At 37.4% G+C, this 72,089-nt stretch overlaps 4 protein-coding genes and 1 pseudogene across 6 annotated transcripts; 1 reads left to right on the top strand and 4 right to left on the bottom strand.

Annotated features, from left to right (window-relative positions):
• Positions 1-4,613: 4,613 nt before the first annotated feature.
• LOC120357696 lies at positions 4,614-7,077 on the bottom strand. The gene has a single exon (XM_039448912.1). It carries the CDS (start codon positions 6,936-6,938, stop codon positions 4,950-4,952), a length of 1,989 nt encoding a protein of 662 aa, XP_039304846.1. The 5' UTR covers positions 6,939-7,077; the 3' UTR covers positions 4,614-4,949.
• Positions 7,078-33,881: 26,804 nt separating this feature from the next.
• LOC105200470 (retinol dehydrogenase 12) lies at positions 33,882-37,056 on the top strand. Its single transcript, XM_026131275.2, has 4 exons — positions 33,882-34,243; positions 34,903-35,031; positions 35,929-36,145; positions 36,808-37,056. Exons 1-4 carry the CDS (start codon positions 34,186-34,188, stop codon positions 36,953-36,955), a joined length of 552 nt encoding a protein of 183 aa, XP_025987060.2. The 5' UTR covers positions 33,882-34,185; the 3' UTR covers positions 36,956-37,056.
• A 1,766-nt stretch (positions 37,057-38,822) lies between these two features.
• LOC113005549 lies at positions 38,823-40,895 on the bottom strand. Its single transcript, XM_039449789.1, has 6 exons — positions 40,660-40,895; positions 40,225-40,408; positions 40,053-40,141; positions 39,522-39,745; positions 39,110-39,451; positions 38,823-38,984 (listed from the first exon to the last, which is right to left on the bottom strand). Exons 1-4 carry the CDS (start codon positions 40,774-40,776, stop codon positions 39,539-39,541), a joined length of 597 nt encoding a protein of 198 aa, XP_039305723.1. The 5' UTR covers positions 40,777-40,895; the 3' UTR covers positions 38,823-38,984; positions 39,110-39,451; positions 39,522-39,538.
• Positions 40,896-41,854: 959 nt separating this feature from the next.
• LOC105207039 lies at positions 41,855-45,427 on the bottom strand. Of its 3 annotated transcripts, XR_005574905.1 has the most exons (6): positions 44,938-45,426; positions 42,954-43,124; positions 42,833-42,877; positions 42,532-42,755; positions 42,131-42,286; positions 41,855-42,052 (listed from the first exon to the last, which is right to left on the bottom strand). XR_005574905.1 is itself a non-coding variant. In XM_039449786.1 (5 exons), the coding sequence occupies exons 2-5, from the start codon at positions 43,006-43,008 to the stop codon at positions 42,044-42,046; spliced, it is 333 nt and encodes a 110-aa protein (XP_039305720.1). In that variant the 5' UTR covers positions 43,009-43,124; positions 44,938-45,426; the 3' UTR covers positions 41,855-42,043. The 3 variants fall into 3 exon arrangements, 1 of the variants encoding a protein (XP_039305720.1); XR_005574906.1 differs by lacking the exon at positions 42,833-42,877 and having other exon boundaries at positions 44,938-45,427; XM_039449786.1 differs by lacking the exon at positions 42,131-42,286.
• A 9,444-nt stretch (positions 45,428-54,871) lies between these two features.
• Positions 54,872-64,320, bottom strand: LOC105202494 (annotated as a pseudogene).
• Between the last annotated feature and the right edge of the window lie 7,769 nt (positions 64,321-72,089).

Raw genomic sequence — 72,089 nt, 5'->3', positions numbered from 1 at the left:
GTTATCGCGATCGCGCGAGTCGTATGTATTTGGAAACGTATCGCGTTGCCTTCCGGGGTAACTGCGGTCGCGTGAGTCGTATGACTGAGGTTGCAGCTCCCTTTGTTGGTTTAAACGCGAGCTATCGGATTGACGATAAGTGCTGGGACGTGTTTCGCGTTGCTGGCCCGGGTGTATGGGTGCTCGCGCGTAACGTTGGCGGTCCAGTTCCTGTCGCCTGGCTATAGCTTTGGCGGCGGCGAACATGTCCGTGTGTTTGTGCTCGGTCTCGATCTTTATCTGCAAGCGATATTCCAATGGTAGACCTTCGTAAAACGACCGCCCAGTCAGGTCGTCTATCTCAGCGATAAACCGGGGGTCTAATTTCTTTCTTTCTCTGCGCTCGGCGTCCAAAATAGCGGTCCGAATGTCCTTCACGCGACTGATGTAATCGAGCACGTGTTCGTTAGGGCGGAGGTAGACGGTGCTCAGTTCGCCCCTGTATTGGTCCAAAGTTTTGATGGACCCGAATGCGCCGGTTAATAAATCTATCAATTCAGTGACTGTGTCACAAGGTTCATCCTCGACGGCGTAGTAGGCTCTTCGGCCGAGTTTGTTTACCAAAAGCTTAGTCAAGTGGCGTTCAGCCGAAGGGGGAATTATCTCGCTGGCGCGACGACACGCGCGTGTGAATTGAGCGAGCGAAATGTTGTAACCGTCAAAATACGGAACGTGATCGGTGGCTTCTCGGAATGAAACTTTAGGTGCGGGAGGTTCGCTGCCTCCGCCTCCGCCGCCGCCACCGGTGGGCGGTAGACGTGATGGTGAGCGCGCATAATCGTGGCTGCCTCGAGGGGTGCAGGGATTCTCCATCTGCTGTACGTGAACGGATGTGTTAAATGGCGTAGGTTCAGAATCTAATTTCCGTTCCAGTTCGCGCTCTCTTGCTAGCATCTCGTTTTCTCGCGCTGCCATGATACGATTGAATTTTTCGCGCTCGCGTTCTAACTGGGAGCGTGCGGTTTCGATGTGATCGAGCTCTTGGCGGAGGGAGTTTTCCTGGGCGTTTAATCTTTTCTCTTTCTCGTTGACTGCCTTTTCGATTATTCCTAGCTCATATTGTCTGGTGGCTAGCTCCTGGGTAAGATTTTCATGGGAGCTCGCATCCTCGATCTGCGAGGGGTTTTTGTTTTTACCCCGGGTTTCCATGGTCCCTTCGGATTTTGCGAGAGAGGGAGAGAGAGAGATCTAAATTGCTTATGTGGTGGGTTTTTCTACCCTAACCGCCTACTGCGTGGTTGCGCGTCTGGGTAATACCAATAATTGTAGCTTCGTTGCTATCGTAAGGTCTGTCGTTTGAATCGCGTAGATACTGTAGGAAATCGCGCAGCACGACGCTACAAATATTATAATTTACAATAATACCTATGTCATTATCCTTATTTTCAAGTTTGGTTAGGTCAGTTTTTAAATGTTGTTCAAGTTTTTTTTTTATCACCTAGAATTTACCATGTTTATTGTACATGTGTGAATTCTTAAACAATATGTAAAAAATTTAAACATTAATATGTTTTAAATCTATATTAATATGTTTTAAATATAAAATGTTTTAAATCTGTTCTTTCTCATCCGCAAATTCATGTACTATTTTAAGTGTTGATTTATAGTGTCTTCCTGCAGGCGTTAAATAATACAGTTAATTCAAAGCCACGGTTGAAACATTCGAGTCATTGTTAATTAGACTATTCTAAAAGTATCAAAATATGATTGGCATTTTATTGAGGTGGAAGCAAAATTTAACACAAGTACGTCGTTCTTGAAGAATATCATCATAGCGGAAAAAAAAGTGAACTATTCCGATAGATGCGTAGTGGGTTAGAGGTAGTGAGGATCTCGTTAGTCATTCAAATTTTGCGATTATTTCCAAAATTAAATATTGTTACGTCCGGCCTTAGAAATAAGATTCTTATCTTACGATAAGCCGGATTTGGGGAAAGGTCGTCGGAGGACGTAACACTGAGCTCGTGCACGCTTATTCTGGGGCGTGACACGAAAGGAACACGCAGACGTTCAGGTCATGGTTGAGGAGAATCCAATGACACATGTCCAACCCGTCGTTCGTGCTCCTCGGTCCTGTTTCGAGGCAACGTATTTAAATGCTCTCTCCAGGATCGGACCACGTGCTGAAATCTATTAAAAGCTAGGAGTAGTTGTTATAAGCCGATTCCGGACTACTATGTGTTAGTGTATACGTGTGTGTGTGTGTGCGTGTGCGTGTGCGTGTGCGTGTGTGTGTGTGTGCGCGTGTGCGCGCGCGTGTGTGTGTGTGTGTGTGTGTGTGTGTGTGTGTGAGGGACGTTACAAGGGTGAGGTATATTTGCTGTCTTTCTCCTTCTCTCTTTCCCTCTCTTTCCAATAACGGTTTTTCCCGAATCATTGTTATATGCTAAACTAATTTTTAATAAAATTGATATGAATTTTTATTATGTTTATATTAGGTTGATATTAACCTAATATAAACTTAATATAAATTTTATATCAATTTTATTAAAAAGTAGTTTAGTAAATAACAATTATTTGGGAATAAAACGTATCCCTTTTTCTCTCCCTCTCTCTTTCCCTCTCTCTCTCTCTCCCATAGCGTTTTTTCTCGAATAATTGATAAACTAATTTTAATAAATTGATATAAATTTTTATTATGTTTATATTAGGTTAATATTAACCTAGTATCAATTTAATATAAATTTTATATCAATTTATTAAAATTAGTTTAACAATTATTTGGGAATAAAACGTATCCCTCTCCTTCTCCCTCTCATTCTTTCCCATATAGTTTAGGTTTTTCTCGTATTAAAATATTTATTTAACAAATATTTAGAAAAACGTATTGCTCTCTCTTTATTGTCGATCTCTCTTTTACATATTGTTTAAATTTTTGTATTAAAAATTTGTTTCAGCCTTTTAGGAAGAAGAAACGTTTTTTTCCTCTTCCATTGTCAAAAAATATTTTATGACCCATCATTTAAAACCCGTACACTTGTCGTCGACGTTGTAGACGATGTTATGTCGCGGGGCCTCTTTCAATCAAATAAGGAGAGAAAAGGTCGCGATAAGAGGTTTTTTATAATAATTGATCAGGATAATTACTCTTCGCGCGGTCCGGGGCACGTCACTAACTCGGATATCGCGATAATATAGGCGTCTCCGTCGAGGTGAGGGTCCTCACCCGTCGTGCATAGACGGCGCACGAATTGAACTAGAGCTCCGCGGCAAGTTAAACACCGTGTCGCGGGACGGGAGCGGGGAATAATGGTATTGCAATTAGTACACTGCTCAATCGCAGCGTCGCCGATTCTAGAGTAATGATTCCCGACGAGATCGTATAACCGCGCGCGTGGGGGTACTCCCAAAAAACATTCGCCGCAGAGTATGTGGTGATTAAATATGTGGCGGAAATATTCAGACGAGCGACACAAGACGGTGTCGAGCCACGGAAAATAATCTGATTCAAATAAGAGGGAGTGATAGTACGAATCCTCGGACGCAGAGCTCATGCCAATTTGTTTTATTATGAGCACTGGGTTGATATTATATTCATGCACGCTGAAAAATATCTCGGATGGGATAATAGGAAGTTTCGGTTTGAACAGGCTAAGAAAGCGAGGGTCACTCAAGTGTTTGCCTGACCCTCCAGAGGAGTCGGGTTACGAAGACACTTGTGCTCGAAGTGAGCCCAACGGTCGGTCTTGGCGCCGGACTGTCGCGCGTGGGCTGGAATAATTGTAACCGACGCGGTTGCTATGCGAAGTTTTCGTTACAGGAGATTTAACAATTATTATTTATTTAAACGTTACTTACCTTCCTGCTGGCTGGGAAGCACGAGACGAGTAATGAATTAGTGTGACTGCTGTTCTGCTACCTGTCTGCGGCGTTCGGGACAGGTATAACGGCGTTGATCTCTCAGTTAGTCAGCCAATTGTTTAAACAATTTAGTCTATGATGTGTCGAGGTGTTACTCAGCAGTTCTGCTCGGCTCAGGCGGTCAGTGCAGTGGATTTATGGAGACGACGTCGACGATGATTTTGTAGCAGACGTTTTATTATTTAATAATGTTTAAGCAATTGTTTTATTTAGTCGCACGGAACGATGAATCAATTTAGCCTTCGTAATTTATATTAGAGTTAGTAATGAATACTATAAGACACTGTTTTATATAAAAATGAACAATATTTATTACTAATAATCAATACAAAACCTTAGTTTAATTAACACTCGGTTATTATACTTCTAGCGACAGAGGATTACTTAACTTAGACTCCTTGTGCGAGTCGAGATTGATCTTTGAATATGGAATCGTTAACAAAGGAATTGGAATTGAAACAAGATATAGTGAGTTCGCGGAGCGACTCCTAAGAGTCGACCGATCGCGGTGACGCAAGAGCTAGAACTCTCTCACTCAACTGAACTGCTTCGCCTCGCAACGGCGGAGTGACGCTTGGCTTGATATTGCGCGGGTGGGGGTACCCCACCATGTCGCCCAACAGTGACGCAACTCCCGCTCGAAGTGTGGGAGTGGTAACGGTAATTAATATCATCGATGGTAATATCTTAGATGGTAACTTATAATGGTAACGTCTTAGATGGTAACTTATGATGGTAACGTCTTAGATGGTAACTTATGATGGTAACGTCTTAGATGGTAACTTATGATAACTGCTTAAGTGGTAATGGTAACGATGGGTTTTACCTTTAATGGTAACTTATGGTAGTAGTACCTTTTAGTGGTTACAATGATAGAGTTATTGGTTAATACTTATGAGACTAATAAATGTTAGTTACAATGCTTATGAGGCTAGTCGAAAATAAATGTTGGGAGTGAAACACGTTGGGGATATAACAGAAACACGTTGGGGATATAACACCCCCCCCCTTATAATAAAATGTTGGCGTATGCTAACATTTTTGAACTCTTAAACTATTTCCACTTCACGTTGACTGTCTTTCACGTATCTGCGGAGTTCGGAATAAGTGTATGTAGGATTGGTGTTGGTTTCACTTCTCACTCTTTCGCATGTTGTCACGGGTTTAGGGGGGCGGTCTTCTGTCGACGAAGGGGTTTGGGGCGGGGCATCTTCGGGTGCTGATGGTCCATCCTTTGGTTCTCGTCCGATATGTATCAGCAGTTGGGTCACCGAGCTCCACACTGCACCCAGCAGGTGCATGCTCCAGCCGTATATGGAATGTAATGCATAGCCATGGATCAGGGTATCAATCACAAGTTTTACCACCCGTATGATGATAAAAATAGCGAGCACTCCAGCGCTCGCCGATCCGAATGTTACAAAGCCTTTCCAGGCCTTTGCTCCAGCGGACTCGGCTATCTTGTTGAGCGAGTCCTCGTCCAGAAGGTTGAGCATCGAGATGCTGCCTGATGGAATGGTTTCGCCCAGTGCTCCTCGGGCGATTGTGTTTAACATCGACGGTTTCTCTACCGGAAACATTATATGGGAGCGGAGTCGCTCCAGGTCGTCATTGTTATAAATGCCGCTCGTTGCTAGTGACGCAGGACTGCTATAGTGCCACTTGGGGTGTGTTAGCGGCTGGATGATTGGCGGTGCTAAAACCTCGATTGGCTTAGGCGTAAGCCGGAACCAGCTTCCGTGGATTTTGTACATTGCTGGTAGTAGATCGCTGCAATCTTTTATAGTTCCGGTCTTGGCAAGTATTCTCGAACGTGGAAGTAGAAAAAGCGAGGCGTTACGGTGTGAGACGGGTAGTTCGTTATAACAATGGTCAGTCTGACGAATCTTGCATTCCACAGGGACGCATCTCACTATATGTATAACTTCACCGTTGGTCACTGCGGTGTATCCGGGCTCTCTCATTATCCGGAATGCCATTTCATCTGGTGCTACACTAGCCAGAGTTAGTGCATTTTGCAGTATTTGTCTTTCCAGTGCGCACTTTTGTTCCATAATGTCCCTGTATAGCTGAGTGAGTTGTGTCTTGATATGTTTTTCTACGTAGACAAACTTCGAGTTCACGTAGAGGAAAATATCCAGATTGTCAACGGCAATTTTTCCTCTTGTCCGAAAGGTCCGTCCTTTTGTGGTTTCTAGAATACATAGCTTTGGATGTTCCGTTTGCGTAAGTTTATATCCACAAACGTCGAATTCTGATGTTTTGGTAAGTGCGAATGTGGTCTCCTGAGTCGTTACGGTATATATAGTTGGTGTAGATTGGTTGACTTTTGGTTTTAGCTTCGTGGCAAGGCCCTCGTATATTATGTCATACTGGTCGAAGTGACAATGGTCAACTGGTAGTGGTGACCAGTACGTTTCTGCACCTTCGACGTCTATGCAATAGCCATGTGATAGTTTACATTCTGCCCCTGATGGCATTATAGCTTGCCCGGTGGACCTTTTAACTTGCACCTCAAAAGTTTTTAGAGTAATTCTTAATAGAGCTTGGACCACTACATTTTTCCAGGTTCCGTATCCATCTGTGTATTGGGCGCCTTCACATGACGCTTCCGTAGTAGCCGATCCGGCTAGAGTTACGGTTCTCAGATTGGTTGCGTTTTTTATTATTCCGTCAACCATGGCATCGCCCATACGGAATGAGCCGGACTCATGAAGTCTTTTGCATGCGTGTTCTCCGATCTCTTGTAGGTATTCCCGCCTACCGTTGTGGACTATCGAGGCATGCGAGTGCATACCGCAATAAGTAATTGTTCTGTCCACTTCCACTCTGCATTGTATGGCTGGAGTTCGGTCGAAATCCGATAATTGCATCAGCTGGATATAGGTTTCCTCCTTCTCTGGTTCAATGTCGTTGGTGTCACATGCTCCCACGTCGAGGAGCGATATCGTGGTTACGTTGAATCCTTCCCCTCCACAGTCATAACCAACGAGGCACGAAGCGAGGGGTAATGTTACTAGTGTTAGGAGGAAGAACATGTTTATTCACTGTCGTCTGACGTGGAACTGCCAGCTGCGTTGTCCAGCGATTGTGTGCGTGGCTCTTCATGAGGTTGGAGGGGAGTGGGGGCTTTCTTTAGCTTATCTGCATGCACCGTTTTGGTTATCCTATCACTTAACTTTATCTTAATATTATGGTTACCTAATATTTCGGTTATTCTATAGGGGCCAGTATATTGGTCCCCCAGCTTGTGTGTCGGTTCTTTTAGGAGATATGCTTTATCGCCGACCTTAAAGTTACATGGATTCGCTTTCTTATCGTAGTAGCGCTTGGCTCTAATTTTTGCCCGCTCAAGATTTCCGCGCGCTGTTTCCTGGGCATTTCTAATCTTATTATACAGGGCGGTAAGGTAGTCGGCATAACTCTCGTTCGATATGTCCTCTGGCAATACTTCACATGTCGGTGTCCGCGCAATTTTACCGAAGACGAGTTCATGGGGAGTATATAGCGTCCCCTCGTGTACGCTTGTGTTGTATGAGAAGCATGCCAACTTAAGGTGGCTGCTCCAATCCGTTTTGTTTGATATGACTTGTTTCAGATATTCCCAAAGGACATGGTGGGAGCGTTCGATAGAACCGTTTGCCTGTGGTCTGTACGCTGTCGTGTTATATCTAGAGATTTTAAATCGTTTAGCGATTGCCTTCATCAAACTGTTTAAAAAGTGTGACCCCTGGTCGGTCAAGAGTGCCTTAGGGGCGCCGTAGATGCTTATGAACTCGTTGACAAAGGCATCCGCTACATCTATCGCACCAGCGTTTTTCAACGGGATTGCCAGCGAGTATTTAGTTAGAAGATCTTGTATTGTTAAGATATAAGACTTATTGTCATGCGACATGGGGAGAGGCCCCATGATGTCCATTGAAATCTTATCGAAGGCAGCGTCCGGTGTATCTGTCAACACCATCGGCTGCTTTGTTTTCCTCCGAACTAGTTTTTTGAGCTGGCAATTCCGGCAATGCTGAATATATGTCTGAATATCAGCCTTCATTTTGGGCCAATAATATCTTTCGCGTATTCTACGGTATGTTTTCGCTATGCCTTTGTGGCCTCCGATGGCCGACGCGTGATTCTCGTGCAATATTATTTCTCTTGTTTCCCGAGAGGGTATTGTTACTTCGTTGTGGCAGATTGTTATGGTAACGCCAGTATTTTCTAACGTATTGTTAATGTATCTATGTACGCTTTCCCATGGTATGCTACCGACGTCTCCGTTACAAAGGGATAAAGTTTGAAGGTCGAGTTCCCTGACTACGTCTAAAAGTGAGTAGATAGCTTCACGAAGTATCTCTCTCTCTGTTATACTCGATACATGGTCTTTTACTGTTAGGGTGATTATGTTCTTTCCTTTGTAAGGGGTCGGTCGGGCGCGGGCTAAGGTACCGTCTTTTATTCGCGGTAATATTCCAGCTTCGGCTAGAGCCTGTGCCCCTTTGTCGCAGGGTTCGCCTGTTTTCGTTATGAACACGACCAAATTATCTCTACGCATTGATAAGTTGTCGCGTGTGGCGTTAAATTTAATTCGGTTCTCGGGGTTAAATATGTACGGTTCGTTCGGTGTATCGAAGATGGTGTCGTCTTCGTTGCTACTTTCGCTATCGCTTTCGGATACGCTATCACTCGTGGAGGAGTCGGAGTCGGTGGGAATCGGGTGTATGGATGGTTCGTCCCGGTTATCTGGATTTGGGGTGTCGGGTGCAATCTCTGCGACTTCCTGGCGCTCTGGCGGGTCGCTTAGTGCGCGTTTGAATTTGACACGTTTGTTTGGATTAACTGTATTAGGTGTGGTTTCGTGGCTTTCGTCGTCGTTATCTGAGTCGTTGAGATGTTTGTTCGAGGCGAGTCTGGTATCGTCAAGTGTTTTACTAGGGATTGGTCTCGTGGGATTGTTGGTGTCTAAAGTTACATCCGGCGTATTTAGGCTCGTACTTGGGTACGGCGGGGCGGGATCGAACAAAGCTTCGTCGCTTGACTCGCGGAGTTCCAATGGTAGCACGTGTGTCGTTTCGTGTGACGTCGTTATCGGAGGTCCTATCGGATTTCGTGATAGGGCGTCAGCGTTGCAGTTCATTTTTCCTGCTTTGTATAGGATCTTATAGTCGTATTCGGCGAGTTTAAGTCGCCAGCGAATAAGACGCGATGTCGGATCTTTGACAGAGTGCAACCACTCCAGCGGTTTATGATCCGTGAGGATCGTGAATTTATTACCGTAGAGATAGGGTCTGAAGTGGTTGACGCAATAGACTATAGCTAGAGATTCCTTTTCTATTGTCGAATAATTTAATTCTGCCTGGTTTAGGAGTCTTAACGCGTAAGCGATCGGTTTATCTTTACCGATTTCGCCTTGACTTAAAATGCCCCCTATCGCGTAACCTGAGGCGTCGGTCGTGAGAAGAAATTGTCGCGTGAAATCAGGGTGTTGTAAAAGAGGTTCGTTACATAATTGGTCTCTAAGGGTGATAAATGCCCGTTCCTGGGGATCCTGCCATGAGAAAGGTTCGTCCTTTTTCAATAGAGTAGTGAGGGGTTTGGCGGTTCCCGAAAAATTATTTAGGAACCGGCGATAGTATCCCGCCAGTCCTAAGAACTGCTTGACGTTTTTAGCGTTTCGTGGACGAGGAAATGCTTTCACGGCTTCGACTTTCTTGGGATCGGGTTTGACCCCTGTTTCGCCTGTCACGTGGCCCAGATACGTGACTTCCTTTCGTAAGAACTCACATTTATCGGGCTGGAGCCTGAGGTTTGCGGCGCGCAGTCTTTCAGCTAATTTGTTGAACTTCCTGGCGTGCTCGAGCAGGCTGCTCGAGTATATGACTATATCGTCTAGATAGACGAATAGTTCGGTTCCCTGCAGACCGCTCAGGACTTCATTCATTAACCGTTGGAAAGTGGCAGGGGCGTTTTTGAGTCCGAACGGCATGCGTTTGAACTCAAAATGCCCGAAGGGAGTGGAGAAAGCGGTTTTCGGGGCATCACTGGGAGCCATAGGAATTTGGTGGAAGCCGGACGCCAGGTCGAAGATGCTGAAGTATTTTGCACTGCCCAATTGATCGAGGATGTCTATTATATTGGGCAGCGGGTAAGCATCCCCCAGCGTTTTTTCGTTTAGCGCGCGAAAGTCGATGACCAGCCGCCAACGTTTATTCCCCTTTGAATCGGCCTTTTTAGGGACGACCCAAAGAGGTGAATTGTATGGAGAAGTTGATTTCTTTATGATATCTTTATCTAACATTTCGCCCACTTGTCGGTCTATCTCGTGCTTATGGGCAGGCGGAAAGCGATACTGCTTAACGTTCACGGGTCGGTCATCGGTGGTTATTATTTTATGTTCCAGAGTGGCAGTGAAGTTGAGTTTTTCGTTTGGGAGTTGGAAGAGGTCGGCGTGTTTATTTATTAAATCAGTCACATGTCTGAGTTCGTCGTCATTTAAGTGTTCTAATCTCAAGAGCTGGCGGACTTCGTCTGGTCGCCGGGTTTTATCTTGGTGTTGAATGATATTGACAGCGGCCCCTTGTTCCTTGCTCTCGGGGCAGCTATCGGATATGTGATCTAGTGCTTGTAACTCGATGCTGGGGACGATAAGTTCCCTATCTACTTCGCTCGTATTTATGACGCGTATATATGCCTTACCATTTCTATTTGTGACAACAGCGTTTCCTAAGTAAACGCCGTCGCACACGTGGAGTCTCGGGACGTACCCGACTTGGACATGAGGATTTGTTACCCTAAGGTAAAATGTTGCCTGTGATCGCGCGGGGATCACCACAGTCTCGCGAGACGCGAAAGGTATTCGGTTACCGTGCCAATCTAAATGGCGCTCCGATAGATTGATAGTGGATGCATCGCGCAAGAAGTCGGCTCCTAAGATGCCCTCTTGTGCGATGGGGAAATTATTGGGTACCATATAAAAAGTGATTGGGTGACCCATGATTGTTAATTCGATGGACCCGAGTGTTTCGACACGTCCGCTCGTTATACCGCTAAGGAGGAGTGGATCGTCGTGTTTTATTTCCACGTCGGGATGTACGCTGCGTTTCTTTATTACGTTGGGCGCTGCCCCGGTGTCTACCATGAAGTTGGTTTCCTGGAGGAGGCCATTTGCAGTGAGGGTTACAGTTGGCGCGTGCGAGAATTCCGTGGGGTTTAGTACTGCGATTCGGGATCGCTCTCGTTGTGGTTCGTTTCGTCGTGGTTCAACTCCTCTGTCGCGATCGGATTTAATGGACGTGTTCGTCTCTGATCGTCCGCCGGGATCGTGCCTCGTTGTCCCGACGGACCGGGCGCGTTTCCCGATTCTTCGCGACGCGAGTTGTTATACATTCTCCTGCGACACTCCTCGATTTCGTGGCCGGGTTTCTTGCAATACCGGCAAAATTTATCGCTTGGGTATGTTTGGCGTTGGTCACCGTAACCGTTTTGATTACGCGAGTCGTATTCTCGATACGACGGTTCCCTCGGGGTTTCGGGTTGTTGATAATAAGAGTTCGGGCGCGCGTTAGGTTGCCTTCCGGAGTCATAGCGGCCGCGTGGGTCGTAGGTCCTTTGGAACGTATCATGTTGCCTTCCAGCGTTATCGCGATCGCGCGAGTCGTATGTGTTTGGAAACGTATCGCGTTGTTTTCCAGCGTTATCGCGATCGCGCGAGTCGTATGTATTTGGAAACGTATCGCGTTGCCTTCCGGGGTAACTGCGGTCGCGTGAGTCGTATGACTGAGGTTGCAGCTCCCTTTGTTGGTTTAAACGCGAGCTATCGGATTGACGATAAGTGCTGGGACGTGTTTCGCGTTGCTGGCCCGGGTGTATGGGTGCTCGCGCGTAACGTTGGCGGTCCAGTTCCTGTCGCCTGGCTATAGCTTTGGCGGCGGCGAACATGTCCGTGTGTTTGTGCTCGGTCTCGATCTTTATCTGCAAGCGATATTCCAATGGTAGACCTTCGTAAAACGACCGCCCAGTCAGGTCGTCTATCTCAGCGATAAACCGGGGGTCTAATTTCTTTCTTTCTCTGCGCTCGGCGTCCAAAATAGCGGTCCGAATGTCCTTCACGCGACTGATGTAATCGAGCACGTGTTCGTTAGGGCGGAGGTAGACGGTGCTCAGTTCGCCCCTGTATTGGTCCAAAGTTTTGATGGACCCGAATGCGCCGGTTAATAAATCTATCAATTCAGTGACTGTGTCACAAGGTTCATCCTCGACGGCGTAGTAGGCTCTTCGGCCGAGTTTGTTTACCAAAAGCTTAGTCAAGTGGCGTTCAGCCGAAGGGGGAATTATCTCGCTGGCGCGACGACACGCGCGTGTGAATTGAGCGAGCGAAATGTTGTAACCGTCAAAATACGGAACGTGATCGGTGGCTTCTCGGAATGAAACTTTAGGTGCGGGAGGTTCGCTGCCTCCGCCTCCGCCGCCGCCACCGGTGGGCGGTAGACGTGATGGTGAGCGCGCATAATCGTGGCTGCCTCGAGGGGTGCAGGGATTCTCCATCTGCTGTACGTGAACGGATGTGTTAAATGGCGTAGGTTCAGAATCTAATTTCCGTTCCAGTTCGCGCTCTCTTGCTAGCATCTCGTTTTCTCGCGCTGCCATGATACGATTGAATTTTTCGCGCTCGCGTTCTAACTGGGAGCGTGCGGTTTCGATGTGATCGAGCTCTTGGCGGAGGGAGTTTTCCTGGGCGTTTAATCTTTTCTCTTTCTCGTTGACTGCCTTTTCGATTATTCCTAGCTCATATTGTCTGGTGGCTAGCTCCTGGGTAAGATTTTCATGGGAGCTCGCATCCTCGATCTGCGAGGGGTTTTTGTTTTTACCCCGGGTTTCCATGGTCCCTTCGGATTTTGCGAGAGAGGGAGAGAGAGAGATCTAAATTGCTTATGTGGTGGGTTTTTCTACCCTAACCGCCTACTGCGTGGTTGCGCGTCTGGGTAATACCAATAATTGTAGCTTCGTTGCTATCGTAAGGTCTGTCGTTTGAATCGCGTAGATACTGTAGGAAATCGCGCAGCACGACGCTACAAATATTATAATTTACAATAATACCTATGTCATTATCCTTATTTTCAAGTTTGGTTAGGTCAGTTTTTAAATGTTGTTCAAGTTTTTTTTTTATCACCTAGAATTTACCATGTTTATTGTACATGTGTGAATTCTTAAACAATATGTAAAAAATTTAAACATTAATATGTTTTAAATCTATATTAATATGTTTTAAATATAAAATGTTTTAAATCTGTTCTTTCTCATCCGCAAATTCATGTACTATTTTAAGTGTTGATTTATAGTGTCTTCCTGCAGGCGTTAAATAATACAGTTAATTCAAAGCCACGGTTGAAACATTCGAGTCATTGTTAATTAGACTATTCTAAAAGTATCAAAATATGATTGGCATTTTATTGAGGTGGAAGCAAAATTTAACACAAGTACGTCGTTCTTGAAGAATATCATCATAGCGGAAAAAAAAGTGAACTATTCCGATAGATGCGTAGTGGGTTAGAGGTAGTGAGGATCTCGTTAGTCATTCAAATTTTGCGATTATTTCCAAAATTAAATATTGTTACGTCCGGCCTTAGAAATAAGATTCTTATCTTACGATAAGCCGGATTTGGGGAAAGGTCGTCGGAGGACGTAACACTGAGCTCGTGCACGCTTATTCTGGGGCGTGACACGAAAGGAACACGCAGACGTTCAGGTCATGGTTGAGGAGAATCCAATGACACATGTCCAACCCGTCGTTCGTGCTCCTCGGTCCTGTTTCGAGGCAACGTATTTAAATGCTCTCTCCAGGATCGGACCACGTGCTGAAATCTATTAAAAGCTAGGAGTAGTTGTTATAAGCCGATTCCGGACTACTATGTGTTAGTGTATACGTGTGTGTGTGTGTGCGTGTGCGTGTGCGTGTGCGTGTGTGTGTGTGTGCGCGTGTGCGCGCGCGTGTGTGTGTGTGTGTGTGTGTGTGTGTGTGTGTGTGAGGGACGTTACAAGGGTGAGGTATATTTGCTGTCTTTCTCCTTCTCTCTTTCCCTCTCTTTCCAATAACGGTTTTTCCCGAATCATTGTTATATGCTAAACTAATTTTTAATAAAATTGATATGAATTTTTATTATGTTTATATTAGGTTGATATTAACCTAATATAAACTTAATATAAATTTTATATCAATTTTATTAAAAAGTAGTTTAGTAAATAACAATTATTTGGGAATAAAACGTATCCCTTTTTCTCTCCCTCTCTCTTTCCCTCTCTCTCTCTCTCCCATAGCGTTTTTTCTCGAATAATTGATAAACTAATTTTAATAAATTGATATAAATTTTTATTATGTTTATATTAGGTTAATATTAACCTAGTATCAATTTAATATAAATTTTATATCAATTTATTAAAATTAGTTTAACAATTATTTGGGAATAAAACGTATCCCTCTCCTTCTCCCTCTCATTCTTTCCCATATAGTTTAGGTTTTTCTCGTATTAAAATATTTATTTAACAAATATTTAGAAAAACGTATTGCTCTCTCTTTATTGTCGATCTCTCTTTTACATATTGTTTAAATTTTTGTATTAAAAATTTGTTTCAGCCTTTTAGGAAGAAGAAACGTTTTTTTCCTCTTCCATTGTCAAAAAATATTTTATGACCCATCATTTAAAACCCGTACACTTGTCGTCGACGTTGTAGACGATGTTATGTCGCGGGGCCTCTTTCAATCAAATAAGGAGAGAAAAGGTCGCGATAAGAGGTTTTTTATAATAATTGATCAGGATAATTACTCTTCGCGCGGTCCGGGGCACGTCACTAACTCGGATATCGCGATAATATAGGCTTCTCCGTCGAGGTGAGGGTCCTCACCCGTCGTGCATAGACGGCGCACGAATTGAACTAGAGCTCCGCGGCAAGTTAAACACCGTGTCGCGGGACGGGAGCGGGGAATAATGGTATTGCAATTAGTACACTGCTCAATCGCAGCGTCGCCGATTCTAGAGTAATGATTCCCGACGAGATCGTATAACCGCGCGCGTGGGGGTACTCCCAAAAAACATTCGCCGCAGAGTATGTGGTGATTAAATATGTGGCGGAAATATTCAGACGAGCGACACAAGACGGTGTCGAGCCACGGAAAATAATCTGATTCAAATAAGAGGGAGTGATAGTACGAATCCTCGGACGCAGAGCTCATGCCAATTTGTTTTATTATGAGCACTGGGTTGATATTATATTCATGCACGCTGAAAAATATCTCGGATGGGATAATAGGAAGTTTCGGTTTGAACAGGCTAAGAAAGCGAGGGTCACTCAAGTGTTTGCCTGACCCTCCAGAGGAGTCGGGTTACGAAGACACTTGTGCTCGAAGTGAGCCCAACGGTCGGTCTTGGCGCCGGACTGTCGCGCGTGGGCTGGAATAATTGTAACCGACGCGGTTGCTATGCGAAGTTTTCGTTACAGGAGATTTAACAATTATTATTTATTTAAACGTTACTTACCTTCCTGCTGGCTGGGAAGCACGAGACGAGTAATGAATTAGTGTGACTGCTGTTCTGCTACCTGTCTGCGGCGTTCGGGACAGGTATAACGGCGTTGATCTCTCAGTTAGTCAGCCAATTGTTTAAACAATTTAGTCTATGATGTGTCGAGGTGTTACTCAGCAGTTCTGCTCGGCTCAGGCGGTCAGTGCAGTGGATTTATGGAGACGACGTCGACGATGATTTTGTGGCAGACGTTTTATTATTTAATAATGTTTAAGCAATTGTTTTATTTAGTCGCACGGAACGATGAATCAATTTAGCCTTCGTAATTTATATTAGAGTTAGTAATGAATACTATAAGACACTGTTTTATATAAAAATGAACAATATTTATTACTAATAATCAATACAAAACCTTAGTTTAATTAACACTCGGTTATTATACTTCTAGCGACAGAGGATTACTTAACTTAGACTCCTTGTGCGAGTCGAGATTGATCTTTGAATATGGAATCGTTAACAAAGGAATTGGAATTGAAACAAGATATAGTGAGTTCGCGGAGCGACTCCTAAGAGTCGACCGATCGCGGTGACGCAAGAGCTAGAACTCTCTCACTCAACTGAACTGCTTCGCCTCGCAACGGCGGAGTGACGCTTGGCTTGATATTGCGCGGGTGGGGGTACCCCACCATGTCGCCCAACAGTGACGCAACTCCCGCTCGAAGTGTGGGAGTGGTAACGGTAATTAATATCATCGATGGTAATATCTTAGATGGTAACTTATGATGGTAACGTCTTAGATGGTAACTTATGATGGTAACGTCTTAGATGGTAACTTATGATGGTAACGTCTTAGATGGTAACTTATGATAACTGCTTAAGTGGTAATGGTAACGATGGGTTTTACCTTTAATGGTAACTTATGGTAGTAGTACCTTTTAGTGGTTACAATGATAGAGTTATTGGTTAATACTTATGAGACTAATAAATGTTAGTTACAATGCTTATGAGGCTAGTCGAAAATAAATGTTGGGAGTGAAACACGTTGGGGATATAACAGAAACACGTTGGGGATATAACAACGACGAATCTTTACCTGGGGTAATGTTTTCGCACACCCCGTTACGGCACGCTATTGCGTCAGTCGCATGTTTTTGGCCGCACGCGTTACGGCTATTGTTTGCTCGCTCGCATTTTTTTTTTTTTTTTATATTAAAGAGGAAAAGTGGACAGTGCAAATAATTTTTAAATTTAATATATGTTTCAATTAATGGCACCCACGTTGCAGACAAATCTTTACGGGTCCGTACGGGATAATGTTTTTTCGCTCGTACCTCCCGCTGCGGGCAGTTTACTACGAATACTATCAATAGTACAATTTTTATTACGAATAGTACTATTTCCATACGCTATGCATGCATATTCGCTCGCGTATTATAACACTAAAAAGGATTTTGACACGAAAACGGAATTTTATGGCAAGGCAAATAATCGGGTATTCATCTCCGAAAGAGATGAGACCCTTGACCGCTGCTTATGGATAGAACGTGTCACAAAAAAAGGGTCAAAAATATTTGATACATGCTTAGTATGGGAAGGTGAATAATAGAAATAATATTAGACATTATTTTAAAAAAAACTTTTTATTTTTGCATTTATTAAGGTATCGTATACAATATTCATTTATTTGATTTCAAAAATTTTTTATTTATTTTTATTAAATTTCATGAATAATTTTATAAGGCACAAGTTTCCTTGGGTTATCCCCACCACTCTTCCTCTTCATATGGCTTCTCTCCAAAGAGAATCCGGAGATCCCACTCGTTCTCCACGCAGTCTCTCTCCTATATGTACGAATTGTAATCGCGATCTATCGATCGCAAATAATGCACATCTTTCTTTTTTTTAACATTTATGTGTCCTCGTACGGACACGTCTACTGGCCAAATATTCTAAAAAGTTAAAAAGTTGGTAAGATTAATAATGCATTTGTGTAATATATTAAACTAATAAATTAATAATAACAAAAATAATTTACCTGGGGGCCAATCACGCGTAGATTTAAAATGTGCCGAATTGGCACAATCAGCTCCCCTTCGTTATGCACCATAAGTTGCTGAAAATTTTAAATGAAATTTTTTAAATGTACACTTATTACGTTGACTGCCACATCATTCGTATTTGAGTGACAGCAAAAGTTTTCATCGGGCTGCATTTTCTCCTATTCAGGTGACGCTTATTTGATTATTTACAACAAATCTTTGAAAATATTTGGACAGATATTTCACAGAATGTAATGATAAAACTATTAATTTATAAATGGTTTATTCGTTTCGTACAGCAACGCGTGTGATTTAACGAGGATTTCATTATAAACCCGCGTGGCAGTCAACGTGTTAAATATATTTTAAACAATTACTTATACTTAAATACTTAGAGCATTTGCAGGATATGTCACCCGCAATAATGGGTATAGTCTCTCCATGTATTACTCCATGTTACACTACTTTTTTAAAAAACTTGGCGATTTCAGTTGGAGAGATGTTCTTGCTGCTGAGTTTCTCGCTGCCGATCTGTTTTAAAACTGATCGAAAGGTGTGCTCGAGCTCGAAAATGTAAAAGAATAACTGTACTTGACTTTCTCCCACAAAAATATAGAATTTTCACGACTGGACAAAAAATTCACCTTCGGAGACCTCTTGCTGCAAAGGGTTATGCGTGAAAAATGTAAATGAAAAAGCAGAGACTCTAGCGTTTTTTGTCGTTGCCCAACAGACGAAACGTAACTTAAATACACGTCTATTTTCTTAAACTTTTCTTAAACTCAAGAAATATTTTATGACCCATCATATAAAACCCGTACACTTGTCGTCGACGTTGTAGACGACGAATCTTTACCTGGGGTAATGTTTTCGCACCCCCCGTTGCGGCACGCTATTGCGTCAGTCGCATGTTTTTGGCCGCACGCGTTGCGGCTATTGTTTGCTCGCTCGCATTTTTTTTTTTTTTTTATATTAAAGAGGAAAAGTGGACAGTGCAAATAATTTTTAAATTTAATATATGTTTCAATTAATGGCACCCACGTTGCAGACAAATCTTTACGGGTCCGTACGGGATAATGTTTTTTCGCTCGTACCCCCCGCTGCGGGCAGTTTACTACGAATACTACCAGTAGTACAATTTTACTACGAATAATACTATTTCCATACGCTATGCATGCATATTCTCTCGCTCGCTTTTGGCCGAATGCGATGCGGCTATTGTTTGCTTGCTCGCATTTTTCTATATATATATTAAACAGAAAAGGCGGACAAGGGAAATCATTTTTAGATTTAAAGTACGTATTAAAATTTATTTTTTAAATTACAAATTCTACAAAATGTATTTAATTTTTTTATTTTGTAAAATAATCCCCTGAGTTAGCTCCATCATTCCTAGTCGTTTTTCAAGGATTTAGGAAGAGTTCCCTTGTCTCCATCGTTTTTCTACTTATAGTTTTATTCTGTAACATAAAAATAGGAAAAAATTTAATATCAGAACGTGATATACATATAAAAATTGCAATTGAAAAATAATATTACTTACTGGCGATGTTACTCTTCCACCTCGAGTTCGGGAACATTCCTCTCGCCTCTCTCGCGCTGCCGAAGAATCCCCATCGCAAGTCGAACAATCTGCATTATTGTCTCTCTATTGAGGAGAGGGAGGATATCTTCCAGAATATTAATTATGGAAGATCTAAGCACATTTTGCCTAATTGCTCTCAGTTCATCTTCACCTAGGTCAGAATCACTTCCCTCATCACGCACTTCAGGTTCGCTTTTCACGTCAGGAATTGCATGCCCACTCATTTTTTCGATTGTTGGCTTTTATGTTTGTAAACTCGAACTGCTTCGAGAGCTTGAATAAGACTAACTGGCGACAGAACGGCTGTGTCCAAGCTCGAAAATATAGTGAAAAAATTGTGGGAGATTTTGACATGAAAACGGAAATTTATGGCAAGACAAATAATCGGGTATTCATCTCCGAAAGAGATGAGATCCTTGACCGCTGCTAATGGGTAGAACGTGTAAAAAAAAATGGGATAAAAAAAATTTGATACCTGCGTACGCTTTTGCTTCTGCCTCTTTAACGTTTGTACTTTATTTATTATGGGAAGGTGGATAATGGAAATAATATTAGACATTATTTTAAAAACTTTTTGCATTTATTAAACGTGTTAGGCAAAGACCGTGACGAGTACATTGCTGCAAGTTTCGATAATGAATTACATATCTCTTTTTATCATATAGTGTCGCGAGAAGCTTGTCTTGTCGCTTGCCGGGTGGTTTATCGCGTGTAGGGCAGAACGGTAAATCGGCGTGCGCATCGTGGAGATTTTGTGGATATTCCTAGTCGACCTCTAGAATATAACCCGTGGGCGAATCTGGTGAGATCGCGTTCACGTCAAAATTCTCAACGTCTTCAACCCATTGAAATTCGCCGTAAGGGAGCGGTTGGCACATCGCGAAGCCGTACAAATTGTTTACATCAAAGTACATTAAATATGACGATGATTTCAATGGATCGTACGACTGCATGTACTTATTATTGGTATGCGCGTATCTGCCAGAACATTGGCTAAGACCGCCACGTATTCCACGTTCGATAAACATTACCATATCAATGTCGGTGAGCAATTAAAATTTGATACGCGTATATTTTAACATTGCATTCCACGTGTAACCGGGCAATGCGTAATAATGCGCTGGATCGAGTCCGTAACTAGTAATGCAACTATCGCGAAAGTTCTTGAAAATATCTGCCAATAACAAGACATCAGTCTTCAAATATAAATCACTATATTCGCTCAGGGTTTCGATAGAGAATCGCTGCCACACGTTAACGGCGTGAGCATAGTCTTTCTCAGACACGTCGGTTAAAGAACTAAAAAATAAATCGCGCAGTGGCAAACGTGGCTCATCCAATTTTTTAAAACTGTCAATGTATTCGTACGGGAAGGCACTTTTACGCGTTAGTAAATCAAAATTTTCGGTAGATAAATTACAATATTCGCGTTGCGTTATACGTAGTTTATCCTTGCTGAGAAACGATGCCAATTTATCGAGACCAGTACTTAGAAATTTAAAAGAATCAATAAATCTTAATTTTATGCATGTCTGTGTTTTTTTATCTTGGGTGCTTTTAACATGTTTAGTAAATAAAATATATTTTTCTTTCGGTATAGGCAACAAATTGATATTACCTTCTGTTACGTCCAGAATTCTCGAAATAAGTCTCTCGGGTCGGTTGGCAGGTAGAGACTTAGGGAAATAATTCGAGCGAGGTAGGAAGGACGGAACAGGCCTAATCTCTCGCACACATGTCTCCGGGCGAGTGCGACGAGTCGAATGCGTCAGGTGAGTCAGAATGTAGGTCAGGTCTCGAGAATGACGACCTATGACTCTCATTCAGACTCTTGCATTCGTGTAGTCCTTATTTTGCGTAAACGAATTGAATCGCTTTTACGCGGGATCGGACTAAGTGCAATTTTATCGGAGCGGGAATTAGAGGTGATTGAAATAAAGAAAAATGACTGAAATTAAGAATTACAATTTATTTTAACATAATAAAAGAAATAACCAATTACAATGATAGGTGATGACTAAAATAATAATTATTAATTTACAAATAACATTTTTGTTAGTAGAAAACATGTATAATAAAAAGAAGAAAAATCTTATGATCTTAATAAAAAATGTAATTATAACTTAAATTTTAATTGGTTACATTTGTGCTTAACGAGATATAAATGTGCATGTGTGGGTGTACATTGTGATCAGGTGATTCTTAGCTATACAGGTAGGTTTTGAAGCGAGTCGAAGATTTCTTCCAATTCATTGACTACGCTTCGATTTGTTTCGAAATTTTCGTTTACTATATTCTCAATTTGTTTGGGAGTAAATAATGAGTAGGAATGCGGGTTTTCTTGAGGAGACTCTAACGCGGGGGAGTATGGATCTTCCGGGGGTCTTCGAACAGGTGAATCGAGATTACGATGAAAAAAATCGGGGGAAGGTGTAGGAGGAAAGTCGGTGGCAGAAAAGGTTGAATCCCGAGGAGATGCTAAGGGCTCTGCAAAGGGATCGAAGGTAGAAGAAGGTGACCCTGGTGATTGTTTAGAATCTGTTTCTATAGTAGATCCAGGGGTGTAAGAGGGGGAGGGATAACGACAGGGGGAAAGAGACAATGATTCGGGGGACGGATTTGAGACTGGTGGAGATGAATCGGTCGGTTCGCCGGAAGTTCTTAAATTAATTAGAGCGCTAGGCAAAACAGAATTTTCTGCTCGCAGATGGTTCAATTTTCCGTAGAGCGATAACGATGCGCCAAGCTTCCGGAGCTTCTTATTTCGACGACTCCGACAGTTCTTAATAGTTTTTTGCGTTTTCCGCTCAGGGACATGATTACGCACTAGAATGAATTTAAAAATTAAGGCTACGTTCTCTCTTTCTGGTAAAAGGAAATAAAATCTAGATCGTATCTACTCAAAAGAAAGGAAAAGAAAGAGTTTTAATTATGAAAAGAAGAGAATTCTTTGTTCCTGGTGGAGGTGAAGAGAGTTGCGGATTCAATCGAAAGAAAATTCGATTGTATCCTGCAGGAAGTAAAAGAATTGCGGATTCAATCGAAGGAGAATTCGATTGTATCCTGCAGGAAGTAAAAGAATTGCGGATTCAATCGAAGGAGAATTCGATTGTATCCTGCAGGAAGTAAAAGAATTGCGGATTCAATCGAAAGAGAATTTGATTGTATCCTGCGGAGAGAAAAAAAAAGAGAGTTGCGGATTCAATCGAAAGAGCATTCGATTGTATCCTGCAGGAAGTAAAAGGATTGCGGATTCAATCAAAAGAGAATTCGATTGTATCCTGCAGGAAGTAAAAGAATTGCGGATTCAATCGAAAGAGAATTCGATTGTATCTTGCAGGAAGTAAAAGAATTGCGGATTCAATCGAAAGAGAATTCGATTGTATCCTGCAGGAAGAAAAGAGAGTTGCGGATTCAATCGAAAGAGCATTCGATTGTATCCTGCGGAAAGTAAAGAGAGTGAGAGTAATAGAGGGAGGAAAGGAAGGGTGGTGCAATAATACTGAGTATATGAGTGTTTTGAAAAATATAATAAATATCTTATTAGAGAGAGAAGGTAGTCTTATGAAGAGTAAAAATAAAAATATAATAATAATGGACGGCTGAGACTTACTGTTGAGTGAAGTTTTGAAGGTGCGAACGATTTGGTGGTTGGCGGAGCGGATTCAGCTTACAACGGCGGACGGTTGGTCGACGGTTGGCACTCAGAGTGTTCGGATCTCACAATGCCGCGTCAAATTTAAGTACGATAAATACGAATCCGAACGTCACAAACTCGGACATATAATGTCACGGAATGTGCGCCGGATCGAACTAGAGTGAATCGCGAACGAAAAATGAGCGATTGATCAGAATGAAAAAGGTGCGGTATGTGCTCGTAAGTGACTGTAAATGACTGTAAGTAAGTAAGTGCTCGCGAGCTCCGAAGCTCCTTCCTTTTATACCTGATTCTGCCTATGGTTCCTATGGGATTTTAATCCGCAGGTGTATCGTCTCTTATTATTGCCCACGCCCTACCTATTAATTGCGTGACAAGTGTTTCGAGTCGGTGGGGTCAATCATCCGCGTTTCAACGCTTGCTTCCGCCCAAAATCGGCACGTGTCAAGGGTAGACCAACCGTATTGACTCGACCGGACAATTTTAGCGTATCCGCGCGGTTAAGATAGGCCATCTTCTCGCAATTTTTCGGTTGCTTGGTTGCATCGATTTCGAAAGAAAAGAATTGTTACTCCGCAGGACGTAACACTTCAAACGCATTAGATATTTCCTCAATTATAAAATGGGCATCATAACCAGCTAAATTGTGAAAAACTATGGGGATGTAACGCATATCTTTATAATTTAAATTACAAATTGAATGAGCTGGACCTCGGTAACGACCGGTAAGATGGCAATGATCGCGTACCCGCTTTTCATCCGGCGTGAACGGTTTCTTGCATATGTGGCAACACGTTGCGCTATTATGTTTTGCCCAGTCGTCTTGCGTGAGTTTCATCGATGTATTAGTTAATAAAATACTATGTACACTAGGTTCCACCGATGCTTTAACATATGAACTTGTATGCGTGTCAAGGCATCGATATAGTAAATTCGGCGTGTTCCGACTCAAGATTTTTTTACCTTTCATGCCTGTCATCTGACTACTTAAGTAAATTATTAACAACAATTTACCTCTTTTTGGTTTCAGTTAAATTTTTCTTACATTAAAGTATATAATCAATTTTTAAGTCGAAATTAAATGTAATTAGTTTACTTTAAGAAAATTAATAAATATTGATAATAATATAAATGTTATGGAATTATAAAAATTGAAAAAAAATTTAGCTATCACTAACTTTTAACTTGTGATCAGCAAAATATTTCAATATGAATTTTGTAGACAAATAAAACGTTAAAGAGCTGACAGAAATAATTTACTCATTTTGCGATAAAAATTAACAAAAAATATTATTATTTTAATTTATTTCATTGTGGCCTACTTTTTGAAACAAATCTGAAAAAATATTTTTTGTAGGAGTTGGGAACAGAGTTTCACATGTAATTTTGTTAAGGTGGTCCATGAACGAAATCAGGGAGAAAAAAATGTTTAAATGTTATTTTCATTCTTTATAATCGAAATTTGCATCAAAAATAAATGTAAAAAATATTTTTATTAATGTCTAAGAGTAATATTATTAAGGTCCAAGTCTAATTTCATATTTATGAATTGAAAACCTTATGTCATGGAATCATAAAAATTGAAAAATAGTTTAATGTTTTTATCTTGAATTTATAGAAAAATTTATCGATTGAAAAATTCAAGCATCTACAGAGTATTAGGTAAATTAAATAACATTTAAATTGCATTTAAAAATCATATAAAATACATATATATTTTAAAATTTAATATAACATTTATATTATTATCAATATTTATAAATTTTCTTAAAGTAAACCAATTACATTTAATTTTGACTTAAAAATTGATTATATACTTTAATGTAAGAAAAATTTAACTAAAACCAAAAAGAAGTAAATTTTTGTTAATAATTTAATTGAGTATAATCGTCAGATGACAGGTATGAAATGTAAAAAAATCTTGAGTCGGAACACGCCGAATTTACTACATCGATATGCCTTGACACGCGTACAAGTTCATGTGTTAAGGCATCGGTGGAACCTAGTGTACATTGCGCGCTAAGTCTTGAAGTTGCTCGACGAACCACGCGATGCAATCTTTATCGCGACTAAACCGATAATACGACAACGTGTTGTATGAGCAGTGTACATAATATCCTACGCTAAATACCTGATGATGTTCATAGTAATATGACGTGACTTTTTTCTCGGGTTCCATCTTCTGTAGCACACATTCAAGATCGGCGTAAACGATAAAGGGTGCACGCTCCTTGCTGCATGGGTTGTCAAATTCGAGCCATTTGTCTTTCTCGCTCGGCAGTCGGATGGCGCAATCGTTCATTTTTCTGCAAGTCCACTATGTGTGATTGCAATTTTTTGTTGGAACCAAAATAGTGCAAACGTCTGTAAAATAAAGAAAATAATTTAAATATGTTTTAAATTTTTTGCATACTTTTTTATTTATTCATATGCTTACCGATCGCAAAAATATTTTTTATGACCATGTTTGTTGAGTTGTGAGCTAATGAGGCGGGACAGATTCTTGATTCATACGAAGTGGCCCACGTCATTATCTTTTTGCACGTACAACAAATTTACGTGCTTGCCCATCTTCTTATCAGTAAGTCAAATTGGAAGAATCAAAATATCATATGGTTTCCTCTCGATGCAATATACGTTGATCGATACGTTGTTTAAGCGTTCAAATTTTTTAATTTGCTTGAGCGTCATCGGAAACTCAATGCCTTCGAGATTTAACACTGTTCTATAATGCGGATACGAAAATATTCGATCCACATGATGTTTGGCTGGATACAAAGCGGCAACCACTGACCATGCAAAACACGCATTGTCCATAGATTTCAAATTGACCACTGCTGTCTTCAATATAATTTCGCGTGGCAACTCAATTTCACATCCCGCGTGCATGGGATTAAGTTTATTAATGTTCACAGTTAGATTCTGGATTCGCATGAGAGCCCATCCGCTTTCGCGTTCCTGGAACTCATCGAGCATCGCCAACGTGACATCGATGACGCGCTGCTCGTACCACTCACGCACATTCGACGTTTGGTGAAGCTCATTATTTTTGTTGCGATATTTTTATTATCGCGTTCACCATGAGTGTTCACAAACTCACCGTTGAACATAGTATTCACTTTTACATTATCATGTTTCTGGATAGCGTCTCGCACATGCTCAATAACGATATCACTGGCGTCCTCCAAGAATTGTCGCGGCTCGATATAGTTAATATTTTTGATCCAAACAAAAAGTGTGTAATTGAATTTTGAGGGTCTAAAAAAATTGTACAATAAAATTTATAAAAATTATAAATTAATATTTTGTTTAAACAAATTAAAAGTTTATTGTAAATATTAATATCAACTACCAATAATAGTACGGGCTTATAGAGGGGGTAAAACAATATGAATATCAATATATAATTCCCTTTCTTATCGTAAAAATTGTGATATCATTACACTGTAAAAGTTTAAATAATTGAAATTTGAACATTATTTTTATGGGGCTGTTTAGACAATTGATTATATGTAATTTTATGTCTTATAAAATATTTAGGTTATCCGTCAAAATTTTATGGGGTATTTCCATAAAGTTGTAGCCATGTCAGATTTGGGCATAATTATTATACGATCATTTAGGCACTTAATTAGTGGTAATTTTATGTCTTATAAATTTTTGAGGTTATCGATTAAGAATTTTGAATTTATGATAAAACTAAGAAAATGGTATTACTTTCATTCTGATTTTATAAATGTCCTTTAATGTAGGCAAAGTATCAAGACTGATTATATATTTTAATCTTTTCTAAATAAATTTATTCTTAGTTTGTTTATTTGTTATAGAAAATTTATTTAAGATGTTGATTTGGGATTGCGATTCTCGTGTTTAGGATGAGAGACTATATAAATAACGCAAATTTTGACGGGTTTAATCCAAGGCTTGATGCGATCTGACGACAGAAACGTATTGTATTGTCTGGCTATTAGGTTAAATCTGGGAATATCTTGTACAATGTAACGGTTTTTATTTAATACTTTTGCGACTTGATACGGGCCTTTGTAATTGGATTTTAATTTTTTATTTTCCCCAGACTTGACTTGGGACTCTTTTACGAGAACGAAGTCTCCTTTCTTGTATTTCGAAGGTTTTTTATGCCTGGCGTCGTATAAGCGCTTATTATAATTTTGGAGTTGTCATGTGGCTTCTCCTGCCGCATTTCTTTCGTGTTTCTTTCTCGGAATTTCCGTCGACGCGTGTTAACGAATTGACGAGTTCGGCAAGCGACGCATCGTCGTGATTTTCCTTGTCGTAACCCAAAAAAATTTTCGACGGTGTATTTTTTATAGAAGTGTGGAAAGTGTTATTTATCACGTACATAGATTTGCCAAGGAACGCTTTCCAGTTTTTTTTTGCTCTGGGATTAATTATCTAAAAGTGTAGGAATCGATTTACTTGCTCGGTTATGCCGTTTGCCTAGGGCGCCGCGACGGCGACCTTATGATGTTTGACACGGCACTGCTCGATAAATGCGGCAAACTCTTGGAAGGTGAATACCGTTCTCCGATCCGACACAATTTTTTTTGGACAACCGAATGTATTAAAAATCGATTTTAATTGATTTATAACTTTTTTAGTAGATGTCGATTTCGTTGCACATAGCTATCTGGTGAATGCATCGACGATTACTAATACGTGTGTATATCCGTCGGCCGTTTCCGGAAGCGGGCCGAAGTGATCAATGTATAATAATTCGTTTGATAAGGTCGGAACAGAAGTTAACTGCATTTCGTCTTCTCTTACGTTACTTGCCGCGTTTGCCGTCAGACACGTAACGCAGTTCTCTACATAATCGCGAATTCTTTTACGCAACGACGGAAACCAGTATGAGGCATACATGCCTTGAAATGTTTTTTCAACGCTGCAATGGCCCATTTCATCGTGGTAAATTTTAATTACGTTGTTGAGCATTGCGTCCGGAAGCGCAAAACGGGAACGGTCGGGTCTTTTACGGTACACTAGCCCGTCGATAAGCTCGAATTTTTTGTGTTCATTGTATTCTAAATAATGCGCGATTTCGCGTAATTTAGCATCTTGTAGCTGCTTATATTCTAATTCGCGCTCAAGTGGCAAAGTTTCAACGTATAACACGCGTCGACTGAGCGCATCGACGTGCTGCACATTTTTGCCTGCTCTATGCAACTTGAAGCAATAATTTTGTTGGCTCAGAGTCCAGGGATTGAGATTGGCCTTGTTTACTGCATATACCAACGCGTTCCAGTCTGTTATTATTGTAAATTCGAGGTTGTTATTATTGTAAATTTGTATAAGTATATATGGAATCTTTCCACTGCCCTCACGATTGCTAGCATTTCTAACTCAAAGCTATCCCTGCTAAAAATTCCAGTTATGTCCAGATATGATTTAGGACATAATGGTTTAAATGCGGTTTCTTGCACGCGAAATCCATGTATAGCCATATAATATTTGGAATTCCAGCTATGTCCCAGATTAACTCTTGTATGCAAATCCCATTCTGCAACATATATTTGGAATTCCAAATAAGTTCCAGATCAACTCTTGTATGCAAATCCCATTCTATCCAACATATATTTGGAAATCCAGGTATATCCAAGTTCAACTCCTATCTGGAAATGCTGATATGTTTGATAAAAGTGTCCATTTTTTTATACGGATATATCTGTATTTCTAGTGTAGAAAAACTTGAAAAACGCATTTATGCCAGTTTTGATTCAGCATTTATTTAGAATTTTACGTCCAATGTAATACGAATCATATACGTCGATCCAATTCTTTTAATAAAGCCGGAATTTCAGGACTACATTAATGCGGTTTATATGTGCAAGAGTTCTTCTAGGCAGATTAACGTGGAGATCCAAGCACAGTGCAAATCCGTTATTGTACGTTGATCACGTTCAAAACAGGTTATATTTGGAATGCCATGAAAATATAAATGTGGGCTTCGTACGCAATTCATGGCTAATGTAATGTACGTATTAAACGTTTAAAACCCAGACAGCACACAATATTTATAATATTTATCAAAATATTTTATAAATATTTTTATGGTCTTAGACTAAACAGATCATAAACATTTATTATAAATATTGTATTATATGTTAAATATGCAATATAAATGATAGCTTGTAAAGAAACATATACATTAATGTATTTGAATATTTATACAATGCTTTTTTATATGTAATTACAAAAGACACAAAGTGCGTTCTTGGTTTTTTCCTCCATTGTTTTACAAGGCGCGACAGTAGAATGTATAGGCGGATTCAAACCCAGGGATCTCAGGGGGGTGTGGGGAAGGGGGGAATATTTCGGGTCGCGCGGGGGGACCTAACCGGCGATAAGGTCCCGCGGGTGGACCAAACCGGGTGGAGGAGGGGGAGGGGGGGGCTTAAAACGGGGTCACACGTGTAAACCTAACCGGTAGTTCTGCGTAATCAATGTTTATATAAACAGAGATAACGATTCGAGGACCATGTTCTTGGCCGATGTTTAAATAAATTTGACTCCTTTGAAATGTGTCGCGTGGAGGCAACTGGCCATTTAATGTAAACATTGACCATGTACTTGTCACTCTGTTTACATAAACATAATAAATCACACCGCGAGGAGGTGGGTATGACAGTACTTTGAAATCGGAAATGGTTCTGCGTAATCAATGTTTATATAAACAGAGATAACGATTCGAGGACCATGTTCTTGACCGACACCTTTGAAATGTGTCGCGTGGAGGCAACTACTGACTATTTAATGTAAACATGGACCATGTACTTGTCACTCTGTTTACATAAACATAATAAATCACACCGCTAGGAGGTGTGTATGACTGTACTTTGAAATCGGAAATGTCTGTCATCACGAGGGGGATAAGCGATACGATGGCGAATATTTTGTGGGGTGTGCGCGGCTATTTCCGCGGGGCCCGCCGCCGCCGCCGCCGCCGCCGCCGCCGCCGCGTGCGTGGAGGGGATGCGCGCTGTCTAACGCGGGGTCCGCTGGGGCGATCCACCGCCGCCGCTGGCACCACCACCACCACCACCACCACCACCACCACCACCACCACCACCACTATTGTTTTTCCTTCTCCTTGTCCTTGTCCTTCTCCTCCTGCTCCTCCTTGTTCTCCTCCTTGTCCTCCTCCTGCTCCTCCTCCTCCTCCTCGTCCGGAGCCCGATCTTGAGAAGGTCCGAACTGATCTTGAGCCCTCTCATCCTTCTCCTCCTTGTCCTCCTCCTTGTCCTCCTCCTCCTCCTCCTCCTCGTCCGGAGCCCGATCTTGAGAAGGTCCGGACTGATCTTGAGCCCTCTCATCCTTCTCCTCCTTGTCCTCCTCCTTGTCCTCCTCCTCCTCCTCCTCCTCGTCCGGAGCCCGATCTTGAGAAGGTCCGGACTGATCTTGAGCCCTCTCATCCTTCTCCTCTTCCTGCTCCTCCTTGTCCTCCTCCTTGTCCTCCTCCTGCTCCTGCTCCTCCTTCTCCTCGTCCGGAGCCCGATCTCGTGAAGGTCCAGCCTGACCTTGAGCCCTCTCACGTCGCAAAAATCTAATAAAGCTGCCCCCCGACCACGAGGAGCAGCTTCGGCAGCATCATGTAGATGACGAGGCGGGCGTATGGGCAGGTCTAAACGGGGGATGTTTAATCGACCACCCCCGCGACCGCCTAAAAGCGCGTTGTAGCGATCGAGATGAGGTCGGCGTATAGGCTGCAAGTCCATACCGGGGAAGGGCAACAAGCGGCCATTCCCGCGACCACCATGGAAAATTGGTCCATCGGGCCACCAATTTACATCATTGTCTATGACCGCAGCACGACTGCGAACGGCTGGTCCTTCCAGCCTAAAGTAACGCAAACGGGCACCCAGCTCGCGAAAACGTATTACCAACTTCCGGAAACTTATAGGTTGACGCGGTTCAGGCACCACTAAACCTAATTCTATTTCCGGAAGCGATATTTGCACGGGAATATTTGGACCGTAACCCATTTTTGTGTTGTTACAGTCGCGCGAGCTAGACTGAGACTGAAGAGCTAGAGCATTCTCCGTCGCTAAGACCTAACTTTACTCTCGTATACTCGCATCTTTTTAGCCTACGACTGAGCATTTAAAACACACGTTTTTTTAGCCTGACTTTACTCTCGTATACTCGCATCTTTTTAGCCTGACTGTACTCTCGTATCTTCGCACATTCTTTTTAAAATATTTCAAAACTAAATATCGTGGTATTGATACTAATGTATAACTGTGGATTTTTTTTTGGAAGAGGAAAAATAAAAAAAGGTTGCAAAAAGGTTTTGCCCCTCTTTGCGTAAGCCACCCAGTGCGTGCCAGGGCCCGTGGTATCGTCCAAATTAACGATACCGCTCTCGTTTCGACGTACGCCACTCGTCGGTAAAGCATTACGCATGTACACACCTCTAAAATATGGTATGCGCATACGTCTCGCCAGCTGGTTCAATTGCACGTCGGTGGTCACGCCCGCAGGCATTTTTATCGTCTTTTCGACGTTTTTTTTTTCTATTAGTTGATACGCCCTGTCCGCGTTTATACGGCCCGAGATAAATTCCTCGTCCGTATTTATAAGGTGCCAAGTATAGACCGCGACCTTGTTCCATCGCGCGATTGTGACGTTGCAGTTCTTCAAGTTGACGTCGCGCATCTTTGCGGGCGCTTACCGCTTTCGCTACATTTGCAGCTCCACCGATCAAAGATCCTAGAACGCCCAACATTGGCAGAATCGGTAACATGCCGCCTCGTTTTGCCGACGGAAGTACTCGTTTTTTTTTTTTCGTCGTCGTCGTTTTCCTCTTTCTCGTCTTTGCATTCATACCCATGCCGATCTTGGTCTTGGCCTTCATCGCTGCCCAGATGGCTGCAGCGGCGGCTCTCTCGCCCAAAGTCGAGTCTCTCGCGGTAACGCGTTTCCGTGCTGACGCTGTGAGTATATTGTCAGCAGCGTGTCTATCGACGAGTTCGTTACTCTTAGAATACGCAATATCGTGTTCGCGGCACGCTGCGTCCAATGGATTTACGCCCGTGTCGCCTCTGGCTAATCGTTTCTTCAGCCGAGTGCCCGGACCGCAAAACTGGTAACCGGGGATATGTAACTCGAAAGGAAGCGTGTTTATCGCTCGATTCAGCAAACTTCCGGTTTTGTTCGACGCTGACATTCGCTGCAATCTTTTATCCTCGGTGCAGGGTACCGTCGATGTGCGTACGCTGCCAAGGTTGATTATAATGCTCGTCGCAGCGACGATAAGTTTGAACTACCGGGTCCACCTGTATATGTTTCGGAAGCCGTTCCCAAATGTGGTCGATGTAATTACCGTACACGCGTCACAGTACGACTTTAGGTATATATTGCAACTGCTCAGCGCTTAGGTCCAGAATATCGCTGGGATGTGACAGCGCGAGAAACATTTTTGATACTGAGCTACTCAAGATTTCACACATCTATAAATAGGCCCTCGACGCGTCACGCGAGTTTAGTGTGAAACATGAAATTCGTGCGGCAGTCGCTGACGATACGCGTCACAAACTGCGACGAGAAATTGCGAATGATTGGGGACAACGCGCAGTTGCGGAAACACGGTGAAATGCTGCCCAGTACCATCCGCGCAATAATTGCGGGACCATCTTCGTGCGGCAAAACTAATGTTCTGATAAGCCTGCTCGAGAGTCCGCATGGTGTACGTTTCGAGAATGTTTATATTTATTCCAAGTCGCTGCAGCAGCCTAAATATCAATATCTCGAAAATCTGTTGAAATCGATCGATGAAATCGGCTACTTTACGTTCTCCAATAATAGCGACGTTATTCCACCGAGCAAGGCGCTTCCGAATTCAATCTTCGTCTTCGACGACGTTGCGTGCGATAAGCATGATGCGGTGAGAGAATACTTTTCAATGGGCCGCCACTCGAATGTCGATTGCTTTTATCTTTGTCAAACGTACGCGAGGATGCCTAAACATCTGATACGCGATAACGCCAATCTCCTAATTCTGTTTAAACAGGATGGTACCAACCTCAAACACGTTTACAACGATCACGTAAACACCGACATGTCGTACGACGAATTTTGTGCTTTGTGCCGTGCTTGTTGGCAACAAAAGTATGGATTTCTAGTGATAGACAAGGACAGCGCGCTTAGTAACAGATACAGAACGATACAGAAAAGGATTTAACGAGTTCGCGGTACCGCAAAACGATTAGTCATTATCGATACGTCAACGTTGAACGTTAACATGGCGGAAAATAACAAAGATATACGCAAGCGTGAGCAACTCGCGAGGGAGATTGAAAAAACGAGCGATGCGATCCGCAAGAAACATCGCGCTTTAAAAACCGGCAGGATCGAGGAGGAAATTGCAATGGAGAGACGTTTCAAGCCCATCGTCGCACCTCTGAAACAGATTGTCGAGGAATCTCAGCCGATTAAAAGAAAAGAAGAAATCAAGGAAGAAAGAATAATTAAGAAAAGACCGAGCGACGACGATGACGATGATGGTGCATCTTACGAATTGTCGAAAGCAACATCGAGCAAAAAGCAACGTTTTGAACAAGCGTACGACGCAATGGATTCACCAGCGATAACGTCAACACCGTGTACGATGATTGGTCCTGCAACATTAACTAACAAGGCTCTCGAGAACGTTTTCGAAACCACAGACGATTCGTTTGGAACGTCTGTTCAACATCAGATGCAAACGTTGGAAGGCCGAAAAACGTTGTCTGAGCATTTTGGTCCACTCGGTCAAAAGTACATTGGAGATTTCTTCAGCGGTGGTGGAAAAGAGAAAATTATAGACACCGTGTATGGTGTTCGTCTCGACAAGAATGGAATGATGCTTGGTAATAAAAAGTTTGACGTGGACATCAATGATAACATAATTATCGATGGCGTGCGATACGCTGGCACACCCGGTCTTTACGAGTTGATTTTTAAGAGACTCCCCGATGATTTTCTCTATAAGGAGGACGATTTGCAAAAGTACAAGAGCATATTGTTGACTACAAACGTACATAGACGTAATTACACCGCGGAGAGTCGACTACGAGGCAACAAAGGATACAAGTATAGAATCGAAAACATCGAGTTTATCAAACATATAAAGATGTTATGCTAATGTAGAGAATAAATAATTAATTATTATATAAAATAAATAATTAGATAATAAATAATTTTTTATTATAGAATGTTTTTTAGAGTAACTGCATTAATGAAATCATTTTATTGACATTTAACAGAGAAACAGAAAACGATCAACTAGGTGAACTTGAGGTATATCCGTTGGACCTTTGCAGTTTCAAAAGCGTAAGGAAATGTGCTAAATTGTTGCTGAAAGAATCTGCTATTAATATACTGATAAATAATGCCGGTATAATGTTTGCTCCGTAAGAACTAACAAACGATGGATTTGAAATCCAGTTACAATCAAATTATCTCGGCCATTTTCTCTTAACATTACTACTTTTACCAAAAATGCAATCATCCGGTCCTGGTTGCAGAATAGTAAACGTGTCTTCAATTGCTCATATATGTAAGTAAAAACAGAAAAATTAGATGTAAGAAAAATATAAAGAAGAAAATTGTTACTAAATTAAATTATTAAGATTAAATATTTTATATATTAGATATATATTTATATATTTTATTGTCGTAAGAATATATTCTCTAAATCGGAATCGGTGTATTAGCCACTGAAAGACAGCGAATGGTCTGATATCAATGTTATATACATAATTGTGTTAATCAGTAATATATAAATTGTTTTTCAGTGATAATACACTAATTCCGATTAGTAAAAGTATTCCTTTCTTAAAGAAAATTACTAAAAGACAGTGAATAGTCACCATTAATGCTCACAATTATAAGTATAGTACTGCAAATCAGTAAAATTTTAGATTTAGAGAATATTGTGTTTTCTGTTAATATCGATCTGTTGATATCGATCACATTTATTATAAGCATAGAATAAAACAAAGTATTTATTTGCAAAAAAATAATTAAAATTAATTAACATTTTAAAAATTCTGTATAAGACTGTTGAGAAATTATCTAATTTACATGTTATATATTATTGTTGTTTGTTAATAATTATATACATATAAAATAATATGTATTAGATTAATAATAATATATTATATGTCAATATATGTGAGTAAATAACAAATAATCATTAAACAATGTTTATTGCAGATGGCAAGATACATTTCAACGATATAAATCTGGAACAATCGTGGTCCTATTTTCGTCCTTGGAAAGCATACTTTCAAAGCAAACTTGCGAACATATTATTTACGAAGGAGCTTGCACGTCGACTAAAAGGTAAAAAAATGGAATGTTGTGGAGGAATTAAACTAATAAAATTCGTGATTAATTATAAAAGTAGTTTTTAGAAATTGACAATATTTTTATAAGATTATATTATTTACTAATAATGATCACTGATGAGAAAATATCATAGTAGATATTTATCTAATATATTTTCTTATTTTATTTACAATAACAGATAAAAAGATATCAACCTATTACATAAGAATCATTTGTGGTTATCATTTATTAAGAAAAATATTTGATTGTATCAATAAGACGTATGTGATAAAATACATTTTCGTGAGAGAAAACAGAATTTCTATAAAATATTAACACCAATTATTGTCATAATTGGTGTTAATATTTTATAGAATGTTTGATAGATGCAACTATTAAAATTTGATTAACAGTTTTCAATTGAATTTATAAAATTTCTAGTTATATTTATTAGATTTTTTTCACTAAAAAATTATACTAACCTAACTAAATGTTTAAATTTTATTATTAAAAATTCTATATTTAACAGGAAAGAAATTAATAACACTGATTCAGTAATTGTTAAAAAATTTTTATTTATTGCTCAACGAACACAGTTCAAATCTACTAGATTAAAATTTTATTCTGTAAGATAATTAAATAACATATATACAATAAAGAATAGTATTTCTATATATCTAGAAAAAATAGATAAAAAATATCAATTATAAATATCAATTATAAATATCAATTATAAATGTCGTAAATGTTAACCTTTTTAATGCCATTTTTCTGAAAATTGTGATAACCAATTTTTGTTAAAGGATTCGTGTTTAGCAAACACAAAAGTGACTATTTACACTCACGTTGTAAAAAAAAATTTTTTTCTATAATGTTATCACTATTTTACATTTTTTAAAATTTCATTTTCAGAGGCGGAAATTGACGGAATAAATGTATATTCTTTACATCTTGGGGTTATAAGTACAGAATTAAGCCGGAGCTATGATAGAACGATAATTCCTGGTGCGACATTTTTCACAAACCATATTATGCAACCATTTATTAAAACTTCGAAACAAGGAGCTCAAACAACGATATACTGTGCAGTTGATGAAAAGGCGCTTAATGAAACTGGTCTCTATTACTCGTAAGGGCAAATTACATATATATAATAGTAAACTTTCATATCTATAAATTTTATTATATTAATAAACACGCACACAATATAATAAACTTTAAAGTTAATATAAGTCCAAAGCAAAATTGCGAATGTATGTTAAAATTTTTAATGTTTCTTTCGTTTGCAATTCAATTATTTATATGTGGAATAGCCTTTCTAATTCCTTGATTATTGATTAATGAGAAACTTAATAAAGAGATTGAAATCGAATCCAGTCATAATGATCCTAATTAATATTCAAGATCCTAAGTATATTTTACGTTTATTTCAATGATTACATGGAATCTTAAAATAATCTATGTGACCAAACTGAAATATAAAATTGGATTATAAATAAAGAAATAAAAAAACAAATAGTCCTAAATAATAAAATTTATTATATGTATGAATAGTTTAAATGCTTATAAATGAAAAATGGAAAAAAACACTGAATTTTTAATATACATTTGTGCCTTGGGTTTATATTGGCTTTATATTAAATTTATATTTTTCAACAAATAAGGCAATTAAATTTATTTAATTTGCAATATAATAAATTTTTTACGTTTTTATTTTTTTTTTAATTTTAGTTTTTATCAATTTTTGTTTTTTTATCGATTATGATTTTTGTTATCTTATGTTTTTAATAGAGAATGCCGTGTTACGAGACCGAGAGGGGTTAATGATCAAGTAGCTCGAGATTTATGGAATTACACTTGCCAGCTTTTGCATTTGGAACCTAATGAAAACTTTTCTACATTTTTGAAAACTGTCTCGCGTCAACTTGAAAATATATAATATTTCTTTGAACGGATTTTTTTAAATAACAAATATATGATTTTTCACATTTAGTAGATTTTTATACACTACTCAAAAAAAAATAGGGAACACTTTCCAGACACCAAAAATTAGGCTATTTTCAAATGACTGTAACTCGGTGAAAAATCATCGTAGATAAAAAATAAAAAAAGCATTTTGAAGCTTGAAGATTCAACTTTAACGTTCTATTAGCAGATTTTCAAAATTCTTTTAACTTCCTTGTCTTATGCAGTAAAAAAGCACACTCTGTTTTGTTCCTTAAAATTTCGTACTTTTGACACTTTGCAGCTCAACCAACAAATTTTTTTCGAATAATTCAAGTAAAGCTTCATAAACTACGACATTTTGCCTAAAAATGCTTTTTTTAAAATTTCTCTACGATTTTTTTTGGCCGAGTTACGCAACATGGAAGCTAAACCTGCATTTTTTACAAATGATATTCGTACTCCGTGAAAAATCACGTAGACAAATCTAAATATTGTTTCAACGTGCAGCAGCCGAATTATCGGCGCTTATCTTTACTAAGAAAGATACCTTGCACGATTAGACATGCCACTGGGTGGCAACCGCACACGAAAAAGAGCTCATGTAAACAAATCTAAATATTATTTACACGTGTCATTAGAAGCCGGATTATCGGCGCTTCTCTTTGCTAAGAAAGATACCTTGCACGATTAGACATGCCACTGGGCGACAACCGCGCATGAAAAAGAGCTCACGTAAACAAATCTAAATAATATTTCAACGCGTTATTAGCACAGCTGAAAGAGCTGTTCAGCGCTTTTCTCTCTCTCTCTTGCATCCACCTTGACCAAAAAATTATTAGAGGATAGCGGGCGTTGGGGGGCGGCGGCGGCGGCGGCGGCGGTGGCGGTGGCGGATCGCCCCAGCGGACCCCGCGTTAGACAGCGCGCATCCCCTCCACGCACGCGGTGGCGGCGGGCCCCGCGGAAATAGCCGCGCACACCCCACAAAATATTCGCCATCGTATCGCTTATCCCCCTCGTGATGACAGACATTTCCGATTTCAAAGTACAGTCATACACACCTCCTCGCGGTGTGATTTATTATGTTTATATAAACAGAGTGACAAGTACATGGTCAGTGTTTACATTAAATGGCCAGTTGCCTCCACGCGACACATTTCAAAGGTGTCAAATTTATTTAAACATCGGCCAATAACATGGTCCTCGAATCGTTATCACTGTTTATATAAACATTGATTACGCAGAACTACCGGTTAGGTTTACACGTGTGACCCCGTTTTAAGCCTCCTCTCCCCCTCCTCCACCCGGTTTGGTCCACCCGCGGGACTTTATCGCCGGTTAGGTCCCCCCGCGCGACCCGAAATATTCCCCCCCTTCCCCGCACCCCCCTGAGACCCCTGGGTTTGAATCCGCCTATACATTCTACTCACGACTTCGCACATCGAGTTCATTGATCCTAATTTATGATTTTAAAATATGATTTGCGTTGCATTTAACATTGGATTTTTCTCTACGATTGATATAAATTTTCCTAAATTTTTCACTTACTTTCGGCACGAAGGGAAAACAGATCGTTATTTGCAGTTTCCCCGTTATATCATTTTTTGCAATTAATACTCTCGATTGAGTAGAGCTTATTTCTAAAAGTTTATTGTAACCAGTCTTAAAAAAATTATCTGGGGATGTAATCCGACGAGTGTTTACGTCTTCGTGATGAATGAGAATTTACACGAGAAGACGGGATTTATACTCAGGGACAGGAAGGATATTTTACATTTGTACATATTTGTACTTAAGGAACGTAATCGTATACATGTAAAATAAAACAGGAACGAGAAGAGATAAAGAAAAAAATTAACTTTTTGTCGACAATTTTTTTCACTGAGCATAAGTAGAAAAATACTTTCCTATCAACTATAAGGTATTGCCAGGACCTACATATTGTTAAATATCCGTAATATATTAAATACTGTTTTTTTTCTTTTCCAATTGTCCCCACGTATCAATAGTTACAATCTTCCCTGTAAAAGAAAAAAAAGATCGAAAAGGAAAGAAACAGGAATTGCAAAGGACAGTACATAAAATAGCAATCAATTTACGCATTTGTGTATAATTTAAAGTTAGCAAACTTGTTAAACGCGCGTACGGTATGCATCTTCTTCTTGGTCGAATTCACTCTGGTATTCTTCTAATTGTTGCTCCTGGTATTCGAGATTAGCCTCATCGATGTTTTGGTTTTAATTGTCTTTGTGCAGCTCAGTTTCATCATCGGATGCGAAACTTTCTTCGTTTTCAGAAATGAATTCCAATGCTTCCTGTTCTTCATCATCGCATTCTTCAATTGTGTCATGCTCTATTTCTTTCAATCGTCGCGGAGGTCGCCGTAAATCAGCAATTTTATTTCCTATGTAACGCCCAACATTTTGACATTCCAAGTCTATTTTCACAACACTTTCGTGTTTGGCACTCATATGATATCACAATGCATCTGTAATATAACAGTTTCAACATTTACGTATAAAAAAAATGTTAATATGACTTGTTTGTATTAATCTTACTGTGAATGGCTGTAAATTTAATAGGATCGAGTGCGGGGATCGTAAGCTGCCTTGTTTGGCATTTGCCGTGATACAGAGCCGATAACACTGCTGTTTTTTAACAATTTTGGTCCAAAAATGGCAAGTGCTAAATTCTTAACAAATGATTGATATGACTTTCTCAAAATGTAAACACACAAATGATAATGTGTTTTTTCTAACCAGACTTCTTCGCCCAGATGTATCTGTAAAACATGAATTACAAAAGAAATGAAAACTAAATACATTTTGTATTAGTTTAGAATTATGCGGTAATACAAGTATATAATGTGCAATTCGTAATTATGGTACAAATACGTTTGAAACGATACACAAGAAATGCTTCAATTCAATTTTTGCTTTATTGTATTTTAAATACATTTTAAATACATTAGTTGACTGAAATTATTTATTTTTCACGCAAACATTAGAAATATTTTTTCCAATACACCATATATATTTCTGATGTAAAAACAACTTTTACGATCATCATGTAAGTATAAATTATTTTACCTTCTTATCATGTTCACGTATGTAACCCACTGCCGGAACACTGTTTATGATATTTTTGTGTGGCTTTAAAGATACCATATTTTCCTCATCTACGCAAAAGAAATAATTTAAAATAATCATAAAATAATTTAAAATTATAAACAATTTTTTTGAAAAATAATTTCGAGCATACCCGTCAATTGTTTTACATAACTAATTACAGTTTTCTGTAATTCTATATTCAATCCCGTGAGCTTATTATTCATCAATTTTAAGTCTTTGATTTTAACTTTGGCCGATTTTAAAGCAGCTTCTAGTTGCTCACTTTTCTTTTTTTTCGTAGCATACAGTTTACGTAAGTCTTGCAATTTTTTTTGCTAGAGACAATTGCTTGTTTACTGGTTTGCACTGCATTTTTCGCGTTTCATTACTCTGATATTACATAACATTATGTATATGTAAATTTTATTCTGTTTTCTTTTACTTTAAAATTGAAAAATGTTTCATATTTAGCAAGTCATTTATTTACCATCATACGAAATTATCGAACAATATGAATTGAACGTAAAAATCAGTTAAACATTCAATATTACATTGTTATGAATATATTATACAAAAATGTACATACCAGCGCATTAGATTTTTTCGGCTCTGATGTACTACTTTTTAGCATTACATTTGCAATTATCCTTGGTTTAATTTTATTAGGTGACATTTGTTTTTCATATGGCTGCGCAATGCGCATTCTCGTGCGCGTAATCCGCCGGTCGCGCGTAGTGATACATGGTTTGTACCAATGGATCGAGATTATTCGAAATCGGATCTCAAGCGACCAATGATCGATGTAGAAGCCGCGACGCGCGCATTACCGATACTACATACAGTCACAACTAGCATCTCTATCTCTTGCATTACCGATGCCTCATACAGTCATAACCAAAAATGAAACCGTAAAAAGTACGTTGCAAAAACCGATTTTGCAACTAATTTGTTTATAACAACTATGACAATTTAGAAAGCATTACGTGTTTCTTTAATATTTTTTCTCGTAGAATCGATTTGCGCAATCGGTTTTCCTCTATAGTCAATTTTTAATAATTTATATCAATTTTTATAAACAAATTATTAAAAACTAACAATTGAAAATAAAACCAAAATGTAAAAAAAACATTATTGACATAAAAAGCACGTTGCAAAAATCTATTTTGCAACTAATTTGTTTATAACAATTATATAATTACTATAACAATTAAGAAAACATCATATTTGTTTCTTTAGTAACTTTTCCATATATACAATCGATTAAGTCCCGGTCCACAATAGGTGTAGTAAATACGCCTTAGCCGTAAGAAATTGACCAATTATAGTTGAATATGAGGAAAATAATCGACCATGATTGGTCAATTTCTTACAGCTTAGGGTTTACAAAATAAATTGTAGACCGGGACTAACGCAATCATTCCTGAAAAATTTGTTTATGACTATTGTTTATAACAATTTTAACAAATCATGGATTTCCAATTTTGATCCACTTTTGCATAATTTCGAAAAAATGTATTGGATTCCCTACCAGTGATCAAGCCTTGGATTTCCAAATTTTCAAAAAAATTTATATAATAAAAATTTAATTTTTAAATGTATAATTCATAAAATATATTAATTTTAATATATTATATAATATAATATAGAAACTTTTAATATTTAATATTGGGTGATTAAAAGTTCGTAGCGTTTTACAAAAAAACTTTTTTTTAGTAAAATTCAAGTATTTTTCTTACTGTTAGAGTAAAACGCTACGAATTTTTTTCTACACTCAATTCTAATATAGGAACTTTTAATTTGAACTTTTATTTTGAACGTTTAATTCTAATTATTTTGAACATTTCAGACAACATTTGCGACATCACTATTTTCCGTTGCTCGTTCTCTATCATTTCGTTGTTTCGCAAAGCGTAGCCACTCTGCAACAACGTTCTCAAATTCTGCTTCAGTGAACGTCGCGTAACATAGTATTATCTCTTCTGGAAAAGAAATAACATATTTAATAAAATTGTTACAATAAAAAGTTCTAATTTATTGATATAACATTTGTAACGTACTTTTTATAATTTGTATGAGATGTAAGTTTGAAACTTGAAAATTTTGTCGCAGTCCTTTCCAGGAACATCTCATGGAGTATTGATTTATAAATGTTTTTTTAAGAATACGAAAAATGTTATCTTTGGCGTTATTATCACCCGTTTTTGATAAAAATTCTTTTTATTAAAACAAAAGAACAGTAAATAAATGTTATATATATATATATATATATATATATATATATATATATATATATTCAAATTGGTATTAAAGTGGGATTTTTACTATGGTCGCCATATTGGGCACGAGTTAAAATCTCAGTAGCATTGTAAAATATTGAAAAATGAGTACGATAGTCTTGTATAATTTATGTTTAACTAAATTGTATTGGAAAACTTAAAAGTTAAATTTGTAAACTTACGAACTGTATCACAGCATCATCTGATGCTTTCAATAACGCATCAAATTCCTTCACGACTGCAACTGTTGTTAATGGTAAATATGGTTTTATAAGATTGTCCTTAATTTTATTAGGACTTAAAGCGCGGTGTTTCAACGCGTTTTCTATTTTTATTAATCGTTGCAGTATCTGTCTTTGACTAACATTCGATGCTGCTTGCATACGCAACATTTGTTGTATGTCAACTACAACAGAAAAAAAATTATGTGTATAAAATGATAGCTTCTAAGTTGAATGCAAATAATATACAAAAATGATTTACTATTTACAATAAATACGTCTTCTACGTTTTCCATGGGAGTGTTATCTAAAAAATTTCATTAAAGTTTACATACAAGTGTTACAACAAATATTTGGCAATATTAATAATGTAATGTATATACCTATTATTATTGGAGCATCAAAAATATTAGGACGTTCATTCTCCTCGTCTTCCATCACTGTGTCTTTTTCTTTTGCAATTTAAACCATAAAATCCAAGTTTGAAGGAGCTCGCGGTGGTGCCTGGCCAATATTGCTCTTGTTAAATGCGCAGCTTTTATTTATTTGTTTTTCTGTAAACAGTTTAATAATTTTATTTCAATAATATATATAAATATATTGAGATATAAGAAACAACAATGCAAAATAATTATATAGCAATTATAAACAAAGTATACGGTACGTTTACTTTGTACACTTTTATGCTAATAGCGTCATTCTATTTTTATTGCTCATTACTCTAATGAAAATTTTTCTTATAATTTTTATACGAAATGAAACATTTTTCAGAAATACTCAGAAAGTCTACATCTCTTAAAATTTTTTATACATATACATTTGAAGAAATTGTGCGATTTTTCATAATATTTAATTTATAATTTAAAAAAAATACTTTTAACGTTTTTAGATTTTTTAACATTTTATTAGAAATTATAGAATAACCAAAATTATAGAAATTTTAATGTATAAATATAATAGAAAGATCGTATTAATCAACCGAATACTAATAAGTATATCAATAGTAGGAATATATCTATCACAGGTATGGTTCTTGACAAAGATAGATAGGACTGCAAGAGCAATAATAAAGTCCTGAGGCATTCAATCTAAGCCTTCGAAAATGTTTTATTTAGTTAGTAAAATAAAATAATTGTAAATGACTTGATTTAAGTAAACATAAATTTTTATTAATATTATAATTTTATTATTTATTTGGAAAAGAACCACAACCAGATATATATTTAAACAGCTTGTCTAAGACTAGAAGATCTTCTTAATAAAAACGTTAAGGAAATTAGCAAGTTTAGAAGTGCTTATTCTATAATACAGCTAACAAAATATACATAAATGTAACAAGAAACGCAAATTGTATCTTACAAATAAATTAAATAAATAAATGATATATGATTTAAAGAACGTACACACAAATCACATAAATGCTAATAAAGGTATGAATATTTGGAAACATATTTATCATAGGAACGTTTCCTGACAAAGATAGATAAGTCTGCAAGGCAATAATAAATTGCCAGAAGATTCCCTCTAAATAGTTTTCTAAAATATCGTATTTTGTTAGTACGGTGGTATGAATTATAAATGGATTGAATCAAATCACATAAAGTATTATTAATCTTATAATTTAATAATAATAATAATTATTATTAAACCAATATGTGAACGCTTAGTAACGTAGATAGAGTATCACTGGTAAAAAAAAAAATAAATGTAATATCAAGAAAATAATACACCGAGTATATAAAAGTCTACCTTCCAAAACGCGAGAGTATTATAAATTCAACACAAAGTGTCAGTAAATAGTCATACGGACATACAAGCAATGTTTACCACATTGAGCAGCATCAAGGCCACATTCCAGCTAAGAAACAGCCATATATTAGTTTTCCATTCAATTATCTGTTTGAATGTATTAAGAAAGAGCATTCTGTTACACAGCATAAATAAGTGCTTTTCAGGAAATAAAGTGGCAATTATCTATGTCTAATAAACAAAAGAGAGAATGGTATGAAAAGTAAAGACATAATGAATGATGTCATGCTAAATCAGATCAAATTATATAGTAATTCTTGATAAGAGAGAATAAGCTGTTCATAAATATAGTGCATGGTTATAGGCTGTTTAGTGCAATTAACTGATACCATAAGCACATTTTTGAATTATAGGATTATAAGCTTAGTAAAATAATATTACAAAAAAAAGCATTTGTCAAGAACGAGAGAAGATTATAAAGGAATGTGGCGATAGTTATACTTTTCTCCTTTTCTTTTTAATTAATCAATTAATAATCAGAAAAGTGGATAACAAGAATTATATTATAATAAGTATTCATCATTTTTTTTTTATGCCAAGATACTCGAGAGTACTCACCGGCATTTAAATTTGTCGAGCGTCAAATAGTTGCAGTTCGTTAATATGGGATTCTTTCTCCTCTTATGAAAGATCAATGTTCTCTTCTTGTAAATATGGGTATACAGGCTATTGTGTTTTATAAAGTATAATAACCATGGACTCCGTGTGATTATCGGCGGCTCAAAACGCTTCGTGCCTCGTGTTGTGTTCGGCTTCTGCCATTAAAATCGTTCTAAATTTTTCCACTTCTTCTCTCTAGTCGACTAGTTTTCGTAGTCCAAGACGAGAGAGCGATGAAAATATAAAGAAAAGCTCCTTATGCTTCTGAGCTTAGATGGTTTGAGTTGAGCTGATTTGATATAACGCCCAGCTCAGAAGGATGAAGCGAATTATATACTGGTAAGGATCACACAGAAGAGAGCAAGCAACCGTTCGCCTCGATGGTTCAACGCGGAGAAAGATCAACCGTCCATTGTCTTCTCCAAGGCTCAGTACAAAGTCCCCTCCGTCTCGCCTCTCACAACGAAATCAAGAGATTAAGTCTGTTCAGTGAATTATACATCTAGAAGTCTGTTCGTGTTGCTCGGGCTTTTTGTACGTACTTTCAATATTTTTTAAATGTTTTTTAGATATTTATTAAATATTTATTACGTTTTTTAAATATTTAAAAAACATTTTACAAATATTATCTGCTGATTGGGCTGTATCTTTGTTAACTCTCTCTTTCTGTCTTCTACGCTTGAATGTATATTTATCTTACTTCAAGTACAAAAATATTTGTAATTTTAAGCAACGCGAATAAATTTATAATTATAAATTCATATTTAGATGACTTACAGGAGTAAAAGGTTGAGCAAAATTTATCATTTAACATGTTACATAACACTTACATTGCTGTTATTTTGTTATTGCCAGAAGGTAACGGACAATATAACTATTTCATTACAGAATTACATAACGTAAACAAGAGACAATTATATAATCTTAATATAAATCGGGTATAACAACTGTTACATTGAGTGTTATTTCCACGTTATATAACATTTATATTTGGTGTTTGCTGGGGATATACTGGATTATCTTCCAGTTATAAAGCCTTGGATTTCCAAATATAACCAAGTATAGAAATCCATTTTAAAACGTATTTAGTACAAATCATGGATTTCCAATTGTGACTACTTTTGCATAATTTTGAAAAGATGTACTGGATTATCTACCAGTAATCAAGCCTTGGATTTCCAAATATAACCGCATACAAGTATTGTACGCGGAATTGTATATTGCATCCAATCTCTATCAGCACTGAGTTTGCATATAAAGACGTGTACGTATATCGCTATCTGGAATTCCATATAGTGTTTATTTTCAATTGAATACGTTAATGTACATGCAATTACAGACCAATCTTTCAAATCAAACTCATACTAAATCTTTATACTTATTTAAACACGGAAATCCTTACATAAACCAGATTACTGAACTTCCATGTAAAAACTAGTAAACTTTATGCCGTAAATTTCATACTTGTTCAAATTATGGACTTGGAATTATGAATGTAAACGGATAAGATTTATATCTGGAACTCCAACTAAATACCATGAACTTGGAATTGCGTGTATAATCAGATTTAATTTTTTACTTGGATGAATTTTGTGTCAGTTAAGACTTGATTTGTTCAGATATGTCTTGATATGACCGTATATAATTTTAAATCTGGACATATCTGGAATTTTTACCAGGGATGGTATTTGGCCTCCGCTTGATTTGTTGTCTGGCTGAAATAAGCAACGGGTGCCCAATGGACTTTTATCCGTTTTTTGTAACAATATTGCTCCGAGGACCTGCGCGCTTGCATCGGTATGCAATTAGCTTTCGAATCGTAAATATTCAAAATCGGATAAGAAAAATATTCATCTTTAAATGTTTGAAATGCGGGTAAGCAATGTTCGTCAAACTTAAACGTAGCAGATTTCTTTAGTAAATCTTGCAGAGGTTTTGCTTTACGAGAATAATCCTTAATAAATTTGCAAAAGTAGCCTACCAATCCCAGGAAGCGCTGGACTTTGTGTATGTTTTTTGGAATCGGAAACTTTCTAACCGCGCCGGTATGACGTTTGTGTTAGCCGAAAGAACGTAACCTAAAAATTCGATTCTTTTTCTTAAAAATCGACATTTTTTATAGTTTAGTTCCAAATTATATTGTTTTAATTTTATCAAAACTTTTCGCAATATTTCCAGATTTGATTTGATTAAATCTGATACTATTAAAATATCGTCTATATACACGATTTTATTATATACATTATTTTATCTTCTCTTATTAGCGGTTGCAAGATGTGCATTTATCTTTTTTGAAACTCGGCAGGGGCTTCGCAGTATTCGAACGGAAACTGTATGTATTTGTATTGCCCATCGGGCGTCGCAAACGCGAAGAACTTTGTGTGCTTGGAATGGACTTTAAGGTGATGAAATCCGTTCTTGATATCGACCTTCGTGAGAACGTTTTTATTGTTTGTGCGCAAAAGGCCTTGCTCTATTACGGGGAACGGATACTTTTGCTTGACGATCCTGCTGTTTAGCGGCTGAAGATCCATGCATAGGCGTGTCATGCCGTTTTTCTTTTTGACTGGCACAATGCGAGTGTAATAAGGAGAGATACTTTCTTTGAGAATTTCTCGTTCGAGAAGATCGTTAGTGATCTGTCTGATTTGGTTTCGCTCCGCCCAAGCAAATTTACGTGGAGCGTACGCGTATGTCGAGTGATCCTTGAGATTGACTGTAACGTAATAATCATCATCTGGTTTTTCATCAACCGGTAATTCTTCGATTTTAATTAATAATTTCTTTAAATGATTTTTGGATTGCTCATCGAAATCTATTGTTATGTCATCAAACGTATACGAGCCGTTTTTGCTACACGCGATTATTTGTAATAACGGTTGAGGAAAATTATTATTTGCAAATTCGACGACCGATTCAAACATAACCGAAACTTTATGTTTATTAAGAAAATCACGCCCAATGATGATGTCTGTGGACAGGCTGTTGTTTGATAATACGTGTAAGTCAGTTTCTAGGGTCACCTCGGGTATTTGTTCTAAACCGATTTTCATCTGATAACAACCGAATATCGCTATTGGCATATTATTGATAGCTCTGGACGTTGTATTTGTCTAATTCAAGGGTTTTGGAGACTTAAGATATTTTGCGTAAATATCAGAGCAAATAAAGCAGATGGGGCTGCCAGTAGAATGTAGAGGTCGGTTCAAATTCAAAAGCAACGAATGGGGGGGGGGGTAAGGTGTGCGGGAGAACTGTAGGTGCGGGAGAGAAGATTGCGGAGGTATGACTCACACACGTATTTGTACCGTTATCAGTTTTGATAACAAGGGCAGTGTACCGGCCAATGTTCAAAATAGGGGGGCTTTGTCAGGAGCGACATACCTATGCACGTGATAAGGTAACCCTCGGTGTCCGAATTTGAACCAATTTATTATCGTTTGCGGCAAATTTTGCGGAAGCGCGCTGGTCTAACGCCGCCGCCGCCGCGCAAAAAGGAGAAATAATAATAATAAATAATAAATAATTTAGAAAAATTTACCCGTTTTCCGCCACCGCTGCCCTTAACTGTCGCCGCCTGCTACCACCACCGCCCGCCTGCTACTGCTGCCCACCGCCACCCACCGCCACCCACCGCCACCCACCGCCACCCACCGCCACCACCCACCACCACCACCAATACCACCATCACCCCATCACCCACTATTATCACTATTGTTCTTTGCCCTTGTCTTTGTTCTTCTCTTTCTCCTTCTTCTTCTCCTCCTCCTCTTCTTTCTGAATTTCTGGAGCCCGATCGCAAAGGTCCGGTTTGAGTCTGACCTTGGGCCCTCTGACGTGTAATATAGCTGTACCCCGACCACAAGGAGCAACTTCGGGAAGTGACGCAAGGTTGCGATTTAGATGAGGCCGGCGTATAGAGGGCAAGTCTATACGAGGGAAGGCCAAGCAGCCATCCCCGCGGCCAACTAGAGGCTCCTTGAAAAAAAAGTTGATAAACTTGTTTCAATAAACTGATTACTGATTAGTAACTGATGATATTTTATTAGTTAACTGATGAAATATAATCAGTTACTGATCAGTAATCAGTTTATTGAAACAAGTTTATCAACTATTTTTTCAAGGGGCGGAATAGCTCTTCTTTGTCCACCATAAAAAATAGGTTCATCGGGCAAACAATTTTCATTGTCTACGGGCAACACAACCACGGCGCAACCACAAACGGCTGGTTCTTCCAGTTTAAGTATACGGTGACAGGCATCCAGCGCACCAAAACGTCGCACGATCTGGAAACCGATAGGCAGAAGAGGTTCAGGAGTCATCAAGCCTAATTCGATTTCTGGAAGCGAATTTATGGGAATATACGGACAGTAATCCATGATTATTTTTTTGGTCATATTCTTGCGCAAGCTCGACTAAAACTGAAAAGCCGAGCGAGAGTATTCTCCGTCGCTAAGGGCCATGCGGCCCTTCGTAAGGAGTTCTATATCATAAAAAGTTTATATTATAAACAGACGATCTATTTCAACCATTTGTCTAAAGTAACCTTAGACAACTGAGTAGTTAAAACACTTGTCTTAACCCGATTTTATTCTCGTATACTCGCATCTTTTTTCTTAAAATATTTCAAAAATTAATATTGCGGTATTAATATTAATGTATAATTGTGGATTTTTGGAAGAGGAAGAATAAAAAAGGTTGCAATTTAAATTTAATAAACAATTTTTTATTGCCTCTTGGTTTGGATACATTGTTTATGCTAGTAAAAAATAAAGCTAAGAGCTCACAATCGCTCAATGAGTTGACGCATATCAAAGATATTGTCTTCGCATATCGCTTTTTCTTGATTCATTATATTGGACGCGATGTTTAAGAATTGTGTGTACCTAACATCGACTGTATCAACGATTTTAACCAAGCGCTCGAACATTATGTCGATACACTCGTACAGACTGAATATACGGCGTAACGTTGATTCAATCATTGTCATGTACACGTTTGAAGATTCAAGACGTATGAGCCTAACGTCATTCATCGCACTAACTTTGATCGTTAACGGTCCGACACTTATAAAATTGTCCTTGTCATTTTGAAGCAATTTGGAAATGTTCCATCAATGCTTGTAGAGTCCTTTCCACGTTTCGAGAGACAGTATCAGTTTTCGTCCTCGATGATCTTCTATGGCGATCTTCATGTAACTTTGTGGACCAGTGTTCCAATCTTCAAAAACTTATAACACGTAGCTGTTAGAGCGTAACGTCTAATCAATAAGCGCACTGTACGACGCTCCATCGAAATGCTGTAAAATACAAAGTTACTCGCATAACGTTGGATAAACGTTGTTAGGATATCGAAATTTACCCGTTGCATTCTTTCTTCACTTTGCTACTGTACAATGTGTTACCTCCCCCAAAGTACATTGCAAACCGTTCGTTCATTTATTTGAGTTTCTGATGAAATACTGATGTTGTAAGAAATTATGACGTTTATTTGAGGATTAATGCTTCTGCATTTCTTAAAGGAGAAGGAAGTTTTTCTCTCAACCTTTCAATAATTTCATTATTGTCGTTGCACATGTCACGACACGTTTATGCTTCTGCATTTTTAAAGGAGAGGGGAAGTTTCACCTTCTTTTCAATAATTGCATCATTGTCGTTATCGCTTAAATATGTCACGACACGTTTTTTGCGTTCCGGCAACGTTGTACAAGAACGAAACGTTAAACATAACGTACATGACGTACGTAAAATATGAAACGCTAAATAAAACGTGTATAAGAACGTTAAACAAAATACGAACAACCTCTATGAAACATAAAAAAACATTGGAGAAACGTTGACGTAATGGCAAGGCAAGAAATAAAAAAAAAACATATCTTATATACTGCTTATGTTTATTTGTAGTTAGTTGACCCACCAATTGTAAAGTTTGAATACATTTTGTTTAGCACAATGTTTTTGTGAACAGTGTTTTCCCTATTGTATAGTATTAATAGCATCTAATTTATTGAGAGAATCCACGTCTTCGTAATCCACAATCAGGGTCTCGATGTACACGTGATCTCAATAATCGTCCTGAATTAAATCCCTGAGCCATTCTCGTTTCTTGTGCCCCTTGACGAATATGATATCGCTTTTGCCATTTTTAATACCCAGTACAGCTTCTGTGATTAATTGTCTCATTTTCCTGTACGGAACCGTCCCATTGTTCCATTGTAAGCCATGGTGAAAAGTATTCAACTAGGATATGCAGGACCTTTCGGATTTTGTCAACAATTACCATGACTTAGAACTCTCAAAGTTGTAATAAAAGAGAATGTTGCCTTCTATGAGCGCTGCAAATTCTTTTACGACGAAACCTCTTAATCGTTTAAGGGGATAAGCTTTCAGGTCCACAAATGTCGGCACGGGCATGTTGCAGACGAAACGAAGACTGTGGTCCACGTCAATGTATTGTAGATTAAAAATGCGCAGAATTAGGTGATTTCGCGCACAACGTTTGCCAACAATTTATACTAAATCACGCGAATATGTATTATGAATGCATACGCGCCGGGGTTCTCCGGCATGTTATTTTTAGTTTTGAATTTTATTTGCACGTCAACGGTTGCGCTCTTAATCGATTTGACTTGCCGACAGCAATCAATTAATACAATTAATACAAAAACTCTGTTTAGAAAGTTGGTGACGGTGAGATTTGGCTCGAGATACTTGTATCTGAGGGAGGTTTTGCAGAAACGCACGTACATCTGGTACAGAAAAGCCTTTCTGTTTGTGGCAAAATCAAGATCCATTTCAAGGGAAGTAGAATGCAATAACGGGTTCTAACTGAGGGTCCTAATGGAAAAGGGGTTGCGGGGAAAGGGGGAAAATTTTAGGTCGCGCAGGGGTACCTAATTGGAGATGAAGTCACGCGGGTAGACCTAACTAACAAGGAAACATAGGGAAGTGTCCGCCTCAGATTAAAACGAGTTTTTAATATGTTGTAGTACAGATAAAAATAAGGGACACGTATTTTTTTATACGTGCCCATACGCACTTTAAGGGGGTGAAATACCAATTTGAAGAAAATCGGTTTCTTTCTTTCGAAGCGTATGCCGTCGAAACTATAAGAGATAGAGAAAAATGTTTTAAATGAAAGTTGAATGGCTTGAAGAGTAATTTATAACAGCGTAAAAAAAAATTAAAAAAAATTTTTTTTAATACTTTCCTCCACCACCCATTTTTTTCAAAATTTTTATTTTTTTTATAAGCAAAATAAAGCTTAATTTATTACGAATTCAACGGTATATGACAAAGTTACGATACAACATTCCCATTTTCCAAAAATAATTAAAAACTTCTCTATACGCACGGTACGCGCACCCGTCCGCGCGTTCGTGCGCTACGGACATGACTCCCTCCGATTTCGACGTGCCTTTAATATGTTGTACAGATTAAAATAAGGGACACGTATTTTTTACATGTGTCCTAATACACTTTTAAGGGTGAAACACCCCTTTGAAGAAAATCGGGTTTTTTCTTTCGAAGTGTGTATCGTTGAAACTATAAGAGATAAAGAAAAATGTTCTCAATGAAAGTTGAATGCATGTTTTTCCCGTATAAGATGACAAAAACATTTCGAGGACAGTCTGTGTCTAATATGAAAACGCAGACATTGAGTAAAACATTTACTACAAAATAAAACGACACTACACTAAAGAATAACAACAATTACGGTGTTGTAAGATATTAATTTCTTGTTTAGAAAATAATATGTAATTAATATAAGTTAAACATTTATTTACTAGTCTACATGATTCGACTAGAATAGTTGTTTTCTTCAACATTTTACAGATAAGGAGACTTGGATTACAAATTATTACTCACACATTCCATATCTTCACTATCTAACGCCAGCTCATCAACTAACAACAAGAGAAATAACATAAAACTAATTAAAAAATTAGTTAGAAATTTCATCTTTTATACTGCATTTATACAATTCAATTAAAGTGTTTATTAAATTCCATTTGTGTAGAAATATGCATAACCACGCTACTGGTGTGTGCACTTAGGGTCATTTCCTATCTTGAAATAAAATGTTTACGTCTCGGCAGTATTGACATGTATAGATTCAAGAGTTACGTATGTAAAGAAATGACCCAAAGTGCACGCGCCAGGAGCGTGGTTATGTATATTTTTACACTAATGGAATTTAATAAACACTTTAATTGAATTGTATAAATGCAGTGTAAAAGATGAAATTTCTAACTAATTTTTTAATTAGTTTTATGTTACTTCTCTTGTTGTTAGTTGATGAGCGTTAGATAGTGAAGGTACGGAATGTGTGAGTAATAATTTTTTGTAATCCAAGTCTCCTTATCTGTAAAATGTTAAAGGAAACAACTATTCTAGTCGAATCATGTAGACCAGTAAATAAATATTTAACTTATATTAATTAGATATTATTTTCTAAACAAGAAATTAATGTCTTACAACACCGTAATTGTTGTTATTCTTTAGTGTAGTGTCGTTTTATTTTGTAGTAAATGTTTTACTCAATGTCTGCGTTTCCATATTAGACACAGACTGTCCTCGAAATGTTTTTGTCATCTAATGCGAGAAAAACATGCATTCAACTTTCATTGAGAACATTTTTCTTTATCTCTTATAGTTTCAACGATACACGCTTCGAAAGAAAAAACCCGATTTTCTTCAAAGGGGTGTTTCACCCTTAAAAGTGTATTAGGACACATGTAAAAAATACGTGTCCCTTATTTTAATCTGTACAACATATTAAAGGCACGTCGAAATCGGAGGGAGTCATGTCCGTAGCGCACGAACGCGCGGACGGGTGCGCGTACCGTGCGTATAGAGAAGTTTTTAATTATTTTTGGAAAATGGGAATGTTGTATCGTAACTTTATCATATACCGTTGAATTTGTAATAAAATAAGCTTTATTTTGCTTATAAAAAAATAAAAATTTTGAAAAAAAATAGGTAATTGGTGGGGGAAAGTATTAAAAAGAATTAAAAAAAAAATTTTTTTTTCCGCTGTTATAAATTACTCTTCGAGCCATTCAACTTTCATTTAAAACATTTTTTTCTATCTCTTATAGTTTCGACGGCATACGCTTCGAAAGAAGAAAACCGATTTTCTTCAAAGGGGTGTTTCACCCCCTTAAAGTGCGTATTGGCACGTATAAAAAAATACGTGTCCCTTATTTTTATCTGTACTACAACATATTAAAAACTCGTTTTAATCTGAGGCGTCTGTAAAATTTTAAGAAGAAAAATTTATAATTATTTTATTTTATTTGTGTTCTTTTTCAAATTTGTAACTGTTACCATTTAATTATTTAATATTTTTGTATTATACAGAAGGACACACAATACCAGCCGGTTTCAACGTACTTATATTACCATATTGCACACACCGGTTATCACATCATTTTTCTGTTCCTCATGCATTTAAACCAGAACGTTTTAGTAAAAACTCAGAAAAAAAGGCATCAATTTGCCTATATACCTTTTAGCATGGGATATCGCAACTGTATTGGTAAGAAAAACAATTAAATATACAATAGATACATAAGATGAGAATACATGAGAAATATATTGTTTCTTTTTCTTATCTTTTTTTAGGAAAAAACTTTGCTATGTTTGAAATGAAAACCATTATCAGCACTGTTTTAAGAAACTGCCGATTAGAACCAGTCCTCGGTAAGGAAAAGATAATACCTAAATTTCGTGTAACGATTAGGGCACAGGGGGGCCTTTGGATTAAAGCAAAAGCCCATGATAAATGAGAATTTAATTTTCATCCTGGCGGTCGGGTTAAGTAGTAACGAATTTAACACTTATTTTTATCGTTATCCTTTAACACGACTAAAAATGATTTTTTTTAACTTTTATTGATCAAAATCGGCTTCTGAATCTAGATAAGGAGAACTGCAACGATTTTTAAAATCAAAAAGATTTGACGTCGAATTATTAAAGGATTTTCGCAGTTTAAAAAAAGTATTCATTAAATTTAATACGGCGTTACCCAGCAGTGTATCAGTCGAAAGACTACTTACAAGGAAACACAGGGAAGTTCTTCTGTATAATACAAAAATATTAAATAATTAAATGGTAACAGTTACAAATTTGAAAAAGAACACAAATAAAATAAAATAATTAGAAATTTTTCTTCTTAAAATTTTACCTAATTTCACATCCATCTCGAGTGGCCTTGCAAATAATGGCACAGTAGGATATAATCTTAAACATTCATTGATACACATTTCTAAATTTTGCATTTTGTCTAGATCTTCCTTAATTGGTGATCTTTTATTTGCACCAAAAATTTCGTTTAATTCCGAGATACATATTTTTTGCCATTTAGAATTATTAGCTAAGTGGGAAAGAGTTATTGCTACAGTTGTGGCAACCGATTCTTGGCCGGCCAGCATAAAAGTGCAACATTGTTTAATAATATCATGCGTATTAATTTCCGAATTCTTATTAATCATGTATTTAATCATGTACTGAAGTAAAGACAGTTTTTCAGTCGTACTGTCGTGGTTAAGGGAACCGTTATTTTGTAGAAATTCCTTCATTTTTCTATTGCAAAACTCAATTAGATATTTCTGATTGCGTTCTTCCGCTTTTCCAGTTGCCGTTAATCGATAAAACCAATCGATTAGTAACCACGGTCGCGTCAATCTATATGTCAGCGTAACTTGGTTCCTGTTTCCAAAGCAAATGTTAGTGATTGTTTACTGTAACAAGTTTTCTAAACAAAAAACACATCATTTTTCGACGGAATACTTACTTTCTAAAGTTATCCTCGCCGTCATGGTATTGCTGGCTTGAGGAGATGCCCAAAATTGTCTCTGAAATAAGTATTATTATGTTACATGGTTCTACGAGCCACGGCGCGACGTAGTATTAATATGGTACGTTCCATACTTTCATGATTTGCATCCGTTTTTATTATTGCCATGCATTCATCATTACACGTACCTCTCAATATATCATAGACTGAATTATTAATAAACGTGGTGACGTTTAAATCTTCTCCGTTCTTCTCAAGCAATTTGTCCACTAAACGATCAGCGCACTCATTAAACGTTCCGATAAATTTTGGTGAACCATCTGGATTGAAGAACGGTTGTAAAATTTTCCGATATATGGACCATCATCGACGTCTTGCGTAATGAGATCTTCGCCCAGAAAATTTCCGAGCAGCTTGTAAAGAGACGTCTTCTGTCTGTGTTTCGAGATCCCGAGTATCTTTTGAATATCTTTTGGCTCGATGATCACAACGTATGGTATAAACGTTAACCAGATGTGGATAATGCGATCATAATTTTGCCTTTCGTTTATTATTCTTTCAAGCACTAAAAAATCAATTTTTTTTATGTATGTCACATTATGTTACAAACAATTTATCATTTTTAATAAGATAACTTGGAAATCATTTTATTTACAGACCGATATAATACTTATAGTCCCTTGCAAAAATAGTATGTTATAAGATGTTTGCTTAATCTTTAAACACACCGATCCTGTAAAATACGGAAATAAATTTTTGGGTCTGGGAGACTTTTTCAACTTTGAGAAGCTATAACTTTGATTATAATCAACATTTTTCTACGGTTTTTTTTTTAAACAAAAGTTCAAAATCTCAGGAGTGTGACTGCACAATCGGTATTGCGGAAAAATAATTTATTGTAAAGTTATAAAAAAAAACCGCTAAGCAAAAATGAGAAATTGATCAAAAATCTACTTTTTCTTCAAAAAATCATATCTTCGCAACAAAAAACATTTAAGGACTTTCAAATGCGGCGTTTTAAAGCTAAAATGTCACACTTTTAAAATAACATTTGGCAAAGTCATTCCTTTTAAAAATTATAATTATGTAACATAGAGAATGAGGTATTTTTGGGCATCTAAAAATCCATTAAAAAAAAAAATCATATCTTTGCAACAAAAAACTTTGAAAAACTTTACAATACGGCGTTTTAAAACTAAAAACTTACACTTTCAAAATTATATCATTGTCATTTCTATTAAAAAATGTACTTAGGTAACAAGGCGAATATGAGGTATTTTTGATTAAATCATGTCTAAAATTGAAAATTGATGTGTTTCATGATATATTTCGAAAAAAACTCCTTTTTCTACAGCATTTTATAGTATTTCAACTTTAGACAGAGTATATGCAAATAACATCCGCAAACCGACCTGTTCGAACGTATTTTGTCCAGCTTTTTTGTGTAAAATATTCACAAAAAAAGTTTCGCTTACACACTATAGGGTCGCATTGACCCTAACAAAACTTTGCTGCCGTGCGATTCGAATTCTAGTTGACCAAAAAAGTTGATCAACCATATCAATCGAAAGAGATTTCAAACTTTTTTTACGTCTTGGTTCGAACCTCCTATCTCATCCCGTCTTCACATAGCAAGCGTTCGAAACTTCATATGGGGTCTCTCAGACCCACTTACGTGTTTAAGGGTTAAGTGTTAAGTAGATGTTTACATGTAATTTTGAAGTTTTATTGAAGTATTTATGAGGTGAAAATTTAAACGTGGAATTATTTACGAAATTGTCACGCCCGGCGTAGGGAATGTGTACTTTGTTGTTCTTTTTTCAACGAAATTCAACAGGAAGCTGAGCGGAAGTCTTATAGTTGAGTTCTCTGGCGCAAGAGTTCGACAGCGAAAGGGAAGAGCGCAATTACTGCAACCCAATTCAAAGAAACTTTCCAATTGCTAATATCAGAGCGCCAACTAACGCGGCAGCTCGCAGACAAATATCGCTTTTTTTTATACTTCTCTCCCCCCCTCTCTCTCTCACTCTCTCTCATCTCTATTCCACCAATACGTTTATGAATATATTTTTCTTTCTCTTTTTCTTTTAATTACTACATAGGCGAGACCGGGGCTATTCGAAAGACGGGGCAAAATGGAAACATTTTTTTACACGTTAAAAATTTATTTTAAATACTGTAAACGCGTTCTAATATAACGACGCCGTTTACAAAGTTTTGTTGGTAACAGCATCATATTGCAGTAGTAACAGTGAAAAATGTATTTTACGAGAGTCGAAGTAATTTTTGACAGTCAGTATTTCTTCGAAATTTAAGTAAGATATGAGGGTCATTTTTAAAGTAAGAACCGATTGTGTATCGCGTCCGCGGCAGCTGTCACGTGACCTCCATTTAAGGTTAGCCACTCTTGGTCAGTCCTCGGTCTGTGCCTCCATTAAGTTTCACGTCTCTGTCGGTGTTGGTTATGTGATTATACTACTTTGTTTGTCGCCATGTCAATCAGTAATCCCACCGATTGTGAAGTGCGCTCTGTTATTCGGTTTTTAAACGCGAAAAAAGTTCGCTGAAATTCACCAGCAGCTTGTTAAAGTTTATGGTGAAGATGTAATGAATGATGAAAATGTGCGTAAATGGTGTAGACTTTTTAATGAAGGAAGGACAAATGTTTATGATGAAGAATGATCTGGGCGGCCTACTGTCATCAATGAAGATTTGACACAAAAAATTGATAAAGAAATTCGCAAAAACAGGCGTTTCACTATTGACAAGCTTCATCCCGGAAATTCCCACAAGTTTCAAGATTAGTAGTTTATCAAATTGTTACTGACATACTTCACTACAAAAAAATGTGTGCAAGATGGATACCAAAAATGTTGACAAAAGAACACAAAATAAAGCGTATGGCACATTCTTTGTCATTTTTGGAGCGCTATCACAATGATGGTGACGAGTTCCTTAGTCATATTGTGACCGGTGTGGATTACGTACTACACTCCAGAGACTAAACGTCAATTCAGTGAGTGGCATCATTCAAACTCCCCAACGAAACCACGAAAATTCAAGCAAGAAACTTCAACACGGAGAACCATGGCCATGGTTTTTTGGGACCGGAAAGGTATTCTTCTGATAGACTTTCTGCCAAGAGGAATGATAATAAATGCTGAGAGATATTGTGAAATACTAATACAACTTAGGCGCGCCATTAAAAACCGCCGGCGGCGACTGCTCTCTAGCGGCGTCGTTCTGCTTCACGATAACGCTTGGCCTCACGTTACAGCAAGAACAGAAAGGCAACTGTTCAATTTTCATTGGGAATTACTGGGCCATCCACCCTGATTTAGCACTATCGGACTTTCATCTTTTTCCAAAACTTACGGAATTTCTTGGTGGAAAGCAATTGGAAAATGATGACCGATTAAAAATAATTGTTACTAACTGGTTTAACGGTCAGGTGGCAGAGTTTTTTGATGAGGGGATCCAAAAGCTGGTGTCACGACTTAACAAATGTTTAGATATTAATGGCGATTATGTTAAAAAATGAAAAAAATGTTCATATTTTAAGTTGTAATATAATTTACGTTTATAATTAAAGTTTTTCTTACTCCATTACAAAATGGTTCTTACTTTAAAAATGACCCTCGTATATAAGATTCCTTTTAAAAACTTGAAATATATCGTGTCTAGTTAAATGTATTTGAAACATTTCGTGTTTACTTTTTGCTGCGTGGTTTTTATTTTTGTAGATCATACACAATCATGCGCACAGTTAACGTTGGAGCTATTCAAAACACCAAATCGTTGTTTGGATGATTTTTTCTTTCATATTCGCGTTCTATATACCAAAATACGCAATTTAATACTTAATAGTTGTAATTACACGAAATACGAATAGTCCCTAACTTATTCCGAAAACGCTAAAGCAATAATATTCTTTATTATGTTTTTGTATTCTTTTATTGTACGTAACATTTCTTCATAATACTATATATCGTTTTTTGAATAAAACAAACACTTAACAATAGCTTTTTTACATTTTTTCATCTTAAAACGTACATTTCAGAATATTCCCGGACTAGCTTCAAATTATCCCGAGCTCGGGGCTGTTTGAAACACTTGGCACTGGTCGACATTTTTATATGTAGTTCAAATAAATTTCTATCTTCTATCTATAAAGGCATGTGAAGGGGAAGGTATAAGCTTACAAACCGTCGAAACTTTTTTTTAATGAATACAAGACTCAGGAGACCCAAAGGAAAGAAAGTGTTCCAAAAAACCCCAGGCTCTTTTATTCTTAAGTATACAATACATGGAATATTTTTTTATCACATAATTTTTCTATATTAAAAAACCCCACACAATTTGAATGAAAAAAATATGGGTCTATTTTTTTTAGTTTTTAATATGTTATAATTTGCTGATGAAAACTTAATTGACTGACAATGTCTTTTTTTACATAAATTGTACGAAATTCTTTCTTTGTATTTATTGTTATATAAACGCTTAAAATTTTTTTAACAAATATTGTTGAAAAAATTTAATTTTGAGATATAAAATGTGACGAGATTTAAAATCTAAAAGCAATGTTTAATCTAAATTTTTATAAAAGTTACATACTATAAAAATATTGTAACAAACCGCCTTCCGACCCCCCCCAACCCCAACTCCTGGACCGCCTAACCGTCCGAGCCGTCCGGCCGAACAACCGCCGGACGGCAATTATCGGCACATAGCGCCTAATAAGATAATCAACAACGGAGCGAACAAGCGATTGCTCCCGCGCTTTCACCTCCGCGCGCACGCGCTCCCGTTCTCGCGCCGTCCGCAGCCACGCTCTACACCCGTGGCCCGAAGCAAGAGACCCGAGATGGAGTGGCGGGGACGCTGCCGTCGGACCGCTCCGCCGTAACACTCCGCACATCTCGTTGCCTCAATTCTCGGGTATATAGGGCGACGTTCGCCGGAGGCAGGGACCTTATCCGTTTCTGGCTGGTCCACCGACTAGAAGCTCCTAGGTTGCTACTGACAAGGAAACACAGGGAAGTGTTCGCCTCAGATTAAAACGAGTTTTTAATATGTTGTAGTACAGATAAAAATAAGGGACACGTATTTTTTTTATACGTGCCCGTACGCATTTTAAGGGGGTGAAACACCCCTTTGAAGAAAATCGGTTTTTTTCTTTCGAAGCGTATGCCGTCGAAACTATAAGAGATAAAAGAAAATGTTTTAAATGAAAGTTGAATGGCTTGAAGAGTAATTTATAACAGCGGAAAAAAATTTTTTTTTAATTTTTTTAAATACTTTTCTTCACCATTTACCTATTTTTTTTCAAAATTTTTATTTTTTTTATAAGCAAAATAAAGCTTATTTTATTACGAATTCAACGGTATATGATAAAGTTACGATACAACAATCCCATTTTCCAAAAATAATTAAAAACCTCTCTACGCACGATACGCGCACCCGTCCGCGCGTTCGGAAATGCGCTACGGAAGTGACTCCCTCCGATTTCGACGTGCCTTTAATATGTTGTATAGATTAAAATAAGGGACACGTATTTTTTACACGTGTCCTAATACACTTTTAAGGGTGAAACACCTCTTTGAAGAAAATCGGGTTTTTTCTTTCGAAGCGTGTATCGTCGAAACTATAAGAGATAAAGAAAAATGTTTTCAATGAAAGTTGAATGCATGTTTTTCCCGTATAAGATGACAAAAACATTTCGAGGACAGTCTGTGTCTAATATGAAAACGCAGACATTGAGTAAAACATTTACTACAAAATAAAACGACACTACACTAAAGAATAACAACAATTACGGTGTTGTAAGATATTAATTTCTTGTTTAGAAAATAATATGTAATTAATATAAGTTAAACATTTATTTACTGGTCTACATTATTCGACTAGAATAGTTGTTTTCTTCAACATTTTACAGATAAGGAGACTTGGATTACAAATTATTACTCACACAATCCATATCTTCACTATCTAACGCCAGCTCATCAACTAACAACAAGAGAAATAACATAAAACTAATTAAAAAATTAGTTAGAAATTTCATCTTTTATACTGCATTTATACAATTCAATTAAAAGTGTTTATTAAATTCCATTTGTGTAGAAATATGCATAACCACGCTACTGGTGTGTGCACTTAGGGTCATTTCCTATCTTGAAATAAAATGTTTACGTCTCGGCAGTATTGACATGTATAGATTCAAGAGTTACGTATGTAAAGAAATGACCCAAAGTGCACGCGCCAGTAGCGTGGTTATGTATATTTTTACACTAATGGAATTTAATAAACACTTTAATTGAATTGTATAAATGCAGTGTAAAAGATGAAATTTCTAACTAATTTTTTAATTAGTTTTATGTTACTTCTCTTGTTGTTAGTTGATGAGCGTTAGATAGTGAAGGTACGGAATGTGTGAGTAATAATTTTTTGTAATCCAAGTCTCCTTATCTGTAAAATGTTGAAGGAAACAACTATTCTAGTCGAATCATGTAGACCAGTAAATAAATGTTTAACTTATATTAATTACATATTATTTTCTAAACAAGAAATTAATGTCTTACAACACCGTAATTGTTGTTATTCTTTAGTGTATTGTCGTTTTATTTTGTAGTAAATGTTTTACTCAATGTCTGCGTTTTCATATTAGACACAGACTGTCCTCGAAATGTTTTTGTCATCTTATACGGGAAAAACATGCATTCAACTTTCATTGAAAACATTTTTCTTTATCTTTTTTAGTTTCGACGATACACGCTTCGAAAGAAAAAACCCGATTTTCTTCAAAGAGGTGTTTCACCCATAAAAGTATATTAGGACACGTGTAAAAAATACGTGTCCCTTATTTTAATCTGTATAACATATTAAAGGCACGTCGAAATCGGAGGGAGTCACTTCCGTAGCGCATTTCCGAACGCGCGGACGGGTGCGCGTACCGTGCGTAGAGAGGTTTTTAATTATTTTTGGAAAATGGGATTGTTGTATCGTAACTTTATCATATACCGTTGAATTCGTAATAAAATAAGCTTTATTTTGCTTATAAAAAAAATAAAAATTTTGAAAAAAAATAGGTAATTGGTGGGGGAAAGTATTAAAAAGAATTTAAAAAAAAATTTTTTTTTCCGCTGTTATAAATTACTCTTCGAGCCATTCAACTTTCATTTAAAACATTTTTTTCTATCTCTTATAGTTTCGACGGCATACGCTTCGAAAGAAGAAAACCGATTTTCTTGAAAGGGGTGTTTCACCCCCTTGAAGTGCGTATTGGCACGTATAAAAAAATACGTGTCCCTTATTTTTATCTGTACTACAACATATTAAAAACTCGTTTTAATCTGAGGCGTCTGTAAAATTTTAAGAAGAAAAATTTATAATTATTTTATTTTATTTGTGTTCTTTTTCAAATTTGTAACTGTTACCATTTAATTATTTAATATTTTTGTATTATACAGAAGAACACACAATACCAGCCGGTTTCAACGTACTTATATTACCATATTGCACACACCGGTTATCACATCATTTTTCTGATCCTCATGCATTTAAACCAGAACGTTTTATTAAAAACTCAGATAAAAAGGCATCAATTTGGCTATATACCTTTTATCATGGGATATCGCAACTGTATTGGTAAGAAAAACAATTAAATATGCAATAGATACATAAGATGAGAATACATGAGAAATATATTGTTCCTTTTTCTTATCTTTTTTTAGGAAAAAACTTTGCTATGTTTGAAATGAAAACCATTATCAGCACTGTTTTAAGAAACTGCCGATTAGAACCAGTCCTCGGTAAGGAAAAGATAATACCTAAATTTCGTGTAACGATTAGGGCACAGGGGGGCCTTTGGATTAAAGCAAAAGCCGCTTAACAATGAAATAAGGGGCGGGGGTGAGTGACGAGGGAAAATGTAGGCGCGGGTGTCAGGACCGCGGAGTGGGTGGTGATCCGCGAGGCCTGACCTGGGAGTGGGGGAGTGGATGGTGATCCTCATGGTGTAGTGGATGGTGTCACCTACTGACTAAGAGGTGAGACTGATTGAAAGAATGGGGAAATCACCCGTGCGGTATGTAACCGCTGAGATGATGGTGGGAGATAGGGAAAGCCCGTAGTTAGAACTAGTGTATTATATTTTTATAAAAACGCGGCGATTTTTGTGGCGCTTTTTTGCTGCGTTTTTTTGCGCCGATTTTAGTGGTGCTTTTCACGGTGTGCAATTTTGCAGATATTTCCGCGGCGCGCAATTTCGCGGGGTCCGCCGCTTCTGCCGCCGCTACCGCCCTCGCGGCCGCCTCTGCCCCCGCCGGTGCGCGCAAAGAATAAATATTAATAATTTTTTTGTACCCACCCAAATGTTCGACGACTATATCGCGCTTCTTCGAGAAAATAAAAAAATATTTTTTAACCTTACTTCTGTCGCCGCTTGCGCCCACCACCTCTGTCCACCGCGGCCACTGCCACCGCTATCGCCGCCGCTGCCTCCGCTTCCGCCACCAACACCGCCACTACCACCGCCACCGCCATCACCACTATCATTAATTCTGTCTTTCGTCCTTCTCCTTTTCCACCTTCACCACCTCCACCTTCTCTATTTCCTCCTCCTCCTCCTCTTTTTTCATCGAATTTTCTACTTGAATGCAGTGAGATTCCTCTGCATCCTCTGCCAGGATGCGTCCTGATATATTCCAAAATATCAGGATAATAAATGAGGGGAGGAAGGTGAAGATGTTAAACAGATTTAAAACATGCACATCGTTTTGAGAAGGGAGATGTCCGTGAAGGACGGATTCTGCGGCAACAATAATTTTCTCTAATGTATGGATGGGGAGGGGATAGAGAACTCTGTGCAGGTAATCCTACATCAGCTCTAGTCCATTACAGAGTTCTGAATTCATTTTTTCAAACTCACTTATCACTCTCGATGTTAATGAAGCGAGGTTAACACGATTAAGACTGAGTAATAATCACTGAATAATAATACATTTTTGCTCTGAGTCTAACGAATTCTGTAATGATTATGCCATTGTTTTCATCTTTCATTAGACCGAGGACTTTTTTATTCACGAGAGACATACCATACGCGTTGTTTGCCGGATAATCGCTCGTGTCATATCTCGCTATATCGCGTTTCATTGTTGAATAACAATCTTCGTACTCGAGGTAATAAACAAGACTGTCAGTGTCTGTATACATTATTTTGCACTTGTTTTTATATAACGGAAGCATATATTCGTGATGAAATTAGTACAAGCAGATTTTTGATATGTCAAGTATTCACATACCCACGTAAATCGGCTTATTAAACTTCAGTTCGAGTTTACGCAGTTCGACGGCAACTACGTTTTTCGCAAAGACGCTGCGACTATGAAAGTTGGGCTTTGCAATTATTGCTTCCGCGCTGTAACGTCCTTCCTATTTTGTCAATAATTTCACGTCTACTTAATTACGTACGTTTCCCATAGTTTTTCCAAACACGGCATTGTTCATCAATTTGTACAAATTTTTTTCAAAATCATTTTTTGCGTTTATTCTAAATTTTGTATTTAATACGAAATGATATATACTTAACAGTAGCAAGATATTTTGTAATTCTGATTATATAAGCTCGTATTGTAATATATGTTAATATAAACATAGAAGTAACATAATTAACAATTATAATTATATAATTTAAAACAATATATGCGCAAGAGTGATATTGTTCGTTTTTTTTTTTTCCCCTTTGTGTCATGTCTAACGCTACAAAAATATATATTGATAATAATGTATGATCTGACAGTTAACATAAAATAATATAATTTCTTAAGCGCTAACAAGTACGCTTGGTTATGCAAGTAACATGTTATTGCGGTTGTACCTTATTTTTAGGTAAAATGGGGACTGTTGGGGCCATAAAAGTATGGCGACCATTGAGATTCCTCCATAAGTGCCAATAGCAATTCCATTTAGTTCGAGACCACTCAGAGGGATCTCCAAAGAGGCAAAATTGTGTTTTAATAACGTTGTATGGCAATAAAGTATCTTTGTAATAGAATATCCTTGTTTTATCTTTTCTAGTTTGCAATCCTGGTTTCTGAAATTGTCTATAATAGTTTAACATTTCGTCCTTGGACAGAATGGCAGACAACCATTCTGATCTTTTTATCGCGATCCTATTGTCTTTCTCCATAACAAAGAACTCTATTTCTCCTTTGTCTAGAAAATCTACGCTACAGCATCGTTTTGTCGCACGATACCCGGAGAAATGGTAAAAATACACGTCAACGCCTAATCTGAGACTCAACTTAGCAGCGCTTCGCAGTACCTTATCGAGAGCGGGAGGTAATGCGAGGTCTTGCAAACTGTATAGTTTGTACGGAAGTCGTGTGTAAATTTTAAACATCGTGTAATAGACGTACCAGTCTGATTACGGCGCACAATTATTTTAATCGTAGCACAATCAGGAGTTGACACTTCCCAAGAAAGCTGGATGCCGAATATATTTCACTTGCTTCATATTGCTTGGACGAATTAGGGAAAATATGAAAGTATTTGCGTGGCGTAAAAGGTTTACGTTCGCTGTACCGATTAAATAAGGAGAAATATTTCTTTCAGTCGTAATGAGACTAGAATGAGGTATCTCCAATGGTGTGTAAATTATCCCTAATAGTATAATAAAGTACTTGTTTTTCTTCAAAATAATACATTCCTGTTTTGTCCATGTATATAGATAAATCTATCTGTTCTTTAAACTAATCAAACCAATTTAGTGCTTTACATTTGGGCAGAATTATTGAGAGACAAGTAGCATTGTCCGCAGCAATTCTGTTGCCTTTTATCATTAGATAATATACTTTTTTGTTTTTAAAATGAATATAATTTCGACTTCTGATTTCTCGATTTCCTGGAAAATAGTAAATATAAATTTGTGTATCAAACTGAGAGTTCAAAATCAAGGCTTCTCGTATCGTGTTGTCAGCTACATGTGCAAGTGCGATGTCTTGCAACTCATGTAGTTTTTTAGTCGCAGTTAGTAATTTAATCATTTTTGAGACTAATGTTCTCGCATGAGTCTGTGTCACTATCGAAAAAATAATTCTTAGGTAACTCATACGCAACTGGTTCAGTTAAATTAGGATATTCAATAAGATGAAAGCAGTTATAACACTTTGGTCAAAGTGATGGACATTTTTTCCATAAATTGAAATATTTTTCCCAATCGTCATCAGACCATTTTGACGTATTGCCAAAAGTGGTCATATTTCCTTTTATGATATTATAGGGTAATAATTGTTTTTTATAATAGTACAATCTTGATTTATCTTTGTGAATAGTTAAACCAATTCCTTTATCGAGGAATTTAAAGTAGCTTAAGGCTTGATTATCGGGCAAATTGCTGAAAGGCATTCAGTTCCCTTAACAGCAATTCTGTCATCTTCTATGACCAAAAATGGTATTTTCTTATCAACAAAATCAATGCTACTGAGCTACTTTAATTTTTCGATGTTCGAAAAAATTTTAAAAATAGACATTGACACATAATCTGAGACTTAGTTTAGAGGCATCTCGCAGTACTTTATCTACAGCATGAGGCAATGAGAGATTTTGCTGTTGTTCTACTTTGTTTGTTGATGTAAAAATTTGGAACATTTTACGTTTGGTTATTTAATAATTATGTTAATCAACAAGGCTACTTATGATTTTGGTTAGGTGCATAGTTATGGAAAAGCAGAGAATTAATATAATCATGATGGTGATCATTAAGCAGATGCTGACACAGATTATCAACGTAATGTTTTCCAATTCTTCGTCTAATATGACTAATATTATATATAATGCAAATTCTAACAAGAATAAAATTAGTGCTGCAATGGATAGAAATTCTTGTCCATTGTAGCCGACTTCTTGTGCACTTATCATGATTATTAGTTACTATTATCTTGAGTAAGAAGTTCGCGTAAAACTAATTCAACAATTTCACGGAAGATTACATCATACGAAAGTTCGAAAATATTTTCCTAATTGATTCTATTGTTTGTGAGATAACTTGTCAAACGTTGATATGCTGAAAAGCACGATCGGCAAGATGCCACCGGGCATACTTTTATGAAGGATTTAGCGCAGTAAATGCACACTTGAGGCGGGCAATAACCGTTAATAAATCTATGCGCCATTTCGCAATAGGAATAAAGGCCTTTGGCACACCTTTACAAAGGTATCCCGGAGTATTACTGTTAACAGGTAGATATATAATTCCTCTAATATAGGACAATAAATATTTTTTAGGGTGGGCAAAGACTATCGAGCGTACTGATTGCTCCATGTGGTTAGTTAAATGTAAATGATAACAGTTACAATTTATTCCACTAATTTTGTTAATTTTTATGCTCTCGGACTATTCTGGTTAAACAAAAATATGCGATTAATATTACGACGAGTGATATAAATAGTTAATACATTTATATTCTTTGGACAGTATTTTATGCACATTCCGATTTCACTAATGCCAAATTAGTAAGGTAATTATTTGTAGAATGGTCTTGATCAACATACAATAAGATATTCGTGGTTTATAAATTTTTTTTAGACTGTGCTTTCTCGCAAATTAATTCAAGAGGCTTGTGAGAATCTACATCATAAGAAATGTGAGTAATTTGTTCAGTAGTGATTCCATGGAAGTCAAGATCATTTAGATATTGGTAAGACAAAAGACAAAGCTGACACGAAGCCAATGGCTTTACCTTTACCAATGGTCCCCGGCACCATTTACATGGGCCAAGTACCCATAATAAGTCCATAAATCCGTGTGCGGATTCACGATCGCTACTAACTCCTGATGCACATTTTTCTCTAACATAAATTTGTTGATTGCTTCGAATGTAACGATACCTGATCCCTTCAACGCATGAGATCACGTATCGTTCTGGATTGATAGGTACTGATGAATGCGTCAGTGGTTGTTGTTTAGATTCTTGCATCCTGTGGCAAAGAACCTGGGATATTTCAATTATCGTTTATGTATTATTTATGTGCCTGGCAAAATTAAAAGAGACCAGTCTTCCTTAAATAGGAAGTCTTGTCCGTGATGGCAAAGTACCGCCATCCGATATTCACAGAAGGTGTTTTTATTTTGTCGAGCGTTAGTTAACAAATTTAAATGTTTACAATTACAAATGTTGCACTTCCCGATGGGTTGCTTATTTAAAAGATTCGCAATTTTGACAAACTAGAGTTACTTCTTGATGTCCATCTACTTAGAAATGTAAGTTAAAATATTCATATGTAAATTCGATATTTTTCACTATTTGTAGTTCATAGTAGCACTTTGAACAATAATAAAAGTTTGAAAGTGGCACTATGAAACCTTGAGCCTTATAACACCAAACAGGTCTCAGGTCGTGATAGACAGTAAGAGCTGGAGGTGGTTTTAAGAAGGCTGAGTGCGGGACGATGCCAGCACATTTATACATCTGTAAAACACATAAAGTTTGATTAATTTATCATCCGGGTTCAATATGTGATAGCTTCAATTTATCCGTATGCACTACTCTGGGCCTGTCATTAATTAGAATTTTAGCATTATTATTTGGGAGTGTTTCCACGACACGACATGATCAGCAATATTGTGTTGCAAATTTTCCTTTAAATGATTCTTTAAGTAGAAACACACTGGATCCTACCGTAAAGACTTTAAGATTGATTCTTTTATCATGGTAAGTTTTGCATCTTAATTTTGCTTGAATCAAATTAAATCGAGCAGTTTCTTACAAATCTCGTATTTCATCAAATAGATCTATCAAATAATCTTGGTAAGTCAATTCCAAATTTTTGTCAATTGGTGTATAAGCAGATGGTAAGCGAGCAAGCTTTCCGAAAATTAATTTGTAGGGTGAATACTGCGTTCTCTCATGAACACTAGTATTATATGAAAACATTGCTAATTCAATGTAGTTATCCCAATTTATTTCATTTTCCACTTGTGTCCGTAAGTATTCCATTAAAACATGATGAGATTTTTCGAGAGATGCGTTTGACTGTGGATGATAAGCAGTTGTCTTGTAATGCTGTATATTAAATTATTTTGTCAATTTCTTATGAAGGCTGAAAATAGTTTGATTCTTGATCTGTTAAGATCAATCTAGGAGCTCCAAATATGCAAATAAAATGTTTCAAAAATGTATCAGTTATCGCTAGCGAGTTTGTTTCTTTTAAAGGAACAGCTGCAAAATATTTTGTTAATAAATCTTGGATTTTAAGCAAGTATTTGTTTCTATTGTTTGTAATAGGAAGGTCCCATTATGTCTAACAAGACTTTGTCAAACGCTGAGCCAGGGGTATCCGTGATTACCAATGGCTCTTTAATTTTTACTTTAGTCAGTTTTCTTAATTGACATTTCCTATCCATCTTCGAATAAATTCCTGAATGTCCCTTTTCATTGTATTCCAATAGTAGTTAATCCTCATTCTATTGTAGGTTTTTGTTACTCCTTTAAGACCTCTGAGTACAGAAGCATGATTTTCGGTTATTTTTGCTTCACGTTCTTGTGGAGCAGGTTGTATCAAATTTTTGCATATGGTAATGCAAATACGTATATCTCGCAAAAATTCGTAAATTCATTTTATTACATAGCGCCAAGGAAGATCGTCAAAACGTTCGGTTTTGCTGAGACTGAGAGATTCAAGACTCAATTCAACAATTACGTCTACTAAAGATTGTAAGCAATTGTCCAAAGCCTGAGGTTCTAAAAGAGTTTGGTGATTGAATTTTATAGGGAGAGAAATTAATATATGGCGCTTACTGCTAGACGTAACATTAACTCTTTCATACGTGAGGTCTCGATAATCTGGTAACAGATTATGTCTTTGGTACTCTAGGGCACCGTTATCAAAAGGAATTCCATTCATTAGAATAAAGATTAAGTGGTTGTCATGACGATTTATCAAATTGTCACGAGTCTGGACTATCTTGAGTCGTTCTGGAAGTGGTGGAGCTATAATTTCTTCTTTATCATATAGGGGAACAATCTCGCGATCTATCAATTCTTGGTAAGAGTCGTCGAGATCGTCATCTTCAAAATGTTCATTGTCTTCATTATTTTCATTTCTTTGATCTGAGTTATCTTCATCATCTCCATTGCCATCAAATTCATTGTCGTCAAGACGTAATATATCTCCTGGTTCATTATTGTAATTGCTATTTTCTTTAATATCAAGAGCAAGTGGATGCACTGGCTCTTGTTCTCTATGTCTGGTCATGTCGACGTAGTCTGCGTAATCATCGGCATGCCTATTACTCCTGGGTGACGGAATATTTTCATATCTTTTTCTTTTTTTTTTTAATCATATTTATCGCCCGTTGGAAATATCGATTCATTGGATGAGATATCTTTTGACTCGTCTAATGTTCCTATTGGAAACGTTAGACTAACTGCTGGATTTCTTGATAATGCATCAGCATTACTATTCAATGTTCTTTTTTTATATTGTATCTTATATTCATATTCTTCTAATTTAAGATGCCACTTCCATAACTTGGAAGTAGGATTTACTGAGTGTAACCATACCAAAGGTTTATGATCAGTTATTATCGTAAATTTGTTTCCATATAAGTATGGTCTGAAATGGTTCACGCAGTATACTATTGTTAGACATTTTTTCTCAATTGTGAAATAATTTTGTTCAGCTTTATTTAATACTTTTGAAGTATAAGCTATTGGTAAATCTTTTCCAATCGTTCCTTGACTAAGTACTCCTCCGATTACATATCCGGATGCCGGTTGTTAAATTAAAAGGTTCATCAAAATCAGGGTATAGTAAAATAGGTTCTGAGCATAAAGAAAATTTCAATTTTTCGAAAGCTTTGATTTGTTTTTCCTGTCAAATAAAGGTTGCATCTTTCTTTAGCAGGTCAGTTAATGGTTTCGCAATTTTAGAAAAATTAGATATAAATCTTCTATAGTATCCAACAAGTCCTAGAAATTGCTTAATATTGTTAGGCGTTCTTAATACAAGGAAATCCATGACTGCTTTTACTTTGTCAGGATCTGGTCTGACTCTGTCAGAGCAGATTATATGTCCAAGGTAAGGAACTTCTCGGCATCAAAATTTACATTTATCGTTGTAACCTTGGCTTCTGCTAATCTTTTCATGAGCCTTTCAAATTTTATTTCGTGTTCTCTCAAAAATTTCGCATAAATAACTATGTCACTCATGTATACAAATAATTTATTACCCTGAAGTCCGTAGAGAACATTATCCATAAGTCTTTGGAACGTTGAAGGAGCATTTTTTAAATCAAAAGGCATCCTTTTAAA

This window comes from Solenopsis invicta, chromosome 1, assembly GCF_016802725.1.
Source record: "Solenopsis invicta isolate M01_SB chromosome 1, UNIL_Sinv_3.0, whole genome shotgun sequence".
Lineage (NCBI taxonomy): Eukaryota > Metazoa > Arthropoda > Insecta > Hymenoptera > Formicidae > Solenopsis > Solenopsis invicta.
This window is presented reverse-complemented; position numbering and strand designations above follow the sequence as displayed.

Excerpts from the sequence above, each read along its gene's own strand:
- LOC120357696 (XM_039448912.1), bottom strand. The coding sequence starts at position 6,938 with ATGTTCTTCCTCCTAACACTAGTAACATTACCCCTCGCTTCGTGCCTC.
- LOC105200470 (XM_026131275.2), top strand. The coding sequence starts at position 34,186 with ATGCAATCATCCGGTCCTGGTTGCAGAATAGTAAACGTGTCTTCAATT. Across the intron at positions 34,244-34,902 it reads GTCTTCAATTGCTCATATAT|ATGGCAAGATACATTTCAAC; the intron begins GTAAGTAAAAAC and ends TGTTTATTGCAG. Across the intron at positions 36,146-36,807 it reads GAAACTGGTCTCTATTACTC|AGAATGCCGTGTTACGAGAC; the intron begins GTAAGGGCAAAT and ends TGTTTTTAATAG.
- LOC113005549 (XM_039449789.1), bottom strand. The coding sequence starts at position 40,776 with ATGCGCATTGCGCAGCCATATGAAAAACAAATGTCACCTAATAAAATT. Across the intron at positions 40,409-40,659 it reads CGAAAAAATCTAATGCGCTG|CAAAAAAAATTGCAAGACTT; the intron begins GTATGTACATTT and ends AATTGTCTCTAG. Across the intron at positions 39,746-40,052 it reads TACGTGAACATGATAAGAAG|ATACATCTGGGCGAAGAAGT; the intron begins GTAAAATAATTT and ends CATGTTTTACAG.
- LOC105207039 (XM_039449786.1), bottom strand. The coding sequence starts at position 43,008 with ATGGAAGACGAGGAGAATGAACGTCCTAATATTTTTGATGCTCCAATA. Across the intron at positions 42,878-42,953 it reads TGATGCTCCAATAATAATAG|ATAACACTCCCATGGAAAAC; the intron begins GTATATACATTA and ends GAAATTTTTTAG. Across the intron at positions 42,756-42,832 it reads AGACGTATTTATTGTAAATA|TTGACATACAACAAATGTTG; the intron begins GTAAATCATTTT and ends TTTCTGTTGTAG.